The 64078-nt window shown below is 40.0% G+C and overlaps 2 protein-coding genes across 2 annotated transcripts; both read left to right on the forward strand.

Annotated features, from left to right (window-relative positions):
- Positions 1-9699: 9699 nt before the first annotated feature.
- Fabp7 (fatty acid binding protein 7) lies at positions 9700-13631 on the forward strand. Its single transcript, XM_059272999.1, has 4 exons — positions 9700-9890; positions 10311-10483; positions 11099-11200; positions 13406-13631. Exons 1-4 carry the CDS (start codon positions 9818-9820, stop codon positions 13454-13456), a joined length of 399 nt encoding a protein of 132 aa, XP_059128982.1. The 5' UTR covers positions 9700-9817; the 3' UTR covers positions 13457-13631.
- Positions 13632-19638: 6007 nt separating this feature from the next.
- Positions 19639-39491, forward strand: Smpdl3a (sphingomyelin phosphodiesterase acid like 3A). Its single transcript, XM_059273000.1, has 8 exons — positions 19639-19875; positions 26390-26603; positions 27819-27963; positions 31168-31264; positions 34390-34559; positions 35344-35524; positions 37363-37487; positions 38870-39491. Exons 1-8 carry the CDS (start codon positions 19773-19775, stop codon positions 39185-39187), a joined length of 1353 nt encoding a protein of 450 aa, XP_059128983.1. The 5' UTR covers positions 19639-19772; the 3' UTR covers positions 39188-39491.
- The last annotated feature ends 24587 nt before the right edge of the window (positions 39492-64078 follow it).

Genomic DNA, 64078 nt, shown 5'->3' on the forward strand with positions numbered 1-64078 from the left:
TTGGAGATCACACCCAAAGCTTCCTGCATAGTAGGTCTATAAACTGATGACATGTGAGCTCCATGGTATGGTTAAGGGGAAGGGTTGTTTGTTCGTTTGTTTGTTGTTGTTGTTGTTGTTGTTTTATTGTAGATATGAAGGAGAGAACAGCCAGCAGCATCTTGTAGAGTCTAGAGCAGAGAGAGAAAGTAGTAGACTGAGCACAGCTGGAAGACTAGACTAGAACTGGCCATGAAAGAAGGCACAGAGCAGAGAGAGGTGGCAGGAGAGGGGTGAAATCAAGAGATGACAACAAGGAGAGTGGGCAAAAGAAAAGGCAAAAGAGAGCACGTAGCCGAAATAGTAGGGTTATAAGGAGAATAAGCTGAGGGGAGGGGGCCTCCTGAACTGGAGGAAGTTTAGGGTGAGGGCAGGCAAGAAGAGCTGAGAAGAGCCTAGCTGGGATGCCAGCACAGAGTCTGAAATGTACAACAGGTACTTGTGGTACTGGGGGAGCCTGGAGGCCAGCATGAGCTTTGGTATGCTAAAAGGCATCACAAATAGCCATTTGTTCCTTCTGCCAATGAAAAGGGAAGCAGTTCCTTTTGGGAGAGGGGAAATTGGCTTCACAAGTTTCTGAGGAATGATGGTTTTTGTCTGATGGCCAGAATCGGGGGGAAATGGAATTTCTTTTGGACCTGACAACAAGCACTCACTCCACAGACTGAGAAACATCCACAGCTTCTGAAAAGTTGTTTGCAGATGAAGAAAATATAAGTTAAAGGCACGGTGTCAAAAATAATACTATGCTTTCCAATTAACTAGCACAGGAAAAATAATCAGAAGTTTCAATGACCTATTTTCTGTTCATAACGATATTACTGTCCAAATTCTATTGGCACTCGCTCCCATACATTGTCTAGAAAATAATATGTTGCAAAGGCTGTGGTGATATCCTATTCATGCAACCCAATAAAGTTTATCTGAGAATCAGAGGAAAAAGCCAGCCGCTGTATTAAACATAGAAGTCAGGCAATGGTATCACATGCCTTTAATCCTATCATTCAGGAGGCAGGGATCTGTCTGGATCTCTGTGAGTTCAAGGCCACACTGGGAACAGAGTCAGGCAGGAAAAGGAAGTGATGTAGCTGGACAGAGAGAGTAAATGAGATAGCAGAGCAGAAAGGCATTTAGGCATGGATAGAGAGGAAGTAGGTCTCTTTTGGAAGCTGAAGGTCGGTAAGGTGAGGTTGGCTTGTGGCTTTTCCTATTCCTCTGATCTCTCAGGTTTTAACCCTGATATCTGGCTCCTGGTTTTGTTTTGTTTTTAAATTTAATAAGACCATTTAGTAATTCATCTACAAAAGGCTTAAGGTTTATCTGGAAGATATTTATGTAAAGTTCTCATCTAAGATTTTCTTTCTTCTGTAAAACAAATATGGAAATATCCATCCTAAGCCTGTGTTTTTCAGTAATTTCAGGTCACCTCTGTTGAAATCTTTGTGGGAGAACTTGGGGTTGACAGAAGTACATATGTCCTAAAGTATTTCTAACAATGACTGAATTTTAAAATCTACGACTCTCTAAAAGTATAGCCAGACATACAACAAGATCTTTTTACCTTTTATTGATTCTTCCCCATGGTCTGTGTGAGAGATGAAGTAGAGTTGATTGGCTTGTCTGTTATTCAATGGGTTATGGATATTTGTCATTGTCAGGAAAAAAAGCTGTACAAAGGAGATTAGATTCAGGGATCTTGTTCTGAAAGAAAAAGGGGGGATACAGAAATAGGATAAAAGGGTAGATTATTGAATCTACTTTTAAGCCAAAAAAGCAACTACTAGTCTTAAATATTTTACATTGGTATGGATTTTTGTGTATTGATACAAATATGAGGTTATTTTTGTTATACTATATTATGATTCTATTATTGTTTAAGATAGTTTTGTATGTTGATATAAATTTAAGGTTATTTTTGTTAGAACGTACTGTATATATGTTTCTACTCTTGTTCAAGCTATTGTACTTTTGTAGCTCATTTAACAATGTAACGTAAATTTCTAGTCCTTGAAAGTTATTATTACAAACTATTTAGGATAATAAAGAAATGCAGGTCAAACTTGTAGTCATGTTAGGTATGTTTTCAAGGTCAAACAGATATATTTTAGATAGACAGGTGGTATTCAAACACTTCCAAGATCTACAGAATATGACATTTAAGATGTTTTAGTAACATAAGATTTTTTTTATGACAGTGAAACATGTAATGCAGGAAACCCATAGATTATTGAGAAAAGGATTATCTATTAATGGATTGTATGGGGGAAAAACTTACTGATACAAGATAAGGCAAATTCAGTTGCAGAGTCCCTGGAAGGCTGAGAATTGGTCCCATGCTGCTTCATGCTGCCTGACTTGGTTTTCACCATCCAAGAGCTCGAGAGTGAAGGGGCCTGCCTATGTGCTCCCCAGATCTTAAGCTAGCCAAGAGGCCATGCTCTAGGGGCTGGTATCCAAAGACCATAGGTAGAATGAACAGAAATGGATGATGTAGAAATGATAGGATAAAAATGTAGATTATTGAAAGTTAATTTTTTTATATTGTATATATATTTCTATTCTTGTTTAAGGTTTTATGTTCATGCAGCTCATTTAAAATGTAATGTATAATTAAAAATATAAATTATAGTCATCTATAATAGTCAAACATAATCATGTTAGTTAGGTTTTCTAGATATGCAAGATATATTTCAGATAGGTAATCTTCAAGCAATTCAAAGACCTACAGAATATGGCATTTAAAATGTTTTAAGAATATAGACTTTTCTCAACAGTGAGACATGTCTGCTCCTGTCAGCACCAATTTACTTCAAAGAGGAACATGAGCATCAAAGACACTTCATATGGAAGTTTGCCTTTTTCTTGGCAAAACTGGCCATTTGGGCAAGAAACTACTCTTGCCTGGACTGCTTGAAAGTATATTGTATACTGGACCCCTGGGGAAGTGACCACTGAACTTTGCCAAAACAAGGCAAGATGGATCCTGCCAGACATTCTGCAGGACACAGAGGAAAGTGACTGGTGAACTTTGCCAATAGGCAAGATAATCCTTCAAATTTTCTGCCTCACTAAAAAGGTCTGCCAGAGACTCTAGGCTTATAGGCTGAAGATGGATGCCCCAATGTTGCAGAGGAACTTTGGTATTTTATGTGATAGCTTTGCCAGTTTAACACCCTCCCTCCACTTTGGTAGTTCATTAGTTAAGTTTCTTTTTCTTTTTCTTTTTCTTTTTTTTTTCTTTTTCTTTCTTTTTTTTTTTTTTTTTTTTTTTTTTTGGTTTTTTGAGACAGGGTTTCTCTGTGTAGCTTTGGAGCCTGTCCTGGAACTCACTCTGTAGCTCAGGCTGGCCTCGAACTCAAAGAGATCCACCTGGCTCTGCCTCCCGAGTGCTGGGATTAAAGGCATGCACCACTACCGCCCGGCTAGTTAAGTTTCTTATTTAAAAAAATACAGGCAGGTTTGCCTTGTTCACAGGCTTTATAGTAAAGGATAAATGGGTTTCAGATGTAACTTTCCACCAAAGGAACACAGAAAATTATTTAAGATGTATAAATGCAAGTTGTGAAGGTATAAGTAAATGATTTAAGGTATATAAAAATGTTTTGGACTTCTGAACCCTTTCTATGCTATTGTTACGCTGAGATTTTGAAGGTTCAGAGTTTTAGCATTGATAAATGGAATTCTTATAAACTGATGGAGCACTGATGATTTAAATTCCCTTTGGTTGTCTTCTAAGTATAAACTTAAGGGTGCCTTTCATTGGGCTAAAACATATATCAGGCTCTTTAGACATGGGGGAAAATGCTTATGCTTTTTAACCCAAAGTCATAGCCTTTGCTATGACACCAAGGTGTAACTCTGTCCCAGCTGTTTTATAGACCCCTGCTATCTTAGGGTTTTCATTGCTGTGAAGAGAAACCATGAACATGGCAACTCTTAAGAATGGAAACATTTAATTGAGAGTACTTGCTTTCAGTTTCAGAGGTTCAGTCCTTTACCATCATGATGGGGAGCATGGTGGTACTGGAGCTGAGAGTCCTACATCTTGTCTCAGAGACAGCAGGAAGTCAATTGACATATGCTCAGGTGTTATCCATACCACTCCAACAAAGCCACACCTCCTAATAGTGCCACTCCCTATGAGATATTGGGAGCCAATTACATTCAAACTACCATCCCTGCATGTTCCTAGGGAAAGAGAGTTGCTAGTATATCAGATGAATCTGGCCTGGTGGAAACTAATATCAAGTCACTCCACAAACTGTCTGAAGAACTTCTCCAATACAACTAGGGCACATGTCCCTTCCATTCTTTCTGGCAATCTTCATTCTTCTCATGGCTATCCTCATTCATAGGGCCAGTGGTAATAATCTGTCTATTTTTTCTTCTAGCAACTTGCCTTCTCTGCTTCCTCTGGGAATGCATTTGTGAGGTCTCCAGGGTGACAGCTACCTGAATGCTTCTTTACCCATACCCCCTGCTGAGCACGAGCCCACCAACTCCTAACTCCCCCTCCCTACATCGTCCCATGCCTACAGGAAGTAGCCAGATTTGAACTGGCACTCATATACCCAAAAAGGTCAGGTTATTTGGTTGGAACCTTCAGCCCACTCAGACAATCTCCAAACAAAGGTAAGGCAACAAAAAGCCTAGCTCTGCATTCTTGGTGGCTACTACAGCTAGCTCCCCTAAAGTTGCCAGCTGCCCAAGACCCTGCCTAAAATGCTCAGCTTTTGATCATACTCGGGCACAAACCCAGCTTGTGGCAGACACATCATCACACCTTGCTTACATCCTATAAAGTCTCCCTGCCTTCGTTTGTGGGTGTGGCTTCTCTGGCCTCCATCTCTGGGACTGGAGAACCCACCTGGGAGTTGCTTTGCTCAAATAAACCTTTTGATATAGTTTTTCAGTTTGGCTTGATATGGCTCACTGTGTCAGCAGAGAAACCTATTATGGAGGGCAGGAAACCTATTATTATGTACAAAGAAAACAGAAATCTTCAAGGACTATGAGAACAACAATAATAAACAAAAGCCTTGTCAATATACAAATGAAAATAACCCATAAGAAGCAGACCTGAGAATACACTGAAAGGGCCCTGTCTATGTATATTTGTTATCATCAGTCTTCCCCACTTGACAAGAAACAAGATTGTTCCACACTTGCATTAATGAGTGCATGATGCGTTTAAATATTCTCCCAGACTATTGCGTATGTGTTTTCTTCAAATGTTAAAGAGAAATCTAAAAACTAAGAGTCTTAAGTGTCCATCCTGTCGAAACACAATCTATGAATGAAGCTATGTCAGGAAAATTCTGAGAGCTTGTGAGAAAACACCAAGAAAACAAGGGGAAAGTCTTATGACCTCTGTTGCTCCATAACATGGGTTGTTCTTACTTTCAGCCCCTCTCAGATGTGGTAAATAGGAGGGGGCTTGCTTCAGATTAACCTTCTACTATTACTATATCTACAGATTACTTCATCTCCTATTATCAATCAGATGATGTTTCCAGACGTGGGTTGTCCTTGTGACTACTGTATATATCCCAAACTCATGTGAACTTTGCTTACTTGACCTTGCTTAACCCTCACAATACCCTCAGAATACCAACAGTCTGATGCTGTGAATGCATGAGACCTTAGTCAGCCTCATTTTAAGGCTCCAGTCTCCCAGATTCACACTGCCAACTAGAGAGGTAACGTACCTAAACATTGGTGTGATGGGAATGAAGAGGAAACTTAGTTATTTTACCTTGGGGATCATACAATCTCCAAAGAGAAAAACATCAGGATAAAGACCATATAGATAGTAATATATCTTTATGGAGTTTTGTTTCCCTTGCTCACTTTATTTTGTCCATTCTTTTAATGATCATTGAGGACACACTGTAGATTTCATGTTATGCTAGACAATGAGCATGGGCTATATTGCAGATTAAAATAGGTGAATCATGAACTTGGGTTCCTATGAGGGAGAAAGGTATTAAACAATGAATTGTGAACATTTTTAGCTGACATTATGATATGTGGAAAAGACATTAGATGACAAAACCACAAGGTTCTAAACTGGTCTCCTGTGAGGAAATAATATCTGAGCTAGACGCTAAATGACAGCATAAGTTAATAAGGGATTGAGAGAAGAGCTTTTTTTTTTTTTTTTTTTGGCAGGGCTGTTGCACATCAATACTCTGAGGGAAGGTCCTGAAACTTTTATAACAATCCGGGCATAAGAGAAATTGTCTTGTGACTCATTTCAACCTGAGAGGAATCTAAGGACTTCCTTTATACTTAACATTTAAGAAAATATGGGGAATAGAACACTTAGATAATGGGAAGTACAAAGTTCAAAACGGTAGGAAATGGAAAAGAGGCTAGAGGAAGTTTCTCCCTGACCTCTTCAAGCTGCACCACATAGAGCTCCAGTTCCTTTCTGGTCCAGGCTAGGTATTTTCTGCACGCACCACAAAACACAAATTTCACATCACAAAGGGACAGATGGTCCACTGGTTCTCTCTTCACTGCTTCATTCCCCTCCCCATCAAATCCAATTACCAGAATTACGTTAACACCCCCTCCCCGCCCCGCCCCTTGCAGGTTGGGATCTTAATTACTCCAAGCACTCAGGCACAGAGCAAATTTAACTTCTTGGTTGTGCAGGTGGGGCTAGGAAGTGTAGGTAAGACAGACAGGTGAGCCCCTAGAGTATCTGTGCCACTATTTCAGAAAAGTGGGCTGGTATCTGGTCTTTTCTCTCTTGCCAGTTACAGGCGAGATGTGCCTCGACAGTACAATCCGCACAAGTCGCATTTCATTTTAACTGTGAAGATGTTCCATTAGGATTCTGTGTAAGCTCATAATGAAAAGGTCTTGAATGTCGCTTATTTTCCTTAGCAACTGCCTGTGGGAATTTTACAGGACACGTTGGTCATGACCTTGGTTAGCTTTTTTTTTTTTTTTATTAAGAACAATGCTGGAAATTTATGGCCACGCTCTGTTGTCTTATAAAGGGGAATGCTATTAGAAAGCAAGCTCCAAGAGACTCAGCCTTGTGTGGAGATTTGTCCCTTCTAAAGCCCCTCCTTCCTTTTCTAGTTTACTACTTAGAATAAGTAGATCTTTATAATGGATTTCTTTATTCCCCCTTGGCTTGCTGAAAATAGGGCCTTGGACACACACTTTGCCACTGAGCCCCATCACCAGCCCTACCAGTCATGGGAATGTTTAGAGGTCTCACTGTCAATAGTTAAATTAACACTTACAGGAATTAGCTCTAGGAAAAAGGTCAGTCTGTCCTTCTTGATTTATGGGGGATGTAAATTATTAAAGCCCCAGCAGAGTCAAACATTACACCAAGGCTTAGGGAGTTTGGGAAAAAGTATTTGTTGAATCTCCCTTAGTACAACACAGGTTCTTTTCTCTGACTTTCTCTTTAGAGCATCAAATACACTCCTATTTCAAGCAGGAGCTATTCAGTATCAATATATTATATACTGAATATTTCCAATTTTCTCAGATGTGTTGATTGAGGTAGTCACAAAATAGATTGGCTCTCCCAAAAATTCTACTATAGATATCTATATAACAATATTCTCTTCTGCATCAGTATGAAATTCCCAAAGTGCTTCTTATGAATTACAAAAGAATTACAGTAATATGCACTTTTAATCAGAACAAACACATCTGTCTGTCATATTGTCTGAAAAATAGAAGGGCCAAATGCATAAGGACAAACACTTCAGTCACTAAGCTGAGTGTCTAACACGTGCACTACCTCCCATGTTTGGCTCACTCTGACTCCTTCAGATGTCAGGGCCAGGTCTGCTTTATGTTTCTGTCTTTAACTCGAGAATAAGAAGAATACATATAGAAGGGCTTAAATAAGAGGACAAGATCACATTGGAATTTTAAAAATAACTACACTGTGGTATAATTAACACAAATCCAACTGTACATACCTAAGATGCATACTTAATAAAGTTTGACATATTGGTGGAAAAAAATTATTCTAACCAAGAAAATGAAGAAAAATACGAGATTTTTGCAAAAACACATACCCAACAACTAAGTTATTGAAAATATACAAAGAATGGCTACAACACCACAGGAAAAAAAATCAACTTTAAAGTAGGGAAAATAAATAGTCACTGTATCAAAATATGCAAAATACAAAAAAAGCACATAAAAAAATGATCAATGTCCTTAGTAATGAGGGAAAGGCAGACTTGTATTTGAAAAGATTGCTTGGTTGCAGGAGAAGTTGTAAGAACAGTGAGGTAGTTGTTGCTATAGAATCAGGTAAAGCCAAGAGCGGCTTGCATTAAGATGTCAAACTCTGGGGAAGCCAAATGAGCCAGGCCTTCCGATGGAGAGTACGCTATTAGAAACAATTGGTAGATTGTTGGCTTGTTCATTTGAACAAGTTGGTGGAACTGTTCACATACGTTTGTGCAAAGTGGCACAGAGCCAGTTCGGGTGTTTATGATAAACAAGGGTAATGTACTGTCACCTAGCTAGCATAGCAATAGGCTGTGTTCTGAGCCCTTGTCTTCTATATGTGTTGTAGAATGGAACACACCTACTGTGACTCCTGGCTCTCTCTCTGAGCTGCAGAAAATGACGTTTCTTTGGGGGCCTGCATCCACAAAGCAGGGAGAATCTCAAGGTGAAGGGGAAATTCACAGACCCCCCTCTAAGTCCTCCATGAGAACCCTCTAGGAATCCTGCTATTCTTGTGGTACACTGTGCTGGGACAAACTATAGGCAAAGCTCTCCACGTTCCCACCACCCCAGCCAGTTCCTGTCTCCGCACTTAGGCAAGCAACGTATTTTGGTAGATGTGGCCTCAGGAAACCAAAATGTCCTTTAAGATCTTACTAAATGATCTTCTGTCCAGCTTTCCCACGTGGATTGTATAGCCCACTCAAAGAGGTGAATGAAAACACACTCTTCTCTTTGTTTCTCTACTCATTAGCGAACCCTAACCATACTTTTTGAGGTTCCTTTTCCTTTCCGGTCTGGTTCTTACATTCTTAGAAAGAACTACAAGGTCTTTAAATTCACTGCGTTTGTGTTGAGAGGGAGCCAGACTATCACATTTCATTAATACTCTGAGTAGGTTTCAAACAGAGTGCATCCAGGGATTGCGTTTTCACCTATCCCCTGTATCTTTTCAGTTTGGCGTATTCAGATCTGCATTTTGCTCTCCGTGTAAAATATAAGAGAAAATTAAATACACCATTCAGACTCCTTTGTCTGAAAAATCTGGCATTTCAGTGAGTTTTTCTTTAAGGGGGGGTCTTCATTTGCAACCAGCATGCTGGTTAAGGAAATCAATTTGAATGTCTTATTGTCCTTCTCTTTTCTTGCCTCCCAGTTTGAGACTGCAGTTGCCAAGTTTTTTCCGCTGAACCTAAAAAACCCTCTCTCATTCTTCGGTTCTCTGCTCTCAGGCCCCGCTGACTTCCTATGGAGCGTTCTCAGGCATCAGGACTGTGGTGTGTGGACTGGGAGGATCTTGACCTACTCCGCTAACCCAGTGGCCTGAGCAAATCACAAGGGGGATTGGAGCCATCTGCCCAGCCCCTCCCCCCGCGACAGCCTACTGGAAAGAGGGACAAGTTAGCAATTCAAATAATTGGCTTTTTGCCTGCTTCGTTTCCAAATAAGAAGGCAGGGGCTGCTGCTGAGGTGCAAAGGGGTTTTGTGAATCACAGTGGTGGTTAAGACCCCAGTTCCTCCAGCTCCTACCTATTTCTGGCTGACCCCGAGGGCAAGGATGGTGGAAGCTTTTTGTGCCACCTGGAAGCTGACAGACAGTCAGAATTTTGATGAGTACATGAAGGCTCTGGGTAGGTAAAAATAAGACTTGCTGTTCTCTTTTTAACACTGTGTTTTGATCCTGGGTTTCTGTGAACAGGCTGAGCATATCGTCCTAATATGCTAGACTATACATAGCCCACTTAAAAGAATTTTTAATGTGGCGTTTTCTTACCTTCTTGCCCAGGACCAAATAACAGGACGATTTGATATTCTGTGGAAAATGTGAAGCTTCTGTAATGTGGGCGGTGGTGGGTTGTGTTCAATATTCCTTTATTTGTGCTCAGCTGTTCCATGGCTCATGGACTAATCATTAATCAGGTTTGAATGGAACCTACCTACACTTTAGAATTCTGCATTCTCAGAGCGGCGGCGGCGGCAAGCAGATTTCTGCTTTGTGAACTGTTTTTGGAAGTCGCTGTTGACTGCGCTGGCCATTTTTGCTCTTTCAGGTGTGGGCTTTGCCACTAGGCAAGTGGGAAATGTGACCAAACCCACGGTGATAATCAGTCAGGAAGGGGGCAAAGTGGTGATCAGGACCCAGTGCACATTCAAGAACACAGAGATCAGTTTCCAGCTGGGGGAAGAGTTTGAGGAAACCAGCATCGATGACAGGAACTGTAAGGTAAGAAGTCACCTTTCTGGGGTGGAGATGCGCAGGAGGGATGAAGACTCCCAATCCCTCCTCTGCTTCCTAGAGGTGGAAAGGGGGAAGATTTCAGAACTTATGTTCAGGGAGAAAGAACCAGAGTTAACATTCCAGCGTACACAAGCTGTACCCTAGACACAAAGTAATTTCCACAGCCAAACAACCAGCCTCTTTTTCTCTTGTCCAACATTCTTTTTAAAAACATTTTATAGCAACCTTTGCCCAGAGAGTATCGAACAGGGTTTATTTGAAAGAAAGACCATGCCATGCTTTCTCTCTCGGATCACCTCAGATTGACCAGCGAGTCAGTCTCACACTAAAGCTTTACTTAAACAGGAAGAGTAAATAGTTCTGTGTTTTTATTTTGGATATAGAACATTTTTGCAACTGGTTGTATACATTTCAGCCAAATTCTATTTGACCACATTTTTGGATAACAGTGAATCTCGAGGTAATAGAGGATGAAATACCGCTAGAATAACTATTGGTGATATACTCAATTACGGCACTCTCCAAAAGTCCTGTCATTCGACGTCTATTCGAAATCGACTTCTACCTGTTAATCATCTGCATTTTTGTTGTTGGTCTCAGTCTGTTGTTCGGTTGGATGGAGACAAACTTATTCATGTTCAGAAATGGGATGGCAAAGAAACAGATTGTGTAAGAGAAATCAAGGATGGCAAAATGATCGTGGTAAGTCCTAAGAGTTCTTCGTTTTCTGTCCATGCCCCCTTCTACCCTTCTTTCTTTCTTCCTCTCCTCTTGCCTCCCTTTCCTAAGTTTCTCTCCTTTGGCTCCCTCCCTTCTTTCTTTTATAACAGCATGTGTCTACTCAGATTCCTTAGTAATACGTAAAACAGGAGGAATTAAAGATCAGAACAGTTGTTGCCTCAGTGGCATATACGTACTCTTAAAATAATACATCCATTTACCCAGAACTGTGTGTCAAGAACTGTCATCATAGGATCGTTATGCATCTCCAATCTTCATCTGAAACTCAAATATTAAAATATTGTTCAGGAAAGATATGAAGATAGCTGATATTAAAACATAATAAATGAATCTCAGAGAAGTTACTTATTAGATATGGTCATAAGAGCATTTTAAACATTTGATATTCCAGTTTATAAAAGCTCAGTGCAAATAATTTAGAGTTTAACAAAAGATGAAACTTTAATTTCTACTAGAGCTGTTTGATGTTACTTCCTTGAAGTTTTTTTTTAATGAATCAGCTGAATTTTAAGCATATGTTCAATGAAAACTAGACATGTAAATGTTATAAAATAGAAAAAATAATTTTATAAATAATTTTTTTAGTAGAAGTTAAGCCTTCATCTAGACTGATAGAGACCATTTTTTAAATTTTGTTTTATTTTATTAACATTTTTTATTTATTTTACATACCAACCACAGTTTCCTCTCCTTCTTCTCCTCCTATTCCCATCCACCACCCTGACTCCCATCTACCATCCCCCATCTCCATTCAGAAAGGGGCAGGCCTCCCATGGGCTTGAGCAAAGCAAGGCACATCAAGTTGAGGCAGGACTGAGCTCCTCCCCCTGCACTAAGGCTGGGCAAGGTAATCCAGCATGGGGAACAGGTTCCCAAAAGCCAGCTAAACACCAGGGACAGGTCCTGATCCCACTGCTAGGAGCATTACAAAGAGACCAAGCTACACAACTGTCACACACACACACAGAGGGCCTAGGTCGGTCCCCTTCAGGCTTCCTAACTGTTGGTCCCAGGAGCTCAGGTCAGCTGTCTGTCTATAGAGACCATTTCAAAAATAGAAATGTGATTTAGATGACAGTGATATTGTTAAGCTGGCTCATTGCTCTTGGGGATGTCGAGGGTTCCTTTACAAACTCCTGCTAAGGTAAGATCAATGAGTGTCTTTTTTGTTGCTGTTACAGAACGGATTTCCCTCTTCTTTAAGAGCACAGCTAGAGCTACTCGGAACTGAAATATACTTACTTCTTCTCATATATGTAAGGTTGGGGGAGCAGAAAGCAGAGCTTTTTCTTGAATCATCAACTAAGGAAGAGTTGTTATTACTAACAATAATCCTGAAGCTATTTTTTTTTTTTTATGATGTCACCTCCATTTCTTTCCTGTCTATAGAAAGCTGGAGCAAGGTGGCCTTTGGGAATTATGACTGTGATCAGGCAAGACTGAATTCAGAAATGGAGATTAAAGCAAAGGCATGCTGTATTCTGAGACTCATGACAATCCTTGAAAATCATGAGCATACACCTTAATATTTAAAAGTGATTTTATAATAATTCTTCAAGTTCAGAGTTAGAGAGCCAACATTCAATGCCATTGCCACACACCACCTGGGGTAGGTTCACATGGGCTAAACATGACAGTCAAAGTAGAGAGAACACTGTAGGATGTGTTGTTGCTGATTTTAGAATAAATCATTTCAGATACCATGAGCTCAGATGTTTGTATTTTCTGAAGAAATCAATCAAGATTATGGATTGAAAACTGTTATGAAAATTTATCATAAATCGAATCCCCTTTCAAAACCGATAGTTGAGGCCACAGTGAGACACCACCATGTACCTTTCTTGCATCCAATTTGTTCTAGTTCCTTTAATAATGTAACACAAAAGGATTTTTTTTAAACGTAATTTCAATTGCAGAGTCAGTTTCTGCCCCCTTTTCATTTTCAGAAACCTGAACAACATGAGCTTGTGTGTTTCACTCATTGAACTTGTGGGTTTTTTGTTTGTTTGTTTGGTTGGTTGGTTAGGAAACAAAAAGTGTATGCAACATTTAACAGTTGTAAATGTCTTTGTTCTTCATGCTTAACATGGAAATCATATCCATGATAAAACTTCAGCCATGAATACTCCTGGGTAAAAAGATTCAATTCTCTTTTGACTATTTCAGACTCTGACCATTGGTGATACTGTTGCTGTGCGCTGTTATGAAAAGGCATAGAGATGGCAGTTCTTTGGAAGCTTTGCTGGAGTTTCAGAGATGACCAGCTACTACAGCACTGCTCACTCATTAGATGGTTGTCTTTAGTGTGGAGGCAGAAAATTATAATTTAAAGATATGCAACTCCAAGCAACTCATAGAATTTTGATATGCAAAGTGTCCCTGTTTTGTAATTTGCTACAATTTTATAATAACTTTTTATAAAGATGGGAATACTTCTTAAGATTTTCTTTGGATATAAACCCAATTGGAATAAAAAGTATAGACACATAAAAAGTTGACTGTTGTTTTTAATGTCATCAGTCTGTCTAGGAACTGTCTATTAGAGAGTTTTCAATAAAATAGCCTTTCTTATAGCATAAACTGACATTGGAAAAGTATTGTCTTGTATAAAATATTCATTTATAAAATAACTGGGTGACCCAGAAAATGTGGAGATGCCGTGTTTTTGTGGCTTTGATGACAAAACTTGAATCAATAAATCTGGTCAGGACCCTAAGGAAGTTGGTCACAGTGACTTGGACTATAAAAATGACCTTCTGCTGTTAAAAAACAGTCCAAATAAAGAAAATGAGAAGCTTCAAAATGTGATTAAAAAATAAATATAATCCAGTGCCATGCAATCACAATGTCATTTATCAAAGTTTTTGAGTAAAGGCAATTAGGAAAATGAAGTTGATTTCGTCCTCCATTCTTAGCATGAATCTCCAAATACCTCACTACACTGAACTTTACTAAATCAAGAATGTAAAAAGGAAGTAAATAGCCGGGCAGTGGTGGCACATGCCTTTAATCCCAGCACTTGGGGAGACAGAGACAGGCAGATTTCTGTGAGTTCAAGGCCAGCCTGGTCTCCAAAGCGAGTTCCAGGAAAGACACAAAGCTACACAGAGAAACCCTGTCTCAAAAAACCAAAAAAAAAAAAAAAAAAAAAAAAAAAAAAGGAAGTAAATACAGAGAATCCATGAAAGTGTTCAAATTCCTCTTTTTCCTGGGGTTGGGTAGAAGGGATGATGTCAAAGGACTTGACCAAACCAAAACAAGTATCTTTTGTAGCTGGTTTGCATTGGTGATGCAGGAACAAACAAATGTGACTACATTTTGTTACTTGTAAAATACTCTTTGGTCATTTTCTCAACCCATGACATAAAACAAGGCAGGGAATGCTGTACATATTCTACCAACAGAATAAAACAAGGATTACAGTTGCCTGGCTAAGTTCTCATGACTACTAAATAATACTGAGAATGGCAAGCTCCCCTGTCTCCCTTTACATCCTCTTGGAACTCAGCATCTTGGCTCAGTTTCTTTCTAAAACAAAACTGCAAGATTTTATTCTCCTGCTTGTTCCTTAGCCAACCTTTTGTCTATCAGCTTTAGTATATAAGTGTCTATGGGGTGTGGGTGTTTATGGGAGGGGGCTGGTAAAATATTTTTTTGGGGAAATATGTAATGCTCATTTTAATGCAATCTTGTGGTTTCATTACATTTTTATAAGTGAACTCAAGGTCAAAATATAAAATGTGAGGAAATGTTCTTTAATTTATATGGTTCACTACGATGATGCCATTACCTGATTGCTGTAAGACTGGCTCAATATTCTTTACCCAAAATACTTGGGACAAAAAGTGTTTTGGATTTTAGGATATACATGTACATAACAAGATATCTTAGAAATGTGATCTAAAAATAAAATTCATTTATGCTTCATATGCACCTTCTTCACATACTTGAAGGCAATTTTGTAAAATATTTCAACGCCCTTGAATTTTGACTAGAATCTGCAACGTAAGCTCAGGTACGGAATCTCCCCTTGGTGGTGTCATGTCAGTTTGGGACTTTGGAGCATTTTGAATTTCCAATTTCTATATTAAGAATTCTCAATGTGTAGTTTAAAACCCTGTCTCGAAAAACCAAAAAAAAAAAAAAACCTTTATAATTTGTGTGTGTGTGTGTGTGTGTGTGTGTGTGTGTTTGTGTACGCACACGTGTACGCGCACACACCACCTACATGGAGGTATATGTGGGTGCCTGCAGAGGCCAGAAGAGGGTGTCAGATTTCCTGGAGCTAGAGTAGTTGTGAGCCACTTGGGTGTTGGGAACCAAACTCTGGTTCTCTGGAAGAGAGTAAGTGCCCTTAAGCATTGAGCTATGTCTCTAGGTACTCATGTACTTTAATATAGAGCACGAAAATACAAAATTAAACATTTAAATGAAAAAATATTACTGTCAAAGTAAGATTATTTAAAGTCACTGGTCCTAAAGAGCCTAAAGCAGGACTTTGAGAAGGTGTTCATTCTACATCAGTATGGCCACTGTCTCTGCTGCAGACTCTTGATTTGGAAGCATGGACTCTGGCCTGCTGAGCTAAGGGTGGGATTTTTCTTCAGTTCATTGTAATACAGTTAAAACACAGCCTATTGGTATTAATTTCCAAAACACTAAAGAATAGAAAGGTGTTTGGGTGGCCTGAATAGGAAATAACATCACAATGGGTTAAAAAAAAAAAATCAAGAGCTGCAGTGGTAGACCATATGTATATTTATAGAACTAGTATTACTAGAAATTTCTATTTCTTAAATTTTTTTTTCTTTTCTTTTCTTTTTTTTTTTTTTTTTTTTGGTTTTTCGAGACAGGGTTTCTCTGTGTAGCTTTGCGCTTTTCCTGGAACTCACTTGGTAGCCCAAGCTGGCCTCGAACTCACAGAGATCCGCCTGGCTCTGCCTCTCGAGTGCTGGGATTAAAGGCATGCGCCACCACTGCCCGGCCTATTTCTTAAATTTTTAAAAGTAGTTGGAACTCGTTTTTCTTCAAATCAAATTTTATTTCCCTTAATAATGTGTAGATATACTAACTTTTCACCCCACCCCCACCCTTCGACATTGTTAAAGAAAAGGGGATATTTACCATAACCAAGGGCAATTTGACCAAGAGATTAAGGGAACACAACTTTGGAAATTTCAAGTTCTCAAATATATAAACTAAGCTAAAAGCTGTTTTGTAAAATCCAGTCATAGACCACTGTATTAGTTAGCATTAACTGTCAACTTGACATAGTTTAGGTTTACCTGAGAAGAGAGTCTCAATGGAGAGACTGCCCAGATCAGATTGGCCTGTAGACATAGATGTGGGGTCTTGATTGTTAATAGGTAGACAGAAGAGGGCCCAGCCCTCTGTGGGTGACCCCATTCCTTGGGCAACTGGTCTAGGCTCTAAAAGAAAGCTAGCTAAGTATGAATCTATCTGAGAGCTGGTATCATTCCTTCAGTTTCTGCTTCAAGCTCCATCTTGAGTTTCTGCCCTAACTTCCTTTAACGATGGGCTGTGATCTATAAAAGAAACCATTACCTTCTGTGGTGGTTTGAATAAGAATGACCCCCATAGATTCATAATGCTTAGCGAGTGGCACTATTTGAAAGAATTAGGAGGTGTGGCCTTGTTAGAACTAATGTGTCACTGGGGTAGGCTTTGAGGTTTCAAAAGCCCAAGCCAAGCCCAGTGGCTCTCTCTTCCTATTGCCTTCATATCCAGACATAGAACTCTCAGCTACTTCTTTAGCACTATGCCTACCTACATGCTGCCATGCTCCCCATCCTGATGAGAATGGACTAAACCTCTGAAACTGTAAGCCAGCCCTAATTAAATGCTTTCTGTTAGAAGAGTTGTTGTGGTCATGGTGTCTATCCACAGCAATAGAACAATGACTAAGACACCTTCTATGAACTCTTTTAGTTGAGTGTTTCATCTTGGCAACAGAGATAAAACTGTAACAACCACTGGCAGTCAGTCATCAGAATTTTTTTGCATTTATCTCCCATTTTCCCTGGTTCAGATGAACATGAATGCTTGGGGCCTGGAGACCTACAGATGTAGGCTTCCATTTCGGGTATATCCACATGTGGAACACTGAAGCCTCGAGCTTCCTACTGAGTAGAAAGGAAAACGAAAGTGCAGTAGACAGGAGGTTGTCATTATTTTTCTCTTCCTCCTCCTCCTCCTTCTCCTCCTCCTCCTCCTCCTCCTCCTCCTCCTCCTCCTCCTCCCCCCCTTCTTCTTCTTTTTGAGCTTTGGAGACCAGGTTTCTCTGTGTAACAGCTCTGGCTCTGATTGTTCTGGAACTCACTCTGTAGACCCCACAAAGCCTCCAACTCACAGACATCTGCCTGCCTCTGCTTCCCAAGTCCTGAGATTAAAGGCACCATCACCGAGCTTGCATTTGGCTTCTTAAGTGAAAAGTTATTTCATAACCAATTACTTCCTGTAATATGTCTTAGAAATTGAAAACAAAACAAAACAAAGCTCATGTGACAGGGCAAGACAATGCAGAGATTCTTCCATCTTGTATTCTTGCTGAGGCCATTTCAGGTTAACTAGAATTTGATCTCCTTAATGGAGAACCCAGTGGAAACTTACCCAACTTTATTTTAGGACCTGAGGCCAAGATGCCCCAGCTAACTTAGGTTCTCTTAAACCTACCCCTGCAGCTGCAAAGTGAGATACCAGGATATGGTTTTTGCCTTTAAGAGATTCTTGCTCAGTTCGCTCTGGGATACACTTAAGTCTTGAATACCTGAGTATAGTCCCAGCCAGCTGGGATAAAAACTTCCAGTTGGCTATCAACTGTCTGGTAGGCTCCCCACAGGAATTAGCAAACATTAGTATTACAATTTGCTATTTTCTAATAAAACATTCACACTCACGTTATCTTACCAGTGATAACTTGTAATCTCCATCTTAGGCTCACAATTTTTTTCCTGGTTGACTTCCCCCTATACTCTTTAGATCACAGACTGAGAAACTGCAGAGGCCACTTTGTCTGTGCCTGAAAATCGTTGTGTGCTTGTCCTGCTGGAATCACCTGGAAGCTACAGCAAGCCTGGGAGGAGTCTGGCAGGACCTGAAAAGGGAGTTAGTGTTTATTAAAAAACCCTTTTCGTGAGATACAATCACTAAATTATATAAATGTAAAATAACGTTTTCTCTGATGGAAAATTTATTTGTAAAACACTTTGGTAAAATTACCTGGCAAAAAATATAAAAATAATGTATTCTGAACCAAATAAATAGGTGTGCTCCTAGGCCGGGAAACAGATTCAATTTTCTCTAAGTGATTGTTGCGGCATGGAATAGGTTATAGAAAATTATATAGTTACAGAATGAAGAAAGTAATAAATCAATACATTTACCAATCATGTTTGTGGTAGAAAGAATGCAAACCCAAGTAGGTAAATCTATAGCATTTAGATGTAGTATTTTTAATTTTAGGATTGGAGGAATCTAAAGAGCAATTAAGCTTAGTGATGTATTCTAAGATACCCTGTTAGTCATGAGAATGCTGTGCTAGATACACAAGTTAAGGCAGTTGATTATTAAAGGGACCAAGATAACCTAGGAAAATTTTGGCTCTCTACCTAAAACATCCATCTTCTCCCAGTAAACTCAGCTAAAGTAGAGTGTTTTGCAGGATCTTTTAACACAGCACAGCTTCAAGGTGCTCCGGCTTCCCTCTTTTATGAAGTTAGTGTTTCTCAAAGGTGTGGTCTTCTCCTTATAAACCCCACGCCTTATAAACTAAAGTTATTGGCTTTATTTTAAAGAGACTGCATTTTTATAAATGCCCAAAGAAAGAACACAGAATACATGTCAAACACAGTTTGGGGAGTCTGGCTTCCTTGCCAAAATAGTTTCCCAAACTTCCGTTGGCGTATAAAGTCAACAGTCTCTATTTGCATTGACCAGGTGTATTGCATGAGGACGTGCTGTAACTCAGTTGGAGTGGGGGGTTCAGGTGAACCCGGGACGTGTTTGCAAACTCCACCGACGCATCACCTTGGAGGCTTGGGAAGCCAATACGCTGCTGGGTTCCATTCCTGAAGTGTGATTCATCAGAGCCGGCCTGAGGCTTGGGAATTTGCCTTTCTGTCCTGAGTCTCTCGGGTGGTGCAGAAACTGAGGAAATTCAGACCCATCTGCTACTCAAATGTCTTAAACACACTTCAGAGTTTCACCGCCCCTCCCAGCACCTCTCCTAAGTAGCCCTGTCAGGCAGGCGCTCCTGGGGTTCAGGGAAGATAATGTGCATGGGGTTGGCACAAGAGTATTCCTTCCCACTGACCTAAGAAATAAGGAAGCATATTAAAGTAAAATTATAGTCCAGACGGTCAGGAGAACTTATGCTCTGGGGAAATCTGTCCTTGCACGTGATCTGCTGGGCGTCTACACCCAGAGCGGCTCTGGCCTCCTCCCCACCCCCAGGGCCTGTGGGTCCCAGCGGCGCCCCAGCCTAGCCTCTCCGGGGCAGTGACCGCTGCTCGCCATGGCGTTGCTGGGCACCTTCCTCTGCTGCCTGCTGGCTGCCTGTCTCTGCCACCCGGGCCTCGGGGTGCCCCTGGGGCCCGCCGGTCGGGCCCCAACTGTGGGTGAGTAGATCGCAACTGTGCACGGGACCGTGGAAGGGACCGGCGAAGTCGCGACCGTGCGTGGGCGGCTGGGCATAGGACACAGCCACGCTGGTCACTGTGGTCCAAGGCCAGATAGTAAGGTCACTGGGCCCCTGGCCACCGTGGGGGGAGGGGGAGTCCATGGGAGCCAGTAGCGAGTCGCCTGCTGGGCGTTTGTTTACATCCTGGGTCTGGGTTGTTTTGCTCCCTGGGGAAGAAAGCCCAAGCTGCGGTCCGGGGGGGAAAGGCAGCTAAGAATTGCTGTGGGTACTCCCTAAGTCACCCAGTCTGCCCAGAGCTGAGGGGGACAGAGTCCCCACACCTGGGTCCTACACCAAGCGTCCTTCTGTTCTGTTCTGCTCACTGAAGTCGGAGGCTTTCTCTGCCTCGCCAGGTCTCCAGGCTTCTCGTCCCTCCCATGCTCACAGTAAAACTTGTGAGCTCTTCTTTATCCCTTAGTGCACTTGGGTCTTTGCGTGGTGAACAGTTCTGTTCTGTAACACTTAACCAGTGCCTGCCCCGCCCCCTGCCCCTCCGTCCCCTCGCCTCTCACCCCCAGCAGAAGCAGCAGCCAACAGTAGCTCCTAAACTTGGTAAGATGCCATAAGTTCAGCCCCAATCCATAATTACTGAATCCAGACTTGTGGGGATGGGTGCCTGGGGCCAGTTAAACACTTCTGATCTCTCTCAAGTTGGGGAATCCATCTTCAGACTGATTGTTTAGTAAGATTGGAGGATGATGCCTTCTGGGTTTAAAAAATTAAGGTCACCCCCCCCCCCCCCCCCCAGCTCTCTTGAAAAATAATTACTCTAGCTTGGGTGAGGTTGCTCAGAGAGGGTTTCTCTTTTGATTTAGGAAGCTAGCTGTACTTGAGACTTTTGGCTGTGCTCGGCACTGAAATTCTGCCGTCTGTCTCCTCTCTAAGCTGCTGGTCTATCTATCTGCACAGGACTTCAGGAATGTTCTGGGGGCGGGGCGGGGAGGGCGAAGCGGGGGCGGGTCCCTTATCTTTGCCTGAGCATGAAGTGAGCCTTAGTTGTCAAGCCTTTGCAAGCCACAGTTGTATGTCTGGTTTGCCAACTCTGGCAAGTAACAACCATAACAGAATCCCCCCAACCCGACTGTGTATGTATCCTGTTGCCTTGTGTTTTTATTCTGCTGGAATTGTGTCTGTCAGGCAGCAGGCTTAGCACCAGGAATTGGCTATTTAAATGGGTGACTCTTCAGGATTTTGACTTAAAGATGTCTCAGGCTGCACCACAGGCAAAGCCAATCACCTTTTAGAGTTAATTGCTGAAAGCCTTCGTGTGCAAATTTGCTTGCGGGGGGGGGGGGGGGTTGTGTGTCATGTGAATCTTCATTTAGTTTCCTGTTTTGGTAGGGGAGGTGACATGGTTGAATCACCTCCTACTGCCTAGGAAGCCAAGAGAGGCTAACCAGAGTCCATGACCAGACGTGTTGACTCAGGGGTTTCACATTGCATGGATTATTTTCCGTGCTTTCTCCTCTTTCTCCCTGGCACTTCCCCCACAACTTCCACCCAGACTATTCTTTGCTTGCTTTCTCGCTGTGTTTAAATTCCCAGGCCTAGCTTTCTCCCTTGCCAAGTCCAGGTGACTGGAGGATAACTACCTTGGTGTTGTTTACCTGAATGTGCTTGGCTCCTTTTTTTTTTTTAATTTTTTTTATTTTTTAGATTTAGTAGACTGTCATTTACTGGTGTATTTAGCACATAGGAACTGACATTATAAACAGATACCCCCCCCCCCATTTAAACAACTACATACAGTTGTCCCTACAGTCATGGTTCATTGGGTTTGCTGGGACAAGTTATTAAACATTCTTTGACTTAAATTTTTTTTCTTGGAAATTTTGAGCATCTGTCTAGACCAATTCTGATCATTTATCTGTCCAGACATGTGGGAAGCATTATTTCTTGAGAAATCTTTGAAAAGATTATCTGGAGAAGAAAAAAGCAATTGTGGTAAAGTGTTTTGGACTTTGAACTAGAAAATTTTGACTCGAGTGTGTTACTGACTGTATCACAGGCCAGACTGGTGGCCTTACACACACACACACACACACACACACATACACACACTCTTTATGTACAATTCCATTACGTTAGGATGTAAAACCTCCAGAGGTTCTGACTCATTTAAAGCTATCCTTCAGTGAAACTATTACCCGCTCATTTGTCTATCCAGCAATGTGGTAGAAACAGCACCTGGGCATCTGGAGAAACTGGTTCTAGCTCAGCTTTCATTGACTAGTCATATGATTTGGAGGGAAGCCTGAAATCTGCCTTTGCCTAAATGTCATTAGTTATAAATTAAAGAGTCTTCGCTAAGGGCCCACTCTATCAGGCAAATTCCTAGTTCTTGGAACTCTGTGAACCAGCTACTGGATTCTGTCAGAAGGATGTGCCCTAATCCATTTCAAATTTCGGATTATGAAAACTTAATCCATTCATGATCTTATTTACCTTAATCTTCACTGCACCTTGTGTGTAGATACCATTATCTACTTTCGTGTGAGGCAGCGCATTTGACTAAGTATGTGGGAGGCAGTGTACAGTGGTTAAAAGCAATAATGTGAGTTCTGTGGGGAGATTCCTGAATCAGTGTCTCAGCCCTCTTTATGATATGCGACTTTAGCTTAATCTCTGTGCACTTCAGTTCTCTGTCTGTTATAACGGACAATAATGATGAAAAGCCTAGAGAACGTACTAAACATGTCATAAGTACTTGATGAAGTTGAACAGTTACGTGCAAATGGGGAAATTCAATTTCAGATGGCGGGTTTTCTAAAATAACGATAGCGAAACTAAAATGTAGCTTGCTCAGTGTCGTGTGCCTTCTAAGGACTTGCTTTCTGCTGCAGCTAAGATATCTATTATCTTACAGGACACCATTACATTTCCATCTGACAGATGATACAGGCTAAGATCACACAGCCAACTTTAATTACTGGGTGATAGAGATTATGTCGGAAGTCAGGCTGTCTGACTCCGGTGTCACAACGCCGTTCTGTTTTATGTGTAGTTACTGCACGTTTACATTCTACAAATAGTATGAACACAGGTTTATATAAAAGTGAGATGGAAGGGCAGCCTGTATGATAATTCCAATCAATCTGCCTACTCTGCTTTGTGTACTGGGATACGGTATAACTGAACTCGAGATAAAGTTTAGAGCATTTTCTGCTTTGTGTGGAAAGAAAGAAATTACTCTTGGCTGATGTTTTCAAAGACTGATTAAGTACTGAGTAATTGACCACGGATCCTACTTTATTTCAACTTCCATCTGGATTTCAAGTCTTCTACTTCTTACATGTAAACCCTTGTTATAAAATATGATGACACTGGCAAGAACTGACCTCCAAAACAATAACTTGTCCTTGCTACTAAACGAGTCCACTGCTGTTTTAATTTCATTTCTGTGGCTGTAGTCAAATGGTTACCTCGTTGTTGCTGGGAAGCCAGAGCAGGAACACAAGGCAGCTGGTCACATCCACAGTCAAGAGCAGACAGAGAAGAAATGACCCTTGTTCACTTGTACCCAGTTCTCTCTCTACTTACACAATCCAGGATCATGTGTTTTGAGACTAGTGCCCACCATTGTGGCCTGGGTCTTTCTACATCAGGACACAAGAGTTCCTCATAGGCATGCCTCAAATCAACAGTCAAAACTTCGTCATAACTGTTTTCACTGTGTTTTTCCATTGGGTTTTGTTAAGATTTATCATTTTTGCATAGATTAAAAAGTTTGCATCCTACTTGGTTTTGCTGTTTCTTCTGATATATTTCAGATGTAAATTGAAATCAGAGTGAGTTCAAAACTCTTTTAAGTATGTTTTTGCAGCATATTTGGAGAGTTATTTTGAAGAGCAGTTAAAGAGAACAAATGAAAAAATGCAAAGAATATACTCACTAAATAATATGGTAATTAAAACAAAATAAGGAAAATGTTCGATCTTCTGTGATTCCAAAATTCAGTTCTGCTGTCCTAAAGGTTCCTATGCTTTCAGAAAAGTAAAAAACATCATGGCTGTTAAAGCTGGACACATGTCAGTGTTGAAGACGTTAATTATATATGAGAGAGCAACACAATGGTTGAATTTATATATAAATTACATATAAGGAAACTTGAGAGCTCTTCACCATATGGGCTCCCTTATATGCGGGATCATATGTAAGTTGTGTATGCTTACCAAATTTCCAATTTGAGTCAGTGTATTAGTGAACTTTTGTTACTGTGATCAATGAAATGCCACTATCAAGACAACTTCTAGAAGGTAGAGTTTATTTGAGTTTCTAGATCCAGGAAGGAAGGCATGGCACAGAGGCTGGATAAGAAGCTCAATGGTCACATCTTCAACCAAAAAACGGAAAACAGAGAGGGCTGGGGTGGGGGCTATGGACTCTCAGAACCCATCCCACCGTTACATACTTCCTCAACCAAGGCTACACCTCCTAAAGATTCCTTAACTCCACTAATTGGGGACTAAATATTCAAATACCTGAGCCTATGGGGATATTTCTCATTCAAACCACACCCGACATTAGTTTCTCTACTATAAACTCAAAATGGTAAGTCCAACTTCATGGAGTCCCTTTGAGAATGAAGTGATACAACATATACGAATTTCTTAATACCATATCTGTCATATAAACTACACCTGGCAGTCAGGCAGGGGTGGCGCACGCCTTTAATCCCAGCCCTTGGGAGGCAGAGCCAGTGGATCTCTGTGAGTTTGAGGCCAGCCTGGTGTACAGAGCGAGATCCAGGACAGGCACCAAAACTACACAGAGAAACCCTGTCTCGAAAAAACCAAAATAAATAAATAAATAAATAAATAAATAAATAAACAAACTACAACCTGGCATATAACACAGATTCATAGTGAAAGATATCATGACTTGTTCTCATAATTCTTTGAATGAAATAATATTTCTTAATATGATTTCCATGGAGGATTACTGCAAAAATAGATTTGGTTTTTCCCTGAGCCCAATAGAAAATTTGTCTTTTAAGAACTACCTCGCATAATATAAACATTGAGTACAAGTGTATGATGGTTTTACCTCTGATTAGTTAGCTTTAAAGAACGTCTAAGCAATCATGTTTGTGTCGTGGCTTTTATTCAGGATTTGTTTTTTCCTTTAACGCTGAGAGAAATTAACTCAGTATAAGAATTAACTGAGAGGCTGGCTGGATTGGTAGTGAAGGGCGAGGGTCGAGGGAAAGAGAGCTTGGGTGAGCGGGAGATCCCAGCTGGATCAACAACAGAGAGGGAGAACAAGGAATAGGAGACCATGGTAAATGAAGACCACATGAGAATAGGAAGAAGCAAAGTGCTAGAGAGGCCCACAGAAATCCACAAAGATACCCCCACAACAGACTGCTGGCAAGGGTTGAGAGACAGTCCGAACTGACCTACTCTGGTGATGGGATGGCCAAACACCCTAATTGTCGTGCTAGAAACCTCATCCAACTACTGAGGGATCTGGATGCAGAGATCCATGACTAGGCCCCGGGTGGATCTCTGGGAGTCCAATTAGCGAGAATGAGGAGGGTTTATATGAGCGAGAATTGTTGAGATCAAGGTTGGATAAAGCACAGAGACAAATAGCCAAACGAACGGAAACACATGAAATATGAACCAATGGCTGAGGGGTCACCAACTGGATCAGGCCCTCTGAGTGGGTGAGACAGTTGATTGGCCTGATCTGTTTGGGAGGCATCCAGGCAGTGGGACCGGGTCCTGTGCTCATTGCATGAGTCGGCTGTTTGAAACCTGGGGCCTATGCAGGGTCCCTTGGCTCGGCCTGGGAGGAGGGGACTGGACCTACCTGGACTGAGTCCACCAGGTTGATCTCAGTCTGTGGGGAAGGCTTTGCCCTGGAGGAGATTGGAATGGGGGACGGGCTGGGGGGAAGGTGAGGGGGGTGGGAGGGGGGAGAACAAGGGAATCTGTGGCTGATATGTAGAACTGAATTGTATTGCAAAATAAAAATTTAAAAAAAAAATTAAAAAAAAAAAAGAATTAACTGAGAGAAACATTTCCTGATTCTTCACTCCATCTACTTGTGCAATCTTGGTATAGTAGGCAGTATTTTTAAGTGATTGTTTTTCTACAAGAGTAAAGCCAATAATTTCTCAATTCTGCAAGAAGACGTGCTACTGAGACACAATAGGATATGACCTCACTGGCCTCTCAGAACGATGGCACCAAGCGTTTCATTGTGCAATCTCATCTTTCCTGGAGTCTTTGCTGAGTAGTCATGCTAACTCTGGACTCATTGGTTTCACACGTGAAAGTTGTATGTTCTTCCGTGATTTGACGCTTCTTCATCTCACAGGAGAGAGTTGCATTTAACTTTGTAGTATAACCCTGAAATTGTGACAACTTCCTTCTGCAGTGAGGGGAGCAGATGTCTTGGTCTTACTCTAAACACGAATTTATCGGTATTTCTTTTCTAACCAACAGGACAGTTTTGGCATGTGACTGACTTGCATCTAGACCCAACTTACCACATCACAGATGACCACACCAAGGTGTGTGCTTCATCTAAAGGTGCAAATGCCTCCAATCCTGGACCCTTTGGAGATTTTCTGTGTGACTCTCCATATCAACTTATTTTGTCAGCATTTGATTTTATTAAGAATTCAGGACAAGAAGCATCTTTCATGATATGGACAGGGTAAGAACGTACATAAACTCTTAATTATGTAGTAATGTCCTAACAGTGTGGCAATCTTCATTAGTGTGCTAAATTTCATAAAGAATTGTTTGTGTTAAAGCATGCTAGGTCTTATGCTACAGTGAAAGGTCCCAGTGCAAATTGGACTCAGTTAAAAAGGAAAAAGAGGGGGCATGAAGTCGGGAGGGAGCGGGAGGTAGGTGTTGATCTAGGATGAGTTAGTGGGAATGGGAAGTGACTATGACCAAGGTAAATTGTATGCATATGTGCAACTCTCAGACTTAATAAAACATGTTATGTAAAAAAATACTAGACCACATTAGTCAATATTATTAGTGCTAAAAACAGTTTTAGACATCCTGTGGGGATTCTTTTTCCTGTGGTATAGACTTTATAAATATGTTTATGTTAACTAAGAGATGATTCCATAAGTAACACACTTGCATTAGTTTCTTGTAATATGGATTAATATGACAGTAAGTTTTGGTTAAATAATTAAGAACAAAAGACAATAATGGGTGTTAACTTGTGTTGACAGTTTTGCGAAGCATCATTTTATGGGGGGATAATTAACTAGGTCCATCCATCAGAGTACTGTGGTGAGGACTGTATTTCTAATTCCTGAATATGGGGTATAGCTAAGCTTTATAAGGTGTTTACGTTGTGTGGAGGACTGTTTTAATTAATTTCTATTCTGCAACTTATTAATATTTATATCCCTCGATCATATTATTTCCATGATAGAGGGGAGGAAATGAAGACACTGAGATTCTAAACAACTCGCCCACGTGTATATAATTACTTGTTGGTAAAACAGATATTTGAATCTATGCTTTTGTTCCTGCAGTCTACACTTTTCTGATTCTGTGCTGTTTCTTAGAAATCTTCAGCCAGGAGGTAAAATAGGCTAGAATTTCCTGTATTACCACCTACCCCCTTTTCTATTATCAGTAGATGAAGAGTATTTATCTCACCCCATCCCTCTACCCCTTTTGAGGTTGTGTTCTGCTATGTAGTTCAAGCTGATCTTGAAATACTGGGCTCAACCCATCCCTTACTGAATAGTAGGAACTATGGGTATGCCATCACCATTGGCTACTCTTTGACTCTTTAATTTTAACTTGTTATTCTAAAGTAGACGTCTCTGATAGCTACAAGAAGTTATCACCCATAAATCTAGGGATTTTATTCTTTACACTTCTGTCTCCTTTTCAGGGATAGCCCACCTCATGTCCCAGTACCTGAACTCTCAACAGGCACTGTTATAAAGGTGATCACTAACATGACAATGACCGTCCAGAGCCTCTTTCCAAACCTCCAGGTTTTTCCTGCACTGGGCAATCATGATTACTGGCCACAGGTAAAACTGACCTCAGCTTCCAGACGTGCTTGGATGATTTCCCTATTAATAGTGTCAAAATGATGACAAGGGTATAAGAATGGATCTCAAGGAAGTACTCCTGTGATAACCATCAAGGAAGGTTATGGGTGTTTTCAAATGATTAAAAAAAACAATTTGTAAAGTATTATGCCAATAATGTTCTTTAGTAGTAAATTTAATAGTTTGTGCATTTTTAGTTCTTTTTTTTGTTATAAACTTCTTTAGTTTCCACAGTCCTTTCAGTATATTTTCTTATTCATTTGCCATTTCCATAACAGGCCTGTAAAGCAAGGTTAATACAGACAGGTGTTTCCATTTTTCCAAACCTGTAGACATATGAAGATCAGCACATTCTGATTGAAGGTAGATTATTATTAAGGGCACAAGTAGGAAGACTATTAAAATAAACAAAGGTCAGTGTTCCAATCCAGCTTATCTGATTCAGATGTAATTCAAGACAAAAATTATTTTCAGGATATTCAATGCTTGATGTGACCTGACTCTAGTCACTCACAGAAGCCATTTTTCAAGCCTGTGCATACTTAGCTATGGTTCAGTGTTCTGTTACAGTTGTGTAAAACTCAAGCTGGACAGTGGTGGTGCGTGCTTTTAATCCCAGCGCCGGAGGCAGAGACAGGTGGCTGTCTGTGAGTTTGAAGCCAGCCTGGTCTATAGAGCGAGTTCCAGGATAGCCATGGCTACACAGAGAAACCCTCTCTGTGTAGGGTTTCTACAAAAAAACAAAACAAAAAGGATCAATTTGTACAGAGATTTGTTCATGAGAATTTATAGTTCCATCATCCTCTGTTCAGAGACCTTGCTTAGCCTTAGGCAATTCTGTTGCTGGATTTTTTTTCCCCCGTATCCCAGCCTGCCAGCGGTCAGGACAAATCTCTCCCACTCACATCCCCCAAGTAAGCACACAGAGGCTTATATTAATTATAACTGCATGGCCATGGCTCAAGCTTTTAGCTAGCTAGCTCTGTATCTCAAATTAACCCATAACTATTCATCTATGTATTACCACATGTTCCGTGGCAGCTTTACCTGTATCATATTACATGCTGCTCCTTGGGCGGCTCACTGGTGTCTCTTCCGCCTTCTTCCTGTCTCTCTCTTTGAATTTCCTGCCTACCTCTAAGCTGCCTTGCCATAGGCCAAATGGCTTTATTTATTAACCAATCAGAGCAACACATATTCGCAGCATACAGAAAGACATTCTCCTATCACAATTCACGTGTCTTTCTTCCACAGGTCACTCATTTACAAACAAGAGTGACAATATTTGCCTTGCAAAGCTTTTGTGCACATCAGTGATAATATATGAAAAGAGTGTAACATATTTCCTGATACCTCATAAGCCCTCAGTAAGTAAAGTTGTGGTCATTAAATCATACCCCAAGTAAATTTGTTTTTTATTTCTTTGAGATTTTATTTTATCTTCATCCTTGTTTTTGTTCAAGTTAAATCTTAAAGCAAGTCAAAGACATAAATACTGACTTCTAAATTGTTCTTTCTGTAGGAAAATTGGGCTGCATATATACAAATTACATTTCCCCCCATTTCTAGATTATGGGTTTTACTGATGGGGATTGAATCCAGGGTCTCTCACATTCTAAACCCAAGGTCTCCCACAAACTAAACAGGTACTCTCCCTTGAATCTGATTTCTAGTCCCTACCTTGTGATTTTTTTTTTCCTATTACTTCTTTTCTTTCTGCCTCTGCCTCTGCCTCTGCCTCCTGAATGCTGGGAATAAAGGCTTGCACCACCATACCCTCCTGATCTTTTCTTAATGTAAAAACGAGTTTTTTACTGTTTCATACACGAGTACTGTATGTATATCATTTCCACCCTTTCTTCTCCCCTCCTATAACTCCTCTTGTATTCTTTTGCTCTCTTTCACCTCACAGCTTTAGATATATCGAACATTACAAGAAAATTTCAGAACAAATTTTCCTGAAGACTGCTATCTGGGATATAATTTTAGAGAATGCTAGTGTAAAATTCTGCCATTAAAAGCCCCTAAACCCGCAGGGTAACTCCATAAACATATACTTAGATGTTCAACTGCCTCACCTGTTCATCAGAGGCAGATTGCTTACCCAGGAGTTCTTTCCCATTACTACTCAAGTTAGCAGTTTCTATTTACTTCTATTTACTTCTGCATTGGTAAGACTGGTGCTGCCAAGCTCATGGGTAAGCATGGGTAAGGTCCCTTCTTATTATAGCTCATTTCTCTATGGTAGTCAGGTCTCAGCCCAAAAGGAATCTCTCTCTCTCTCTCTCTCTCTCTCTCTCTCTCTCTCTCTCTCTCTCTCTCTCTCTCTCTCGTGTGTGTGTGTGTGTGTGTGTGTGTGTGTGTGTGTGTGTGTGTGTGCATATGAGGCTAGAGACATCAGATCCTTTGGGATTGGAGTTACTGGCAGTGTAAGCCACCCAACATGGCTGCTGGGAACCAAACTCAGTCCTCTGCAATACATGTTCTTAATTACTGAGCTGTCTCTTCAGCTCCTAATTTTTTATATATTTTATTTTATTTTTTTTAGTTACTATATGTTACAACTTAGCCCTCCACAAAAAGTCTAGTGCAAATCACAAGCACTCAGGCATAAATCTGACTCTTGAAGAAATTGTGCAGCTTTGTAATAGTATTCTAAATGACTTTATTAAAATCTTAAGTCATTAAATTTTCTCTAATCTTACAGCATGCTACATCAGTCCTGTGTGTGCAGGCTCAAACCTGCCTTCATTGTCTTGGGAACACACTTGATCTCATCATCCATCCAAACCCTGCCCAGGCCCTAAGCATGAGCAACTCTCTGCACATAGCGCACACCTCTGTGCTGTTGTGTTTATGTCTGGACCACACATTTTGCTTTAATGCCAACTTGAAATTGTTGCTCAATCCCTACTTTAAATGCTGCCTTCAATCCTTGCCTGACATAATCTTCTCCTTTTGTTCTCCTAGGACCTACCTCTATGGTAGCTCTTAGCAATATGTCGTACAGTTAGTGCATCAACTTTTGTCTACCTTTTTTCTGCTAGGTTAAACAAATTCCTTAAAGACAGAAAATTTAGTGCCTACAGATGACTAAGATAGTCAACACTTAAGCAATATTCCCATTAATGAATCCCAAAATTCTTTAAAGTTTCAATTACGGACTGTCTTCTTTGTGGCTAGGACCAGCTGCCAATAGCGACCAGCAAGGTCTACAGTGCTGTAGCTGACCTCTGGAAACCGTGGCTGGATGAAGAAGCTATTAGCACTTTAAAGAAAGGTTAGTGGAACAGTCCTTTGCTTCCCTTTTTATTACTTGATTAGACTTAAATTTTTAACATTTGGTTGGGTCTTCCAATTCTAGATGGTCTTTGTGTCCACTTTGTAGGAAAGATAGTAAACAGCAGCGAGACTTTAGGACACATGCAAACCTGTGTATCTTGTGAAGGAGCTCTTTGCCTTCCTGTCCCATCCTCAACCGCGATCACATGAAGAAAAAGCTGAACTTTGAATGTGAATATAAACGAAAGCTTATATTTTAAATTGGAAAATGGATTGAGAAGAAAGAGCAGATACTTTTGACCTCAAAAGCACAATGTTATGAAGAAGCAGCTGGTAAATCAAGAATAGCTAAGGTTTTCAGATGGGCCTTGAGATGTGTAGAAAAGTACCATAAGGAGTACATGGTGAGTCCTTCCCTGGGTACAGTCTTTCCCTCCCCTCCCATGGGCAGCCCATGAGAAGATGGTGTGTGAAGCTGTAGAGTGAAGCTGTGTGGAGACCACAGAAGTTCCAAGGGAAGATGTAAATGTAAGCACAGCCAGCCCCAGAGAGAGCATGTGACATGCAGTCAGGAAGGCCATAGGACTACCCAACTGAAGCTGATAACCCACTGCCGTGTACAGTAGATGTCAGCCGCAGAGTTAAAATTTAATGTTCATCCTGTTGAATGTCCATCTTGCTTTTGTCTGAGCCGTCTCTGTTGTTTTCCCATTCCTCTCTTTTGGAATAGTAATGTGTGTTTAGTAAGCATTTCAGCACAGTGATAAAATACTTGAGATAAACAAGGAAGGAAGATTCATTTGAGTCTCTTCTTTCAAAGGTCGATTGGCTCATGGCCTTCTAGCCTCAATGCTTCAGGCCCCTGATGAGGCCAAGGCATCATGGCAGATGAGTATGGTGGAGAATAGGTCCTTACTTCATGGCAACCAGAAAAGGAGATAGGGAGGAAAAAAGAGATAAGGAGGGATAAAGAGAATGAGAGAGAGCACAGGGGTCCGTGTGAACAGACATAAGACATTCCATCTGAAGACATTCCTCCTGCGTTCTACTGCCTGTAGTTGACTAGGCCCTACCTCCAGTTGCCTGTTTAGCTTCTCAATTGGTAGATTCTCATGCTGCCTGGTGATTTAGTAACCTCTCAATAAGGCCATCATTTGGGACCAGCAAACACATAAGGGTGTTTAGAAACATTCCAAATCTAAACTATAGCAGAATGTTTACTCCTAGCCATTGTATGTTGTAAATATGTAATGTTCTTTTTTTTTTTTTTTTTTTTTTAAATTTCTTGGGAAGTGAACACAGGTGGATCTTTGGGGCTCTGTGTTCCTTTGAGCCTAGCCTGGTGAAGTCCAGGCCAATGAGAGTCCCTGTCTCCATAAACAAGGTATATAGCATCTGAAGAAGGACATTAGAGAGGTTGGCCTCTAGCCTCTACATGCAACACACACACACACACACACACACACACACACACACACACACAATCACTCACACTATGATTACTATGGGGAAAAATCATAATATGTTGTGACTATAGGGGTGAAAATGGAAGTCGAAGAGGCTGTGTGTGATCAGTCATGATTGAAAGCTAAAGAAATAGATGCTTGGTGAGTGAGCACAAGACAAAGAAATCAGGCACCAGAACAGAGGGGCTCACTCTAAATGTTCCAATATGACAGATCCTCTGGTGTCTGTCTCCACTGATTCAGGGGTGGGGTATATGTGTTCTTTTTCCGAGTGTATCTAGAATGGTCTTGTGCATTTCCATTATTCAGATTTTATGTTTCATAGTATCTCTCAGCTTAAGTCCTATTATTTAAAACTAGGAGCTAGTGCATAAATTGTTATTTTTTTATTTTTTGAGATGAAAATATAATTGCATAATTTCTCCTTTCCCTTTCCTTCCTCTAATTCTCTCATGTATCTCTCCCCTCTTGCTCTTTCAATGCATGGATGCCTTTTCTTTGTTGTTACTTATGTGACTGGATAAATGATAGATAGATAGATAGATAGATAGATAGATAGATAGATAGATGGATGGATGAATGGATAGGTAGGTAGGTGGATGGATGGATAGGTAGGTAGGTGGATGGATGGATGGATGGATAGCTAGATAGGTAGGTAGGTAGATAGGTAGGTAGGCAGATAGATAGATAGAGAGATAGACAAATATATATATCTATATATCTATATATATAGAGATGGATGGATGGATGGATGGATGGATAGATAGATGGATGATGGATGGATGGATAGGTAGGTAGGTGGATGGATGGATGGATAGATAGATAGATAGGTAGGTAGATAGGTAGGTAGATAGATAAATAGGTAGGTAGACAGAAAGAAAGATAGAGATAGAGATAGAGATAGATAGATAGATAGATAGATAGATAGATAGATAGAGATATAGCTTGCTAAATACACGAATACAACCTGCTCAGTCTGTATAATGTTATTTGTATGTATATGTTTCCAGAGCTGACCATTTGGTATTGGATAACCAGTTGGTATCTCTTGCCTGGGGAAGACTATTTCTCCCATTTTCATTATTCCTTAGTTTCCTGTAGTTCTTTATCTAAGGTGGATGCCTTGGGAGCTATTCTCCTTCCATGTTAGCATGTGTTCTGGTGTTGTCCTTGTTCAGATTGTATTTAGGCAGCCATATTGGTGAGACTTTATATGTGTAGTTTCTCTGACATTTTTAGAACACACGATCTCATAGGAAACTCCCCAATCCTCTGGCTCTTACAGTCTTTCTTCCCTGTCTTCCACAGTGATCCCTGAACTGTAGGTGTAGGAGTTGTGTTGTAGACGTGGCAGTTGGGATATAATTCCACCGCTCTGCGTTTTGAGCCATTGTGGTTTACTGTAATATAAATTACTATTTCTTAAAAAATCAGTTTCATTTCCCACTACCCAAACATGCATATTCAATGCCACTGCTCTTCCCTCATAATCTTATACATTGGACCTGACCCATGGTTCCTTTTCAGTTAATGTTAACTTGGATTCTTCCCCAGTGAGAATGCCAGTCTGCATTGTTAGCCTTAAGAATTCACTTTCACAGTATCTGCATTTTGTGTGTTCACCTTCCTAAAGTGTGTTTTACATTTGTTTTTACAGGTGGCTTTTACTCCCAGAAAGTTGCAAGTAATCCAAACTTGAGGATCATTAGCCTAAATACGAACCTGTACTATGGCCCGAATATCATGACCCTGAATAAGACAGACCCAGCAAATCAGTTTGAATGGCTGGAAAACAAACTCAACAGCTCTCTGCAAAATAAGGAGAAGGTAAATCCTCTAGACTAGAATTAGCAGAATCAAGAATTAATAAATGCCTTAAAAATCAAGATTTAAAAACAAAGTTGACTCAGGTCAATATTCTTATACCATCAAACAGTCCAGTATAAATGAGATATATGTCATAATGCATCATTACATAATTGCAGCTTTTTCCCTTATTCTCAGAAACAGGAGACAAAGTGTCTTTGCTTTCTAAATTTTAGTTGATATAGTTAATACTCAGTCATGAGTATCCAGTGTTGTAGAATATTATTTGAAGGTGTGTTACTTTTGTTAATGTTGCATTTGTTTAACTCTGTGAACCATTGCTACTGTGCCTGTCTAAAACACCTGATAGTCTCAGAAAGAGCTGAGTGGCCAATAGTGAGGCGGGAGAGAGAAATAGGCAGGGCTGGCAGACAGAGAGGATAAATAGAAGGAGAAACCTGGGAGGAAAAAGAAAGAGCCAGAGAAGGAGGAGGACTCCAGTGGCCAGCTACCCAGCCACATAGCAAATCATGGAGTAAGAGTAAGATTTATAGAAATAAGAGAATGGGAAAAGCACAGAGGCAAAAGGCAGATGGATTAATTTAAAATTCAGAAAAGCTGGCTGGAAACAAGCCAAGCTAAGGTTGGGCATTTATAATTAAGAATAAGCCTTAATGTGTGATTTATCTGGGAGCTGGGCGGGGGGGGCCCAAAAAGAGGAAAACCAACAATAATCCAGCTGTCATTTAGTAATGATAAATGTGCAAACAAGCTGTCATGTGCCTCCTTGTATTTCTTTTTTCAGGTATACATTATAGCACACGTGCCAGTGGGCTATCTTCCTTATGCAACTGGTACCCCAGCAGTGAGGCAGTACTATAATGAGAAACTGGTGGATATTTTCAGAAAATACAGCTCTGTCATTGCAGGACAGTTCTATGGCCACACCCACAGAGACAGCCTTATGGTTCTTTCCGATAAAAAAGGTAATGAAGGTGATCTGTATGCAGGTTCCAGTCCACCTTGCTGGATCATAGCTGTGACTGACCAGTGCATTTACTAGTCATGGAATTTAAGCTTTGTTTAAAAGCAAAGTCCCTTGCCTTTTCTTATTTATCTTGAATGGTTGTATGCTGAATGCCCAAATCATAGGATTAGACATGTGACTAGATTTCTTCAACGTAAGCTCTGGTCAGCTGCACAGGGCTAGTATTGCTTATTTGGCATTCACAGAGAAGCCTCTGAAAGCCTTAGCTTACTCCAAGTTTCTGCTAGACTCTTGGTAGCTTACTCCAAGTTTCTACTAGACTCTTGGTTTGGAGAAAATAATACTGTTTGTTGTTTACCTGCTACACTCAAATTTCTCTTTATATGACTTTTTTTTTTCTCAGAATTTAAAGTACAGATCACAATTCACAGACTGTCCTAAAATATTCAGCACATTATTAATTGCTCTTGTCACTTACTCACAGTAAAAGGAAGGAAAACTAGAAGTTATAGCAAAAAACAATAAAAGTTTGCTTTTATATAGACAAGAGGGAAACAAGTTATATTTTCTTCAGTATTTTGACAATATTTTTGAAATGTTTATCTCTTATCTAGAACAAATTATCTTATAACAATGACTACTTTAAGGTTTGATTTTTTTTTTACATCATAATATGACTTTTTTTGTTAGAGAGAGATTCACTATGGACCTCTGACTGTCATATAACTCACTATGTAGACCAGGCTGGCCTCAAACTTACAAAGATCTGCCTACCTATGCTTACCCCAGTGCTGGATTGAAGACATGTGCCACCATGCCCAACCATAAAATTGGTTTATGGTTCTTATAATAGACATGTTATAAAATATGTTAATATTTTGATTTTGATTTTTAATTTTTTTTTTTTGAAGCAGAGTCTCACTGTGTAGCTCTGGCTGTCTCTCTCTCCCAAATTCTGGGATTAAAGGCTTGTGTCAATCAAATTATTATATAATTATTAAAACTTTGCTTTAGTCATGATAAAAAAAATACCAGATTGTTGTTGTTATTGTTGTTGTTCTGTGTGTGTCTGTGCGTGTAAATTATGGTGGACTTTTTTTTGTGAAAAATTTTCAAATATATGTATATATATAAAGGCTGAGAATATGATCAACAAATCTGTTTACTTATCATTTGTATTGAATATATATCAAGATCTTGCTGTATTTATTTATCATCTATCTATTGTCTTTCAAGATCTTGCTGTATTTTTTTATTTAGCATCTATCTATTCATTCTCTATCATCTTTGTCATCACTATATTGATCAATCATCTGTCTGTCTAAAACCTATTATTTATCTGTGTTCTGTCATCTATGTCTGTATCAAACATCTATATTTCATTTATCTGCTATCTATCTATCTATCTATCTATCTATCTATCTATCTATCATCGTTTATTTATCTAATCTATAACCTACCTGTCTGTCATCTATCTGCTATCTATTTATCTGGTGTTTAAAGGTGACTTTCAAAAATGAAGTCAGTTATAGATCTATATAATTGTATATTCATTGTTAGAAAATATAGGTAATTTATATGACCATAATAACATTAATCTGCTTAACAAAGTCAATAATAGCTCTTTGGTTTTGTTATTAAATACCCTTATTTTCTCAAAAGCAGCACTTAGTGCTTTGAGGCAATTACAATTGGAGGATTAATCAATGGGCACATAATATTTGTCTATTGATCTCTTAACCTAAGCTATTCATATTTTTACGTTTAAATTAAAATGTTATAATATATACCTGATTTTGTTGGGTTTTTTTTGTTTGTTTGTTTGTTTTGGTCCAGGAAGTCCAATAAATTCTGCATTTGTGGCGCCTGCAGTCACGCCAGTGAAAGGAGTTTTACAAACAGAGACAAATAATCCTGGTGTCCGACTATTTCAGTACAAACCTGGTGATTATACATTGCTGGTAAGTTGGAGCAGTTCAGTTGACCCCACCTGTATACATTTATATATGTCTTCGAAGTTTTCATTCTTTTAGTAGAATGTTTCTCAGCAAGCCATGAGAGAGGCACTTGATGTTGGTATCTCATGGTGTCCTTATTTAAAGATTATAGCTGAAGGTTTCCTGTGTCCACCTGGCTCCTGCAGCTGCTCAGACCCAAATAAACACACGGAGACTTATATTACTTATAAACTGTATGGCCATGGCAGGCTTCTTGCTATCTAGTTCTTATATCTTAAATTAACCCATTTCTATTAACCTGTAAGTTGCCACGTGGCTTGTGGCTTACTGGTACTTTTATATCTTGCTTCCTCTGTGTCTGGCTGGTGACTCCTGACTCAGCCTTCCTGTTCCCAGAATTCTCTTCTCTGCTTGTCCCGCCTATATTTTCTGCCTGGCTACTGTCCAAGCAGCATTTTATTTATTAACCAATCAGAGCAACACATTCACAGCATACAGAGCGATATCCACAGCAAAAGATGTTATATCTGTTGTCATCTCTATGGGTGGGTAGGTAAAGTTTGCTTGTGGGAGGTGACCATCTCTTTAAGACCATTTTTATATGTTTGTTTTAAGACTAGGTCTCATGTAGCACAGGCTGGCCTAAAATGTACTGTATTCTTGATACTTCTGATCCCCTTGCCTCTATCTTCCAAGGGCTGGGATTCCAGGTATGCACTCCCATGCCCAGATTTATGGGGTGCAGAGACTGAGCACAGGACCTTGCATATGCAAGGCAGGCAGGCACTTTATTAATAACTGAGCTACATCCCAAGCCCTGATCTTGTCATTTTTTCCAAGCTTTCACTGGATGGATATAGCCTTATTTGTGTACTTTGATATATACTATTGTCCTCCCTAAGAATAAACATTAATTTTTCTTCTTCCAAACTGCTGCCTTCAGTACTCTACTGAATTCTATCAGCTGTAAGTGGTCATCTCTAGGCTGTGAGATTTTAAGGTGCTTTATTTTGTACATCTCACTGTGTATCTGGATGATTTACTATTATACTTTTTCATTAGTTTGAAAATTTTAAAAAGCAATACAAGTTTTTGGTATTGAGACGTGTGTGTGTTTGTGTGCGTGCGTGTGTGTGTGTGTGTGTGTGTGTGTGTGTGTGTTTCAAGACAGGTTTTCTCTTTGTGTAGCCCTGGTTGTCCTGGAACTAGCTCTGTAGACCAGGCTGGCTTCAAACTCACAGAGATCCACCTGCTTCTGCCTCTCAAGTGCTGGGATTAAAGGCATGCATCACCATTGCCCAGCTGAAGTGAAGTTGTTATAGAAATGTATTTGGGCCATATTTTGAAACCACTCTGAATTGAGGTTGTTGTTTTCTTTATTATAGGACATGTTGCAGTATTATTTGAACTTAACGGAAGCAAATCTAAAAGGAGAGTCCAACTGGACACTGGAGTATGTACTGACTCAGACCTATGGCGTTGCAGATCTACAGCCAAGGAGCTTGCATGAACTGGCTAAACAATTTGCTACCGTAGACAGCAAACAGTTCCTGAAATACTACCATTATTTTTATGTGAGTTACGACAGCAGTGTAACTTGTGATCAGAAATGCAAGATCTTACAGATTTGTGCAATTATGAATCTTGATAACATTTCCTACAATGATTGCCTTAAACAACATTTTATGAAGCCCAGCCAGTAGTATTTCAGTCATATTCTTAGTAAAAAAAAAAAAAAAAAATCACATCACGGTGCTTCAGCGATCAGTTTGTGAAGTACTGACCCAGGTCAGAAGAGCTACTCTCTGTGCTTTCTTATTTGTGAGTCTCAGATACTGACATCAGTAACATTCAGAACTTTTACACATTGAGTACATGTAAATTGTTCATTAGCAGAGTGATATCTGCACATAAATACCTTGTCTTCCAATTTTGCACAATTATACCTACCGTATGCCCTTGTAAAAATTTTCATCTATGCAATAAAGCAGGTGACTTCTCTATGGATGTTACAGAGTTCTGTCTGTTTTTTGTTTTGGATTTTGAGACAGAGTCTCATGCTATAAGCTCAGGCTGCACAGGAACTCACTGTCTGATTTAGGCTGGCCTGGAATTCAAGAGTAATCCCCTTGCCTCAGTCTTCTAAGGGTTGGGATTGTAGTCATAAGCTACCATGTCTGGTGGTACTTTTAATGCCACCTGTATTTTTATAATGATAATTTTCAATCCTTTCATTCAGTCTTGATAAAGCCTCTGGTTTTCATCATATGTGTGAATGGACACTAGTATTGTTTGTATGTCCCATCTACTCTTGGGAAAGCATCATGGTCTCCTTAGGACCATCTCTGAGTCTCTAGATCATCATGTGCATGTCCTGCCCAGTTTTCTTCCTTCTGTATTCTCGTACTAGTAATCTGTAAGAATGAGAGTCACATATGGTGTACTTATTGCAAATTCACTGCAGATGCTCCTTAATGATGATACTATATCCCAAATAATCCACAATCAGTTGAAAACTGTCACATGTTCCTTGGATGACTCATTTTAGTAATGAATATTTTGCCAAAAGCATAAAGCCAGCACTCCAGTGGCCTTCTGTATAGAGAATGCAGCTGGTTCTGGACCTCTTTTCTGAATAAAACCTGAGGCTTGCTAGTAGTGAGAAATGCAAAGTCATCCCATAAACAACGTTATGATGGAAAAGGCAACAACCTCATGTTCTTTGAGCACTGAATCACTGTGAGTCACTGGATAGCTCAGTTTTCAACACTGAGTTGAAGGGGTAGTTCTTAAATGCTTGGTAATTTGATTCTAGAGGCACACTTAAAAGTAAGCTCTCAAAAATACGTACAAAAAGGTACACTTAAAATTCACAGAGCATCATTATGTAAAAATGACAATGAAGCCAAACCTATAAACCATAAATATATCTCACACAATCACTTTTAGTAGGGATATAGATGTCTAGCTGTTAAAGATGAGTGGGCTGTTTCTTCTTTGGAGAAAGATTTATGGTGAAGTTATAGAGACATTGAGAGGATTAAAACACTCTAGCTAAGAGGAGGTTGTTTCTGGACTGAAGTGGTGGCAACCAGTTCCTGGTACATTTTAGAAATAGTTTCATTGATAAGACTATGTAAACAATAAGTACCCAGAGTTCTGTGCCTCCAATTGTAGTTGGCATTTTCTTTGGGCTACCAACCAGCTCCTAAATAAAGACACAGAAAATTATTATTAATTATGAATACTTGACCTTAGCTTATAGGTCTTGTCCCACTAGTTCTTTTAAACTAATTTAACCTGTTTCTAGTCATCAATGTTTTGCCTTGGAGCTTTTTATCTTTCTTTCATTCTGTATGTCCTACTTTCCTCCTTCCTCTGTGTCTGTCTGTCTGGCCCCTGGCACTCCCTGGCATCTTTTTCTTTCTTCCCCCTAGCCTAAATTTCTCTTCCTACTTACTCTCCCTGCCTAGAAGTCCCACCTATATGTTTTTGCTCACTATTGGCCATTCAGCTTTTTATTAGAACAATCAGGTGCCTTAGGCAGGCAAGGTAAAACAGCAGCACATCTTTACATAGTTAAACAAATATTCTACAACATAAACAAATGCAGCACATCTTTACATAGATAAATAAATGCAACATATCTTTACATTGTTAAACAAATATTCCACAACATCCAATGGAGCTAATATGAGAAGGGAGTTGGGCTTACTGAAAGAAGTTAAGGCTGATGGCAGGGTATCATGGTCAGAACAACAAATTAAGAGCATTATTGTGTGTTACAGCAAGCTTAGAGTATCTAGGAATTCCTGTGTTCATTAAATGTTTGTTCCCACATATAGGTAGAATGAAAATGTCTCCCCATATGCTCATGTGTTTGAACACTTGGTCACAGTTGGTGCTGTTTGGGAAGGTTTAGGGGGTGTGGCCTATTTGGAGGAAGTACATCACTGGAGGTGGCTTTGAGAATTTCAAAGACTCATGCCATCTCCAATGCATTTTCTCTCTGCTTCATACTTGTGGCTCATGATGTGAGCTCTCAGTTTCTGTTCCAGCTGCCATGCCTGCCACTTCCCTCTGATGGTCATGGACTCTATGGAGCTGTAAACCCAAATAAACCATTTCTTCTGTAACCTTGGTTATGGTGTTTTATCACAGCAGTGGAAAAGTAACTAAGATATACAATTATCTTTAAATTTTGGATATTAAAGCTTTTTTTTTTTTTTTTTTTGAGAAATAACTTCAACTCCTAAGAAAGAAACCACACCATCTCAGACTGGTTTTGTGAATAAGATTATTTCTCTGAGACTTTATGTTTGTTAGTAACTTACAGGAATGTATCCTCTACCCACTTCTCTGCTGGTACAGTTCTAGGTGAAACCGTTCTAGACAAACCACTGGAGGGCATCTAAGTAAGGGAATAATAAATAGTATTGATTTAATTATTGATGAGCCATTCATTCTTCTGCTGAGTGGATCCCTCAAATAGACTCTCCTACTTAAATACCTTTGCAATGGAGCAACAGCTTATGCAAACGAATGTCAGTAAACCATTCCACAGAACACTGGAAAAGCTAGTGAAAAGACTGAGTTTACTCATGCTGTAACTTCCATTTTCTCAGACAGGCCTATCGAGTCTACTTACAAAATTGTCTTCATTAAATGAACTGTGACTCAGCATCTTTACTTTTGAATGGAATGAAGTTTTCTATAATATATATTTGTTCCTGGAACATTTAAATCTATATTAAACTTTATATTTTATTACAAGAATTCAAGTCTCCTATATTCTAATCTTTATGTATGTATCCCTTTTTGAAGGTTTTATTTCCTTATTTTTAACCACTAGTGATTTAGGAAAATGACTCTGGATTCCTCTGACATTTGTCATGTAGCTCTTGGGACTTTCTTGCAAGACGTGGAACTGATAGAGGTGATCGATTTCTATAGCCTTTCTCTGCCTCGGTGCATTCCTGCATCTCTCATGTTTTAGTTCGAATGGATTGCTTTTTTCCTTTCTAAATACAAATGCAATTACCCATATCCTCATCTTTCCTTACATTTTTTGTAAGTCTTAATTAAGAACTACTCTATTTCTTTCTTTCTCTCCCAAACTGTTTTCTAAAAGATGCAACATTATAAATTGCCTCTGCTGTCAAAATTTTCCAAACTTCTCAGTCAGTGTTAATCTCCCCTCCCCAAGGCTGCCATAGTATCCTCTTTAGTGGGCTTTGTTAGTAGCATTGATCATCCTTCCTTTCCTCTCTTTCCTTTACTCCCATTAATCAATAGAGAGAAAGCCTCTGTTTTCCTCAGTCTGTACCCTTATTATGAAGCAGAGTGCTTAACAAATAGCATTTTAGGCTTCCCAGCTGACAATAAAATACACAGACTTGGTGTCTGGGTTGTGTAGAAAACAAATTTATTTTCTAACAGCTCCAGAGGTTGGTAGTCCACGCTCCGTGTACCTGCAAGATTGATTTAGGGTTTCTGATAAGGAAACTCTTCCTAGTTTTCTGTCCCATAGAACAGTCTTCCCTCTGATATATGTATGTGGTGGGAGGTGGGGAAGAAACAGAGAGAGAGCAAGAGTGAGTGAGTCTTGCTTCTTTTTCTTATAAGGACATTCTTCCAGGGGAAATGAGGCAGGCAGGAAGGGGAAAGGGCCCATTGTTAATAACTGCAGGTTGCTTACATTTGTTATGGTGAGACCAGACACTGGAGTTGAAAAGATTAAAGATTAAACCTACAGAGTCTGGAGCACCTAAAAAGATGAAAAAAAAGACATGCAGCTGAGCGTGAGATAGCCAAGCTAGGCATGGAAGAGGAGGGACAAGACTCTGGACCACTGAAGGCAGGCCAGCTGGCTCTCCCAAATCCTTGATGCTCTATTGTCCTTTCAAATCTCTCTACTTTTTTATTTTTATTTTTTTATTTTTGTTTTTATTTTTGTTTTTTTTTCAAATCTCTCTACTTTTAATACAGCTGTTTGTAACAGACTCAATTGGAAGAATAGTTTCTAGCAAGCCTCCACCCGTTGTGAAATGTTACTTTAACTAGGCAAAGATGTGTTATGTGTGTTTACGCTGCCTTTGTTTAACAATGTAAAGATATGGTACTTTGTCTGACTAAGGCACTTGCTTGGTCTAATAAAAAGCTGAACTGAGCCAGGCGGTGGTGGGGCACTCCTTTAATCTCAGCACTCGGGAGGCAGAGGCAGGCAGATCTCTGTGAGTTCGAGGCCAGCCAGGGCTACAGAGTGAGTTCCAGGAAAGGCGCCAAAGCTACACAGAGAAACCCTGTCTCAAAAAAAAAGCTGACCTGCCAATAGCTAGGCAGTAGAGTAATAGGCAGGGTGAGAGAATAAATAGGAGGAGGAGGAATCTAGCCTCCAGAGGAGAAGAGAACGAGGGAGGAAGAAAGGGAGATGCATGGGACTAGCCAGCCGGGCAGCTGCCAGCCAGCCAGACTTGAAGTAGGACATGCAGAATCAAAGTAAGGTAAAAAGCCCTGAGGCAAAACATAGAGGAAGAGAAACAGGTTAAGTTATAAGAGCGAGTGACATCATAAGACAAGGCTGAGCTTTCATAATTAATATTAAGTCTTTGTGTCATGATTTGGGAGCTGGTTGGTGGCCCAAAGAAAGCCTGCTACATGCACCTACTTCAAGAAAGAGACCCCCAAACCACCATATAGACAAAATAAGAAATAACCAAGAACCATTGTTGCTATATCCTGGTGGCTGTGGCAGAGTTAACCCTCTGCTTGGTGAAGCAGATCATGTAAATGTGAGATAAACTGGAGCTTAGAATAATTCACTGCTCCTGACACACTTGCAAGGTCAGAAGGTCGTGAACACCAGTCAAATGACTGACAGCTAGCCGACAGTCACAGGCAATCTCTAATACGAACGGAATCAGGATGTACACAGGGAGGCCTCAACCACCTAGTTGGGTGGGCAGCACATGAGCAGTGAGTGCATGATCATCTCCCTGGGATGGGCCAGGCAAATGCAGAGTGTGTGGAACCTCCATTGACGTAGTCCTTGATAGCTCAGAGAATGAACTAATGTCAGTAGAGATTACCTCAGCCTTTGTCTAGTTTCTGCTGTTGCCCCTATAAAATTCCTAAACAAAGGAAATTCAGTGGATTTTTCCCCTTGGAATCACTTCCCTCATTAATCTCTCATTTTCCCTCAGCTTTTCACTGTTTGGCAATAATACTTGATATTAATGAAGCCTGCTTCTACTGGGATTACTCCCATGGAATTCTGAGTCTTTCAACATTTTCACTGATGTGAGACACAAACTAGGAGCTACTGTCTCAGGCTGATCTTTGATGAACCTGCTTATCTGGCATCTTAGATCCTTAGGTCATGTAAGCTGGGCTGTGAAACATTCGGCTTTACTAAAAAGCCATGCATCAGAATCAGGTCCCACTCTTTTACCTTGTTTAACCCTGATTGTACTCTGTTTTGTATTTTGTTTTGAGGCAAGATCTCATCATGTAGCCCTGGTTGATGTGGAACTTGCTACGTAGACTGATAGTGTGGTCTTGAACTCTGTCTGCCTCTGTCTCCCAAGTACTAGGTAATAGGTTTTCTGTAATAGGGTTCTCCATCAATGCAGTGAGCCAGATAAAGCCAAATTGAAAGAGTAAAAGAACAAGTTTATTTGAGCAAAGCAACTCCTGGGTGAGTTCTCCAACCCAAGGGATGGAGGCAGGAGAAATCCCGCCTTCAAACTAAAGCAGGGAGCTTATATACCCTGTAGTCGAGGGGTGATGAAGTGTCCTCCAAAAACTGGGTTTGTGCCCAAGTATGGTCAAAAAGCTAACAGGTTTAGGCGTGGTCTTGGGCTACTGGCAACTTCAGGGGTGGAGCTGCCATAGCCACCAAGAATGAGGAACTGGGCTTTTTGGCACCTGTTCTAGTTGGAGATTCTCTGAGAGGGCAGAGTTGGGAGAGAGAGGAATGGAGGTGTCTGGATCAAGCAGGAGTGAGCTGGAGGTTCCAGCCCAACACTGGGATGAAAGCCGTGCGCCACCATGCCAGGCCTAAGTCTATTCACAGTCTTGAATGAGCCAACTTTATTACCCCCTTATCTATAAGTCAGACAAAAGTACTAGCCAGGGGATGGGGAAGACTGCTGAGCAACAGTGTCTCCTGAACATGACATGTCTGATACACTCATGATCTCCCTGACTTTGTGATCAGTGGCACAAAACCTGTACAACATTGAGCCCATCCACACTTCATCAAGGAAGGAGGATTTGTTTCTGAGTCCTCACCCCTCCCTGAGGGGTTCTCCTAGTTACTGTTCTATTGCTATCACGAAACATGATGACCAAGGCAGCTTCTTAAAAAAAAAAAAAAAAAGCATTTAATTTGGGGCTTATGGTTCCAGGGGGTTAGAGCCCATTGCCATCATGGCAGGGAGCACAACAGTAGGTAGGCAGACATGGTTCTGGAAAAGTAGTCAGTGTGGAGGGGCCCAAAACAGCTTGACCACATAGCTGCCATGACAAATGTATGGGCCCAGACACAGCTGCTGTGATAGGCTTACTGGCAGGCAACACCCGGATCCAGAAAAAGCCATAAGCTGACACCACCCAGGGATGGGCCAGGGAAGGGGAAGTACCTGACATCCCAAACATTCCAACTGTTAAGATAAGATACCATTGCCAGATGTCCCTGAGCCTAGCACTATTCTCCCTTTTTACCAAGATACCCCCTAGACAAATGTCAGTCAATCAGGGCCCTGAACCCTAGAAATTCCCTCACCCCAACTTCTGCTATGATAAAAATCTTACCCCGCCTGGGCTTGGGGCTCCCTTCTCTCACTGCTGCATTGGATAGACAGAGAGAACAAGCTCTGAGCTTGAAATAAAGGCTCTTTGCTTTTACAAATTGGATTCAGCGTTCATGGTGGTCTTTTGGGGGTCTCTGTAATCTGGGTATGATCCACAGCACCAGGCAGAGAAAAAGCTAAATGGGAATGGCCGAGGGTTTTGAAACCTTAGATCCCACCCTAATGATAAACCTTCTCCAATAAGGCCACACCTCCTCCAATAAGGCCACACCTCCTAACCCTTCCCAAATAGATCTATCAAGTGGAGACCAAGTGTTCAGGTATCTGAGCCTGTAGGAGTCATTCTCATTCAAACCACCACGAGGACTATTGGCAGTCAGTGGTGACTGGGAGAATGGGTGTCACTTTCTTCCATGATGAAGGTACTGATTAGCTGCCCATGCATTAGTAAATAACCTGCTTCCCATGCTCATGTAAGCAACCCTTCTTTAACTCAGTGGGTCTTATACAAAAAGGACATTAAAGTAAGATGGGAACTTATTAGAAGAAGGATTTCAATAGGAAAAGGGCAAGAAATAAGACAGGAGAAGAGGGAGATAGAATATAAGTAAAAATAAATTCATCTTATACATATATGAAACTATTAATGAGCAAAAAATATAATGATTTAAATTTTTTTCCTTGATAGAAGGCTTGACTATACTAGGAATAGAAAGAAGATACCTCAACATAATGCCAAAACTCTAGCCAACACAATTCTACATGGGGAAAAAACTGAGAGAGTGTGTCTTCTAAAATATGGAATGTGACAATCCAAAACTCCAGATCTGCATAATTCAAAATAGATCAGAGATCAGAATCGGAAGCTAAAACCACCAAAGGAAAAAAAGCAAACACGATAAGACGTAGGCAAGACTTTTCCAATAAAGACCTCAACATCACAGTAGGTAATCACAGGAATTAACACACGGGAGTGTGTGGAATGAACAACTTCTACACAGCAAAATAAAAAAAAGCACCAGGGCAAAGAGACAGCCTACAGCATAGGAAGGAACCTTTGCTAACATATGTCAGGTGACGAATTAATATCTAGTGTGGATTGTGAACTGCAAAACTTAAACACGACACAAACAAATCATCCTTTCCCTAAGTGGGCGAATGAGTTGAACATAGAGTTTCCAAAAGAAGAAACACAGAGGCCAATACATATTTTAAAAGGTGTCCAACACTATTAGCCATCAGGGAACTATAATTAAATCTTCTTAGAGATTTCTTCACACTCTAGTTAGAATGGCTATTGTCAAGAAAATAATGACAACAAATGCCAGTAAAGATATAAAGAACAAGGAGCCTTCTCAACTGTTGTTGAGAGTGTATTGTGGCTACTATGGAAGCCAGTGTGGATGTTCTTCAAAAACTAAAAACTGAAGGAGCTCTAACACTCCTAGGTATATATCCAAAGAATTCTAAATCAATACACCACAGAGATACTTGTACACCCGTGTTTATAACTACACGGTTCATGGTAGCCAGAAAACTGAGTCAGCTTGTGTGTCCACATAAGTAGAAAGAAAATATAGTACATGGACACAATGGGATTTTATTCAGACTTAAAAAGTAGATGAAATCATGACTGGTGTAGGAAAATAAATGCAACTGGAGATCATTATGTGTAAGTGATCATCATGTTAAGTTAAACCAATTCAGAAAAGCCAAGACCATGTATTTTATCTCACAGATGGTCTCTAAATTTAAAATCTCTGTGCCTGTATGTTCCTGTGTATGTGTTGAAAGTAGAAGGGGAACTATGAAAAAGGAGGGATAAATATTAAGGGATGAGAAGAGAGAAAACAGAAAATACATGTGACATAAAAGCACAAGGGGTCCTATTTGGGGAAGGAAGGGGACCAGCCCTAGGGGTTAGGAGAAGGAGGGAATTTACCAAGGGAGGCAGGTGAATAAGAACAAAGTGCATTGACATATTTTGCAGTGGTTTGAATGGGAATGTCACCTATAGGCTCAGGAGTTTGAATGCTTCGTCCCAGCTGGTAGCACTGTTCAAGGGACTTAGGAGATGTGACCTTAATGGAGGTAGTATATCACTAGAGGAGGATTGTGAGAGTTAAAAGGCTCAGGCCATTTCCTATTACAGCTCTCAATTTCCTGCTTGCAGTTCAAAATGTGAGCTCTCAACTATTCCTGCCACCATGCCTTTGGCCTGCTACCATGCTTTGTAGCTGGAGGATTTCTCTTCGGGTCCTACCAAGCCCCCCCTTCCCCCGAAGTCCCACAGCCCACTTATAAAATAATCACTCAGAAGCTTATATTACTTATAAACTGTATGGCCATGACAGACTTCTTGCTATCTGTTCTTATATCTTAAATTAACCCATGTCTATTAATCTATAAGTTGCACGTGGTTCGTGGCTTACCGGTATCTTAACATCTGCTTCTCATGGCAGCTGCTGGCAGTGTCTCCTCTCTCAGCCTTCCTGTTCCCAGAATTCTCCTCTCTCTTTGTCCTGCCTATACTTCCTGCCTGGCTTCTGGCCAATCAGCACTTTATTTATTAACCAATCAGAGCAACACATTCACAGCATAGAGAACATCCCACAGCAATTCTTTCCTGTTATAACAGATTTTTTTTTTAAATAGTAAAAAAATCAACTTTACTTTGTTTTCTTACTGCTTCATTAACTTCTCTGAAGGGAAAATTTTACTTTGCTTCTTGATCAAAATTCCATTAGGACCCATGACATCCAGCTTACCTTTAAGTATTCAGAACAACATCATGAATAATAACAATAGTAGCAAAAGAGTGGTCTGTTGATAAATTCAATACTCAGTTTCAGTTCACTAATTAAAAATGTCCACTGTTGGCAGGGCGGTGATGGCGCACGCCTTTAATCCCAGCACTTGGGAGGCAGAGGCAGGCGGATCTTTGTGAGTTTGAGGCCAGCCTGGTCTACAGAGTGAGATCCCGGAAAGGCACAAAGCTACAAAGAGAAACTCTGTCTCGAAAAACAAAAAAACCCCAAACAAACAGACAAAAAAGTCCACTGTCTTCCAAATCATCAAACATTTAAATCTAATTTAACTTAAAATATTTTTTGACCTGTGTTCATTGAGTTGATGAAGACTTGTAGTTTATGGTAGGCACAACATGACAGTCTGTTCTTTGTCAATCGAGTTATAGGCCGTCTGTCTCTTAATGTCACTAATCAGGACTTGGAGTACTGGCAGAATACAAAGGAATGGCCATGATGGAATCTTAGCCTTCTGGCTCTGTAAGTTCAAACACTCATTTTTTTCCTATAAGTTGTCTTCATCATGATGTTTTAGCACAGCAATAGAAAAATAACCGGTACATATATGTATGAAACTGTCATATTGAAACCTATTATTGCTGACTTAAAAAAAACAGTTTTTGCAGTGAAAAAATAGAATAGTTTCAGATCTCATTAAGTGACTGAAAAGTGGACGCTGAAATGAAAGGAAACAAAATCTCACACTTCAGTCTTGCTCTGGGGACATTAAGCTTTTAGGTCCCAAAGTCATAAGCACCATTTTATGGCCCAGTCTTTCCACAAACAACCAGTTAGGTGTTTTCAAGTCACAGATCCTGTGTTTGAAGCTCAGGGTATAGCAATAAGCAAAGCAGACATAATTTCCTGTTCTGGTGGAGTCAACCAGAACGGACCTGTGCATGGTGAACAAGCATATTTCTGTGTGTGTATGAGTGTGTGTGTGTGTGTGTGTGTGTGTGTGTGTGTGTTTGTACAGCTGGCATTTTTGCCAAGTTGTGTATAATGAATGCTGGTGTTAATAGTTAATGCGTTTTTTCCCCCTTCATTTCAGTAGATTTCATTTCCTGTGACCAGGTTAATGGAAGTCATGCCAGCTATATCACAAAGAAGTCCACTTAAGTATTAACTGCTTGGGAAGAGCAATCCGAAGTTACTGAAATAATGGGCTTTTTTTTTTCCCCCCTCAGACCATGTAATTATATCAACATGGAGATGGCTATCACACTACAGAAGAAAACCCCATTTTCTGATTTTTCTCTCTGGCAGATTTCATTGTTCATTGGGCAATGTGGAAGAACCTGTCTGGTACTTACAAAGTTCCCTTTACAATGTGCCTGAAAAGCATTGACATTCACATCACCGTGGCCACGGTGAAAGATGCTGGGAACAGGATTTGCTCCAGTGCTAGCTTCTTTGTCTTCTCTCCTGCTAAGCTCTCAAATTGCTGCCAAGGGGTGTCAAAGCACCATGGCAACAAACCCAGGCAGCTTCTAGTCACCTGATAATTCATTAATCACCCTCTGACAATCTCTGTAGAATGTTTAGCCGAAATCTCTGTGGATTCTAATTATGCTGTATGTGGGAAGAGTTGCTAGCAGTTACGTTAGGATATTTGTATCTAAAAACCATTTGGGGAATAAAATAAATGAGTTTAAAAACTCAAAGCAGCATTTGTTGATAATTTATATTGCAATGCATATGCTTCCTCTATTAGAGCCTGAAGCTTTAAGTTAGAGTCTTGATGCATTAGGAGCAGAAGAAAATCCTTTGAGTAAAAGCATATTTAAGATTCTATTTGTCTTTTTTCATTTAAGGCTGATAGGCCATCGAATAGTAAATTAGAGGTTCTACTCTTTTAAAGGAGTGTGCTGACGTTACCTTTATGTTCAACAACGCTTTTTATGGAAAAGTATTATCTTCAATCCTACCATAAGGATGAGAGTTCAAAGGTAATAGAAACAGAAAACAAAAGAGAACATGCATCTCTAAGTAGAAAAATAAATTATTACAGGGGAAAAAGGTTTTATTGATTTATGTGTCAATTTTGCTCAAACTTTTGGAGTGTTTGAGTTCCTTCCCTTTTAAATCTTTAGTTGAGAATTTTGTTTTATCTTAAGTTTTTTATTATTTTTTATTTATGTGTGTATGTGTACACAAGTTCTTGTGCCCAGAGATCCAGAAAAGGTTGTTGCACACCCTGGACCTGAAGGTACAGACAATTGTGAGCTTCCAGATGTAGGTGCTGGGAACTGAACTGCTGGTCCTCTACAAGAGGTGTATGCATACTTAACCACTAAACTGTATGCCTAGCCCCTTTAATTGAAGATTTTAACATGTTTTCATTTTTTTATTCTGGTGATGAATTATTTTAGAAATAAGTGTAGGTATATTTTTCTTTGTGCCACCAACTCACAAATAATAACACAGAGACTTATTATTAATTATGAAAGCTCAGCAGATACCTTAGGCTTGTTTCTTACTAGCTCTTATAACTTAAATTTACCCATTTCTATTAATTTACATGTTGCTACATGGCTCATGGCTTGTTACCTCATCTCCTACACATCCTGATTCCTTGTGTCTAACTGGTGACTCTGCCTTCATCTTTCCAGCATTCTCTCTGCCCTGAAAATACTGTGTAGTCATTGGCCGTTCAGCTTTTTATTAAGCCAATCTGAATGACACATCTTCACAGTGTACAAAACGATTATTCCACAACAGATATGGTATCCATGTGAGTCTTAAAAACGTTTTCTTTCCTTTAGTTATGCAGGCTGTATATAATATTTATGATAGACTTTCTGTAAGTCAGGTTCAAGTGAAGTACACCTGGTTATCTAGTTCTGGATTTCACAAAGAGTAAGACAAGAGTTCCCTCAGCTATAAGAACTTTGTACAGAATGATGAGAAGATTGGGGTAAATGGTTACAAACATAGAGAACAATGGCTGCCATGCAGTCAGGACTCCCAAAATGCAGAAAATAAAACAAAATAATATATGTTTTTATATATGGGTTAATTAATTAATATATGTATAACTACATACATATTAATATATATACAGGTAATTACTCATTACCTGCCTGATTGTTTTCCCAACTCTTCTCAGGTCCTCCCCACCTTTCCATCCACCCAACTCCATGGCTTTTCTTCCTCTCCTTAAAAACAGACAAGCAAACAAAACAAGCAGCCAACCAACCAACCACCTAACACACACACACACACACACACACACACACACACACACACACACACCACAAAAACAGAAACCAAAATATACAAGGAAAATTTCACTAAGACAAAAAATTGCCCAACTAAAGCAATTTGAGACAGTATACAAAAATACCATTGGGTTCATTTCATGTTGGCCATCTACTGCTTGGCATGAGGCCTCCCTAAAGTGCGGTTAATATACCTAGTGAGATTCCCACTGGAGAAGACTAATTTTTCCTTTGCAATCAGGTGTCAGTTGTAGACAGTTTCATGGTCAGGGGTGGGAGTGTGTCCACTTCCTCCTCTCAGTGCTGGGATCTTGTCTGTCTTGGTCCACCTATAGATATTTAAGAATAAGTTTTAGTAACCTAACACAGAAAACAATAAAAACGAAATGATCAATACTTTGCAGACCTTATATTCTCGAGAAGCACAAGTTCTATGTCCCGTAGTGGTGCTACCAGCAACAGCTTGAGTGGAAGTTCTGCCAGACATAAATAGTAAAGATCTAGAAACAAGGAACTTATTTAGGCTTTTAGCCTTTTAAAAGTGCTCTCTATCTCTCTGTCTCTGTCTCTCTCTGCCTCTCTGTCTTTCTTTGTCTCTCTCGGCCTCTCTGCTCCCCCCTGTGTGTGTGTGTGTGTGTGTGTGTGTGTGTGTGTGTGTGTGTGAGTGTGTGTGTGTGTGTGTGTGTGTGAATATGAGCACCAGTGTACCTCAGTATACATGTGGAGGGCAGAGGACAACCTTGGATGTCAGTTCTAGCTTTCTACTTGTTTGAGATGATGTGTTTCTGTGTGCTGCTGTATATGTCAGGCTAGCTGGCCTGAAAGCTTCTGAGGATTCTCCTGTCTCAACTCACATATTTACACAGGATTATTGAGCTTGCAGATGAATATTACAGTTCCAGCTTTCTATAGGTCCTGGGCATCTAAATTCAGGTCCTCACACTTGAGTGACAAATACTACCTACTGAGCCATCTCTCTAGATCTTTTAGGTTCTTTCAATGTCCAGAAATTAGGAGTAGGGCGTTGAAGTTGTCAAATTCATGGAGTGGCCAATAACTCAGTGACTAAAACTAATATTTTAGAGTTGTATTTTAAGAGAAAGAAGGCAGAAACTTGCCATGGGAAATATAAAACTTTTAAATAAAGTCAGGCTGTTGCTATTTGTTTTATGTCTATACATTATTGCGCCACAAGAGAAGTCATTCCGGGTATTCAGTAGTTCCTGGCTTGTAGTCGGGGTTCTTGAAGTTTGACAGTACCATGGTTCCTTGGGCTCTGTGTCATGCAGCATGGCCTTAGGTTTGGCCTTGATCTTTGTTGTGGAGATTGTATTTTAGGATTTATTTAAAAATGTGTACCGAAATACAGGAGACCACTTTAATAACTGTATGTAAAGATATACCTTTTTCTGTCTTCTGTTTTGTTGTCTGAGATCCTAAAGCATCTACCACAGGCAGTCGTATTTGGGTTCATCTTGCCTGAAAGTATAACTTCATTTGTAAAAATTTGTTTTAGAGTCTTATACATATTTCTCCATCAGAAATGTTACCCAGCGATTTTCTGGAGATATTTCTCATAGACAGAGGAAGTTACGCAAGCATCTCTGCATCCTCCATGCCAGCAGAGTGACAATCCATGGGAAGCAAGACGGCAGTTTAGGTCAAAGTTGCTGGGGGAATGTCCTTCTGTACACTGTGAGTATATGTTGCTCTCATTGGTTGATAATAAAGTTGTTTTGGCCTATAGCCAGGAAGAATAAGGCTGGGTGGGAAAGCCAAACAGAGATACAGGGAGAAGAAAGGTGGAGTCAGGGTAGACTCTCAAGCCAAGGAACAAGATGCCAGAGAACCTGTAAACCACAGACCATATGGCAATAAATAGGTTTTTGGAAATGGGTTAATTTAAATGAAAGAGCTAGCTAATAATAAGCCTGAGCCATTGGTCAAGCATTTATAATTAATATAAGCCTTTGAGTGATTTTTGGAAGCAGCTGCAGAATACAGTGGGACAGAGAGCCTCTGGTTGCACAAAGCAGTGAGTGTTGGTACAGATTCTGGACTCTGACCTCAAGTAGTTTATTTAAGGAACATTTAACCATGGCACAATTTGGTAAAAACTTTCCTGGTGATGATTAACTCAATTCCATGTGCACAATAAAGCACACATAAATCTTGCTGAGGAACAAAGTAAGCTAAATAAAGATTGGACATGACTACACTGGAACTCTTTGTAAAGTGCATGTGACACCTTCCATATATAGGAGTTCTATAGATTGACTAAGAAAAACAAGCTTGTGATGTGGGTCTCAGGAAGGGCTCCATCTCCACAGATAGTGCCAAGGTCACCAGGCTAAATGCATGTCTGCTCCCAGATTTCTAAGCAGATAATAGATTATGCATTTTTTTTCCATTGAAGGAACAATCCTGTGTGCTAACATTCCAGGTTCCCCTACAACTTATCTGTGAGCACAAAGACCTCCATGCCTCCCACAACTATGATTTTGGATTATGAGATGTATATCCACTGACTTATTTCTTTCTGTTTTGAAAAAGGTTTATTTATTTACATATTTATTTATTGTGTGTGTGTGTGCGCGCGCGCGCGTGTGTGCATGCATGTGCATGTGAAAATGTGTGTGCCTGTATGAATATGTACTACATACATGCAGGTGCCTGCAGAGCCAAAGGAAGGGGCTGGAAGCAGTGGAACTAGAGTTACAAGTGGCTGTGAGATGCTTGATGTGCATACTAGGAAATTACCAAGTTCCTCTACAAGGGCAGCAAACAAATAGTCTCAACTACTGAGCCATCTCTCTAGCCCTACGCATTGACTTCTGACTGACATATGCCTTGTGCTTCTTGTCAGTGCCTCTCTATGAAGTAGATCTCTGTTCATTATGGTGATATTTTATGTATGCTGAAATGTGATTTTATTTGTATGTTAATAAATAAAGTTGCCTGGAGGTCAGAGCTAATAACAAGCCATTTAGCAGAAGTCTGGCAGTGGTAGCACATGCCCTTAATCCCGGTCACATGACAGGTAGATCTCTGTGTGTTCAAGAACATCACCAGCACGGAGACACACGCTTTTAATCTCAATACCAACCATAGAGACCTGGAGGTCTGTATAGACAGGCAGTGATGAGGAGGTCATGTGATTGGGTTTACAACTAATGAGAAGGCAGAACAGAAAGTCAATAAAAAGACAAACACACAAGAAGTAGGTCTCTTTCTGAGGGGAAGGACAACAGCAGCAGTGAGGGGTAAAAAGGCAGTTTTAGTCTTAGCTCTTCGCTGCTGCTCTGATCTCTTGGGCTTTTAACTCTGCATTTGTCTCTATGTTTCTTATTTAATGAGACTGTTCAGAATTACATCTACAATTCATTGCTTGGTTGTATATTGTACAGGGGTCAGAATAGGCAAATTGTCAATTTCAAATACTAGTTCTTTAAAAAAAAACTTGATTCTCATATAGTAAGGTATGATTATTTTCAAGTACATTGCTAGAAAGCTTTATATCTTTAAAAATTTTATTCATGTAATTGTACATGCATGAGTGCTTATATCTATATGTACCACCTGCATGCCTGGTGCATGCAGAGGCCAGAAGAGGGTTTCAGATCCCCAGGAACTGGAGTTACTGATGACCGTGTAGATTCTGGGAACTGAACTCAGGTCTTCTGCAAGACCAGCCAGTGCTCTTAACCACTAAGCCATCTCCCAGCCCCACAAGCTTACTTTTACACTTGAGCAGCCTGTTATGTATTTAATGGGGCTCAGCCAATTATTCATTTGGCATAGCCGATTAAACATCCATCTTATGCAAAGTATATAATTTGTTTCAATAAACCTAATTACTCCAATTTATGGAACATTTAAATTTTTGTTCTTGTACTAGGTTATCAAGGACTTTAAAACTATTTTATATTAAAAATAATTCATCTTTTGGACAGCAATTCACCAATCTCTTTCTTCAGAAGATGAAAAAAAAAAACCTACAGTTACAAGGAAAAAAAGAATTGTATTGGGGAAAATATACATGTATTTTATTGATGTTACAGCCCAAACCTTCTTTCTTTCCTCTCTCCCTCTGCACTCTCTCCTTTTATCTCCCATCCCTCCCTCTGTCCTATATAGCACAGGCTAGCTTTGAACTCACCATCCTGCTGCCTCAGCCTACATTCTACTGGGTTTACAGGCATGTGCTACCTGTTTGCCTGCCTTAGACCTACTTTAGGAGGTATGAATGTGGGAAAGATGAATTTCTATATTTCTCAAGAATCCAATTAAGTCATATGTCTGATCGAATTGTTCAGATATTTCTCAATATTTATAAAGGTGTGAAAATGAGAAATAATAAAGTCCAAAATTCTTTTAAAATTTCTAGTAACAAAATTGTTTTGCAGGAGGTACTGGAATGATATTTCTCTTAACACAGTAATTACTCGAAATGAGTATCAGCAAACTAAAGCTATTGGGAGAAAGTTTTTTATTTGTTTTGGGTTTTAGAGATAGAATCTCACAGTGTATTCTAGGATAGTGTTAATGTCAGTTCCCCTGCCTCTGCCTTCAAAGAGCTTGGTCCAGGTAGATATTGCCTGGCAACAGATTGGGGATCATCTTAAGAGAAACAGTGTATTTCATTAGCTCAAAATGTCTCTACAGATGAGAAATGACTTGTAAAACGTACAGTTGCAATGTCGTTGCAGAGAAACCTGCTTATGTGAGGGTTCATAGTAAATACTGTTATCACAGGTGTCAACTCCAGGCCTCCTCATGTGATGTGCAAAGGGTACACTCTTCCTGTCTAAAATACACACCACAAACACAGTTAAGGACACAACTCACACTCACGTTGAGGCATATGTTATGAAATAATTTTCCTGTGATCTTCAAGAAACATCAGGGTCATGTTAGGAAAAGACATAAGAAATTCCAAATTAAATGAGACTAAAGAGAATTTACAGGCAAATGCAATCCCAGAATGGAACGATTTGCATAAAGAATGTATTTTAGAATGACTGGCAGATATTTTTACATTATTATTTATTTATTATTTAATGTGTGTGCGTGTGTGTGTGTGTGTGTGTGTGTGTGTGTGTGTTTGTGTGTGCGCCTGCGTGTGCTCGCACGTGCTTACATGTATGTGGAAGCCAGAGGTTGACATCAGGTCTTATTCTCAATTGATTCTCCATCTTATTTTTCTAAGACAGTCTCTCATGGAAACTGGAGCTCCTCAACTGGGATAGACTGGCTGACCAGCAAGTTTCAGGGTTCCTTCTGTTTCTATTTCCCTGCACTGGGATTACAGACACACAGAACTGCTCCAAGTTTGTACATGGGTGCTGGGGATCCAAACTTGGGTCTTTATGCTGATGGTGCAAGCATGTGACCGGCCAAACCCGGTTTCACAGTGCCCTGAAGATATTTGGAATAAACTGTGCATATTATAACTATACATAAATTTGAATACTACTAAATTACATAAATTCATCACACACAACTGTGTATGTGTCTGTAAACATGTACAAATAAAATATTAAAAAGTAAAATGGAGAAAAGTGAATTTGTGAAAAACCTTGCAGGACTGACAGATGGCTCACTGGTAAGAACGTTTCCTGCACAAACATGAGGATGTGAGTTTGGATCCCAAGCACCACAAAAAAGTACCTAGCATGACAGGGCACACCTGTGACTCCAATAATGGGTGGCTTGAGGATGGAGACAGGAAGATTACCAAGACTTGTTGGCCACCAGACTAATTCCAGGTTCAGAGAGAGACCCTGTCTCAAGGGATAAGGTGGAGAGTGACAGGAGGCACCTCACCCCCTACTGTGATCTCCTTAGGCATGTACACTGATGATGCACATACATATCACACACACACACACACACACACACACACACACACACAGACACACACACACACACACACACACGTAATAACAATTTTAAAAAGAAATGCATCGAAAAGCAAAACAAAAGAGAACAAAAATTATAAATATTTCAATGGTTGTTTTATTCTTTGGTCTGTGGCTCATTTTGTTTACAGTTCTTTACTACGGAAAGCATTCTTTTAAATGTTGTTATTTTTGCTTCAGTGAAACGAGCTATTTCATAGGTGCTTTACATAGCTGGTGAAATGTCACGTGGGAAGCAACTGAATTACAAGTCCTTGACAGCTCTTTTCCTCTCTTGCTACACTCTCTATTGGGGCAAGTCCCGGGTTGCGGACAGCGTTGGCCCCATGCCTTTGTGCGGTCTATTCTCCTGGGCATTTTTAGCATTGTTTGTAGCAAGGCTACTTGAACCATGGGAACCTCTTGTAACTCAGTAAATAACAGAAATGAAACAGATCATTCTTTATGTGGGCATGTAGTGAAGTCATCCAATTCATTTACCAGCCTTCTTGTGGGGGTGACAAGGATTAGCTGCTGTAAATGCAATGCAGAAAACCTCAGTCCTCCCAGAGGCCAAGTTCAAGATCTGTAGGAATCATTCCTTTCACTTTTCCCACAGCCACGTTCATTTTCTCTCTGAGCCTTTAAAATGGAAAACCTTGCATACCATGGCTTCTTTTCCCTTTCAAAACCTCTCAATTGCGTTTTGGTTCCTGAATTGAAATCATCTAGAAGAAAATGTCCCCCCCCCATATTTTAATTCAGTGATCAGTAATTAGAATTAATATGACCCCAAGCTACACTTTCCTTAGAGTGTACCCCTTTCCCCTCTTATTTTTCTTTCATTTTGTTGAGATGGGGTCTCATGTATCCCAGGCTGGACTCCAATGGAGGATGATCTACTTCTACCACTTGAGTGTAATGATTACACTATGCTCAATTAATACAAAACTGGGGATCTAACCTAAAGCTTCTTGTGTGGGAGGTACAGGGGTAGGGGTTTTTGTACTCAGAAATAAGCACTAGGGGAACCAGGAATGTTAAACACACAGGGTTGTCCCTTCAAAGGGAGGGATGCATAATCTGTTTTCTGCCCGGAAGGCTGGGAGTGAGTGTGCATCCTAATCTGGTGACCTTTGGGCTATCTGGGTGGCAAGATCACACTGGATCATCCCCCAGATCCTTATTGTGAGTTTGGCAATTCATAGAACCCATCTTTATGGGAGACATCACAGGTACTTTACAAAAAGTTTCAATGCAATCATGTCATAAACTTTATTGGATATATAGGGTTGAGTTGATCACTACTAGGAATTTTTTCATCCAGTTGTGCTATGATTAAATATGCCTAAATAAATGACTTGGGGTCAGACTCCTGAAGTTTTAACTAACACCAGCTACTTAAGTCATGTTGAACCAAACTACCTTCTTGGATCATTACTCTGCTGGCTATGGTAGTCGCAAAGACACCCCCCCCCCCAAACGCACACACATTCATGCATGCTTGATGAGCACTCTCTCGGCTAAGCTGCATGTTACTTAAAGAACTGTAAAGTTTCTTTGTTCATGTGGTTGTGGTTTTGCATACCATCTTATGCAAAATTAATCACCTACAGTGTTTTCAACATTCTCAGCAGTTTTCAGACTGATTAAAGCTGGGAGATTATAACAAAAGAATGCACTGCTATAAGAAGTGTTTATGTAACAACAGTGACCTGGGATTCTCATCCTTTTCTGGTGCTTCTTGTTCTTATGAAGTCCTTATGATCAAAAGAGACATGCTCTTTAGCAATAGGGAATTTTTTTTTTTTTTTTGTATTGCTTTTGAGTGCAGAATTTTAAAGCACACGTAATCAGGTCTACTGTGCCTCTTTTACTATCACAGCCACTAAAGGCATGTTTCCCTTTGACTGTATTTCTCTTTGAAGCATCCTGAATTTATAATTATATACTGAGCTATAACTACTATTTTTAGGGAAGGAAAGGCACAGACATCTGGCTTTGGTGAAAATGAAGAAGTTCTTTCAGGTGGGGACCATCACTTAAAACTCCTTCTTATGAAGCCAGTAGTAAGAATCTGTGAGGCTGGGATTGCACCTCAGTAGTACTGCACTTACATAGTACATAGGCAGCCCTGGCTTCTGTCTCCAGAGACAAAAATGGTAAATAAGAACCTGTGGCCTTACTCAAAAGTTTCAGAAATGTTATGGACATTGGCATGTGTAGCATTATCTTAGTTTTCCTGAATGTAGGTGAAAGGGCCTCATAAAAATCCCAAATATTTTTCCTATATCAAGAATTACATGATGACAGTGATTAAATCTTTAAGACAGGATGGCTTTATACCCTGAGAAATATGAAGATGGTTTTCTGGGTGTGTGTTTTCTCCTGTTTTTACAAAAACATGACAATGTTCCAGACCATTCAGTGCCATTTCAAGTTTTTCTGATGTCACTGGGTTAAAAAAAATGATTGCATACAAACTCAAAAAAAAATTTAGTGTTGAAAAACTGAATACCTTCGATGACTGGAAAACAAATTCTTCTATCAGCCAGGTGGATCTAGTTTTATTTTTTTAAGCAATGTAATGATTTCTAAAAATATTTTTGGTGATAGAACACGGTGGGATTTTTGCAATCCGTTTGAAAGGAATTTCAGGAATGAACTAGCATTTCTACACTATAATAGTTTGTGTTCGACTATGAGTTTCATAAATAATGTTTTTTAGAATCTGTATCCAGAAAAAAAAGGAATGGAGATAAAATCGCTTTTCACTTTTGCATGCTCGCACAATAGGATGTATTTATAATATGTGTGATTAGTGGAAAGAAACTCCATGGTACTATCATAGCTTTAAGAGATGCCACAATAAGTCACATGATTAGACTCAACTTTGTCCTCTTTCCTTGGAAACGTCGTAGTTCTCCCTGCCTAAGGAATCAAGTTTACTGCTAAACTGGAAAAATTCACTCTTCCTGCCCTCACAGCACTCTCAGTGCTTTACTTCTGAGATCTGCCTTGGGTTTGCTCCCCCCCCCCCCCCCTTTCAGTTCTTCAACACTAGCTGGACACTCCGTGATCACCTAATAATGAAGACACAACATGAACTCGACAGTAAGCACAGGAGGTTAGGACCCAGGAAACTGCTGATAGTCTTAATATGGATCACAGTTCCACATCACTGGTTCTACAGAACAGTTGTAAGTCAAGGGCTCTGTGGGGTGTGTGTGTGTGTGTGTGTGTGTGTGTGTGTGTGTGTGTGTGTGTGAGATACCCACGTGTGTATGTAGATACAGTGAATGTCAATGTGCAGATGAGGGGTCAACATCCGTTATTCTCTATCACTCCACCTTAGGTTTTTGAGAGAGGGTCTCTCACTGATCCTGAGCTCACTCATTGGCTAGAAGGATAAGGTAGTAAGCCCCCTGGAATCTGCCTGTCTCTGGCCCCCTGCTCTGGCTTATAGACACACACTGTCATATCTGTTTTATTTTTTTTTATTGTTGTTTGTTTTTTCACGTAGGTGCTGGAATTCTACACTCAGGTCTTTGTGCTTATACAGGATGCATTTTACTCACTGAGCTGTTTACCCAGCACATGTTGAGACCTTCAGGTTTGCTAGAGACTCTCACAGAGCTCACAGAAATAGTTTACTGACTGTAGTGCAGTTTATAATGGTCTCCTTTTATCCACTATGTCCACATTCCAAGGCCCCAGATGATACTCAAAACTGCAGATAGTAAAAAAAAATCCAATATGTACTATGTTTATTACTATCCACTTATCCATATAATTAAGTTTGATTTATAAATTAGACAAAATAAAAATTAGCCACAATAATAATAAACTAGAACAATATCAGAACAATTATAACATTATTCTGTAAGAGAAGCTATATAAAGGCGGTCTCAGTCTTCTCTCAAAATACATTATTGTATTATGCATATCTTCCTTGGGATGATGCAACATGATTCTGTGTCTCTCTGGTTACATCAACAGCTTCTATGAAAGGAAAAGGGAAGTGATGACTAAACACCATTGAAAGAAGTTTTGAAATGGAGTCAGGAAACATAAACATGGGAGATTTATTTAGCATTAGCTGCTGCCTAAGAACTTTGGTCATCTCTACACCTGGACCACAGGCACTGACACTGTGCCCAGAGGCTCAAGATACTCATAAAAAGGTCATCAGACTCTTGCTTTATGGACCCTGTCCTCCTTGTTACACATTCCCATCTTTATCGTCTATCAGTCATATTGGTTTTGATCCTTCTCAACACTTAATGTCTCACAAAATCTCTTACTGTTTTCTTGCCTTCTTCTGAATACTGATTCAGAGATAGTTGAACCCGTACCACTCCCCCAATTGAAATGTCTGTGCTCCCAAATAAATTTGTTTTCATTTTACACTGTTCTTGACTTGGGTTCATTGGCCATAATTCAGGATCAAAGGATGAAAAATATACACAGAGTAGAGAAACTGGACAGAGGTATGGTTTATATATTTTGTTATCCAAAGTGACACGGAGTTCAACATTACTCAGGTTGGAAACAAATTTAAAATTTATGATTTTTTTCCTAGAATTTTAATATTTGGAATTTTCTGTAACAGTTGGAATTTTCTGAAACATTTGGAATTTTCCATTCAGTATATTCACTGGGAGGCTGACTGAAACTGAAAATATGCGTGAGAAGGAATTAGTGGATCACAAAACAATACAACTTAGAAACAAGCAGATGGTAAAAATGTATAGGGCAAGATCTGGGGGGAGAAACAGAGCACCTTGAGATGTGCCATGCTCCCAGCACATGCTCACCAGCAGGAAGGCTCTCTGAACTTCATTTTCTCCAGCACCTATGGAGACTTCGTAACTTCCTATTAAGTTATAGGAAATTCAAAAAGAAAGGTCAACCCGTAGTCCTTTTCTCTTCCCCGGGGTGAATGGGAGGCCTAAAGTTTCCAATCCTCTAACCAGCTCCCTTCCTTTGAGACTTTCCAAATGTCATAAATGACATGAACTCAGTTGTGTTGGAAAGAAACCTATACATAACAAAAGATACTCTGTCACCTTGATAGTTTCATACTACTTTGGAGATTCCAAGACTTTTAGTTGCATATCAGGAAGTAGGATAGAGACAGAATAAATATTCTTTATTGTAAGTTAGAAATCAGTTTCCTATCCCTTGCTTCCAAGTTGACTTTGTGAGTTGACATTGCTATGAGACTTGAGTAAAAGGGAGACTCTTCCTGGGGCCTTACATGTTCTCACTTGCTTTCTAGTACACCTACCAACTTGCAATTAGCAGAGAAGAATAGGCAGCATCTTCAAGAGGATGATAGAGACATACAGCAAACTTCTTCATGACAGGACCAACTTAGGACAAAGCTGACTTCCATTTGACTCATTGACATATAAATTAGAATGATGAATAATTGCATTACTCTACTGAATTTTGGTTTACCAGGAGAAATGAGCAACCCATGTGCTATCTAGTAATGGACAGTATATTTTTTTATAATTTTGACTAGTTGCTTACTATATATTAAAAGTGGTGATAAGAAAAATCCATGTCACGATTTGGATCCTTAGAATATTAATGTCACTGTGTTGGATCAAGTGAGAAATGTCTTCTCAAGTGCACGTATTTGAACACTTAGTCTTCAGCTGACGGCACTGTTTGGAGAGGTAATGAGGAGGTGCATGCAGCCTTGTGGGAGGAAGTACATCACCATGGGAGGGCTCTGCGAGTTTATATCCTCACCCTTCTAGTACTCTTTCTGCTTCATGACTGTGGTTGCAGATTTGTCCCGCAGCTTCCTGCTGCCCCGCCTCCTCTCCCCTCTTGAAGTAA

Source organism: Peromyscus eremicus, chromosome 8b, assembly GCF_949786415.1.
Source record: "Peromyscus eremicus chromosome 8b, PerEre_H2_v1, whole genome shotgun sequence".
Lineage (NCBI taxonomy): Eukaryota > Metazoa > Chordata > Mammalia > Rodentia > Cricetidae > Peromyscus > Peromyscus eremicus.

What these genes read in the sequence shown, in the direction of transcription:
- Fabp7 (XM_059272999.1), top strand. Translation starts at nt 9,818, where the DNA reads ATGGTGGAAGCTTTTTGTGCCACCTGGAAGCTGACAGACAGTCAGAAT. An exon ending in TCGATGACAGGAACTGTAAG is followed by an intron (nt 10,484 to 11,098) that starts GTAAGAAGTCAC and finishes TGTTGGTCTCAG; the next exon opens with TCTGTTGTTCGGTTGGATGG. An exon ending in AGGATGGCAAAATGATCGTG is followed by an intron (nt 11,201 to 13,405) that starts GTAAGTCCTAAG and finishes TGACTATTTCAG; the next exon opens with ACTCTGACCATTGGTGATAC.
- Smpdl3a (XM_059273000.1), top strand. Translation starts at nt 19,773, where the DNA reads ATGGCGTTGCTGGGCACCTTCCTCTGCTGCCTGCTGGCTGCCTGTCTC. An exon ending in CTCTGCAAAATAAGGAGAAG is followed by an intron (nt 34,560 to 35,343) that starts GTAAATCCTCTA and finishes TTCTTTTTTCAG; the next exon opens with GTATACATTATAGCACACGT. An exon ending in CTGGTGATTATACATTGCTG is followed by an intron (nt 37,488 to 38,869) that starts GTAAGTTGGAGC and finishes TCTTTATTATAG; the next exon opens with GACATGTTGCAGTATTATTT.